The following is a 72,089-nucleotide window of genomic DNA, read 5'->3' on the forward strand; positions in this document are numbered from 1 at the left end:
AACAGGGATCCCCGTTCCCCCACGGAACGGAACACCCTAACTACTAGGTTATCGCGATTAGTCATAGGAATAGAGGTTGTATTTTACAAATAGGGGCGTGCGTTTAGTTTTGTTATTTGCTAACCCGATACATGTTGGTTGGTTGGACCCCATCCCGTGGTAAAACTTCCTGGATCCGCCCATGAAAAAGTATAAAAAGCAATTTCTCTATAATCGAATTTGCCGATCATAAAAATTCCCCATGCTCCCCCTCCCCTCATTATACAACGTGGACATTCCTTTACCTTTATTTTAATTTTTTAAAAAAAACAACCCCCAAAAAACCTGTAGTTTGTTATTATACCTATGTCCTTTTTAGATATTTAATTATTCCTAAGGGTTGTTTTAAATTGTTTCATGTGTTATTAGGGTATAATCATATCATTACATTAGGCGTTATATATTAATGATAATTATGCATTTTAATTCTGACACTATGAATATTTTATTCACATGTATGTGCACATCGATTTCATATGATCTTTTCTTTCACATTTGTAAAGCGCTTTAGAGAACTAATGTTGATAGGGCGCTATATAAATCTTTTAATTACAATTACTATAATGCATAACCTCTTTGGAAAAATAGGTTCTCGATCTTTATGGAGTGCCAAATTAAAATAAACTCAAATAACTGAAGAAATCTTTAATTATTTGAAGATAACATCAATTCAGCCATTGCGCATATTAATTCAATTGATGAGAGCAATAACTAATTTGATGAGAGCAATAATCGTTTTTATGCGCACATCAATTAAATTATTGCTCTCAACAATTCAATTGATGCGCGCATCAATGTGGTGAAATGATTGCTCGCAAAATTTTTATTTGGATTTTGGAATAACTGATTTGATTATCTCTTTAATTCAACTGAAGATTATTTCCAAGGCTTTTGTATTAAGAATTAATGTGCGCATCAATTCTTTTAAAGAGAGCAACAATTCAGTTAATGAGATTATCAAATCAATTGTGGATATGTTGAATTGAAGATATCTCTAATTATGTAGTTGATCTCTCTAAAAGAATTATTGTGCGCATTAAATGAATTAAATGATATAATTAATTCAATTGAAGGAAGCAATAATTCCATTATTGTGCGCATTAATTGAATTGATACGCGCTACAGTTCAAAGGATGAGAGTGATAATTCGCGTACATTAATTGAATTGGTGCGCGTATTAATTGAATTGTCTTCAATTAAACTGTAGCGCGCATCAATGCATTTTAATTCGTTTCAAGAAAGGAACAATTCAATTATATCGTTTATCAATTCAGCAAAATAATTATAATGTTATCAACGATTCAATTAGTACACGTTATAAAATTCAGAATTGAATATATCATTAATTATTGGAAGATATCTTTAATTGAACTGTTGCAAGCATCAAATGAATTAATAGCTTTTAAAAGATATCGAAAATAAATACAATATACGTACAGAATTCCAGAGAGACCAGGATTTCACTACAGACGTGCAACACATCTATTACCGTAAACTGTGTGGCAATACCTTAATCCAAACTTCTATAGCTGTTTAGGATGGTAATCACTTTTTATTGCTTGTGGGTGAGCATGTCCGTTAATAACGGTGATTAGTCTCAGGCCATGGGAGCTGATGTGTAGTAAGTCTTCGCTTATCAATATGGAGTATATTGACACGTAGGTTTCTGAATAGAGCGTATTTGTTGCCACCACTTTTCAGGCTTAGGAAATATACCTTCGTACATTGTTTATGCCTTGCTTGTATTTGACCCGTCACCTAAAGGTCAACTTTCGGTATGAATGGTACTGGTTTCTAGGTCGCCAATCATGAGATTCTTTTGAGTGCTTCCTTACGTAAGTATGCCCCCAAATTGATATTTCCAAATACACTGTAATAGTGTTACACTGTACTCTGAGTTTATTTCATGAATGAGCGTGCGACGAACATATCTTCAATACCAGTCGAGAAAAAAGTTTTAGATTTATTAGACTGACTTATGCTCACAAATACACCTGTATTTGTGAATATGTAGATTTCCAAAGTGTTTGCATTTGATATATTTACAAATCGTTATGATGAATGCGTTGCAGTTGTGAGCAATGCCTGACGTGTTTCACACCGATTGTTGTTAGGCCGTTCTAGGCACACTGATTTTGATTACGGATAACTCCATTTACCCGATCAAGATATAGGGCTCACAGCGGGTGAAACCCGCCGTACTTCCTAAATCTCGATCGGGTAAACGGAATAATCCGTAGTCAAAATTAGTGTGTAAAGAACGGCCAAACAATTGGTAATAGACACGTCGGACAGCATTTGACCCAATGATAGGTTGTATTGGTAAACGAGATCGTTATAACGACCATACGATTTGTGAAATGCTGACTTTAAACTAGACAGTTAAAACCCCTGTAATATCAACTTGTTTGTCAGTAGCCTGCCTCGATTTGAAAACTGATCATACGCAGAATAAGCTCTTGTGTATCGAATCAGTTGGGAGATATAAACATCATATGCAGGTAATAATGGAATATTGCTATATAAATATGGGAAGTTGACGATGAACACGTTATTTGAAGATGCCAAGTCCACACTTTGATTATCTAACACCAGAATGCAGACTGAATTTTTGGATTATGGAGGTCGTCCATAGCATGGTTACGGAAGTTAATCCTTCTTAATTACGCATGCAGTCAGTTCCTTAAACTTAAATTTACTAGCAAAGAAATAGATGCCGTCAACAAAAACATTTTTGGTCATAAAAGGTAAGTCTTGTATTCCATTTTATTTGAAGTTCAAGTCTACATTATGTATTCCTACTATCTAAACTTTTAATTACAAAAAATCTTTTTGTACAGAGCCAAGATATAGATCATCTTATACAACATCTACATGTTCTTGTTTTTCTTTTACCTATAGTCTAGTTTGATACATGCCATTACTGGTGATGACGATAATATACGACCAGTAGTTAAAAATGACGACCTAAAGTCATTTTAAAAGTTCCAAAATTTAGAGAGGCCAAATCGTTCAATTGGCGACAGAACGCATATTTATGATAAATTCTGTCGAAGGGTGTGACAGAAAATGGACTAAATATGAAAAGGAAGAAGTCAGAATGGAAAAAATGTATAATAGATATAAAACAAAAGTGCATGCCATCACTCCTTCGTTGTTTAGTAGACCAGAAGTGATGAAAGAATTTGATAGGTTATAGGAGGAATATGTATTGGTTCCAGTTGAGAAGAAAGCTTGTGATAACATTGTCTTTGTTTGTAATACTTATTATTCCAAATGTATTTTAAACGAACTTGTTTAATTCCATGACTCACAATCCAACTTATACTCAAGATGCTCTTGAAAATCACGTTTCAGTTTCAAACACTTAACCATCAATGGGACGAATGAATGAGTTATCGTATTTGTACAGGATTCCAAAACTGCACAAAAAGCTTTACAAATAGAAACACATTGCAAGATCCAGTAAATGATTTAAGAAGCTCCTATTTTTGCTCCTCACGAAAATATTAACTGTTGTGGTAGAAACTTCCGACGTATTGTGTCACAACATATGCCAGAAGTGGTGTAAATAAAATGTGGGTTCTCAAAAATTCCAAGGGACTTTGAATAATTTTTAAATCACATAACGTTTCCGAAATCAACAGCATCAAAACGTATGACTTTTCAACACTTTAAACACCCTATTCATGATAAATTAAAGACTAGGCATTTTCACATCATAAATAGTTGCGTCTTCAATCTTGTAATCAGTCAACTAAAATGACTGTTAAAAACCTCTGATTCTACGCACAAGTACTCTGAAGTTGATATTAAAACTGATATCAACTCTGAGTCCCTCATCGACGATATCTAAGCAGTTTCTAGTGATCAGGTCTTCCAACAGTCTGTTGGAATCCCCATGGGCACGAATTGTGCTCTTTCATTAGCTGATCTGCTATTGTCTTCTTATGAGACAGAATTTATTCAAAAGCTTCTATTCGAGAAGGAAAAATCGCTTGCTGTAACCCAACTCGACATTTATATATATTGACGACATTATATCTATTAACAATTTCAGTTTTATTCACATGTCTATTCGACTGATCGATTGAATATTGTTTAACGTCCCACTCGAAAATCTTTCACTCATATGGAGACGTCACCATTGGCGGTGAAGGGCTGCAAAATTTAGGCCTATGCTCGGCGCTTTCGGCCTTTGAGCAGGGAGGGATATTTATCGTGCCACACCTGCTGTGACACGGGACCTCGGTTTCTGCGGTCTCATCCGCCTCATTTAGTCGCCTCTTACGACAAGCATGGGGTACTGAGGACCTATTCTAACCCGGATCCTCACGGGATTCTATTCGATATATCCCAGTGAACAAGATATAAAATACAACACAGAGTCTTCCATATCTGCTTCATATTCAGATATTTTATTCAGTAAACGGTAAACTAACTTTACAGCATTATCACAAACGAGATGCATCAATGTCTCCAACGTCAACATCCCTATTTGTGTAGCAATAACCCATTATCAACTGCATGTGATATTTGTCTCTTAGCTGATTCGATACGCGAGTGTGATAAATTTTTGAATCGAGGCAGGCTACCGACAAATAAGTTGATGTTACAGGGGTTTCAAAACTCTTATTTAAAGTCAGCATTTCACAAATTCTATGGTCATTATGATTATGTCAGCTATCACTGAGTCGAATGCTGTCTGATGAGTATCATACCGATTGTTAGACCTTTCTTTACATACCGATTTTGACTACGGATTACTCCATTTATATGATCAAGATATAGGGCTGACAGCGGTGGTGACCAATCAACAGGATATGCTTACTCCTCCTAGACACCTAATTCAACTACTGGTATGCCCAAGGGTCCGTGTTTGCCCCTGTCTATTCTTTATATGATTCATGATATTGAATATTGTTATCTTCACTTGTCCATGTGTCAATATCGAATGTTTACTCGGTTGATATGTTTTGAAGACAACATTTCTTTCCTTTCTCTTGCTTCTATCTTAAATCACTGTTTTGCAATTAGTCAAAAGGGTTTGGTGCAATCTTTGAATGCAAGCTGAGTTCAGTTGCTATATCTACTGTATTGATATGTACCGGTATTTGATCTCCATGCACGTGACAGTGAAGCTAAATGCAAATCCAGGCTGTAATGCTGTTTTATTGACAGTATGTGGATTTTCGAACTTAGAATTCGACCTGTTTCCTGTTATTTTTCTTTTTTCACCTTCAAGACACCAATTCTTCCTCACCACATAGGAATTCAACAGTACATAGCTCTATTATCTTCGTGACATTTTGTATCGTTTGCCACCTCGTTTCAGTACTTTGATTTCCTTGTGTTTACTTAATAAAAACTGGTGCACGCAGACAGACTAGTACACTGCATATGATTCCACACTCTGCTTGCAGAAGGTGACTCGAAGAAATGACATTGGCTATAATGCTATGCTTAACCAGCCGTGAAATTCAGAGCGTCAATGGTTCCGCGAGATCAGCGATCTTGGGACGATTCTTAATTGTCTACTGCATACTAGCACTCGACTTTTATTTACTCACAGCCCCCGTACGTAATGATGTCATGAATCAGAACTTCAGAAGACGTTAAGAGTATTTCTAAATATACGTAATGTAATTTTTATTTAAATGTAGATCTACAGTGTCGTAAAAATTAATAATTTGCAAAACATGTTGATAAACAGATGTTGCTGATACATATTTCAGTCTTGTACAAATATAAGATACAGCCATACAATATATAAATATTAACTCTCTTTATTAACAAATGATATATAACATACCATCCAGATAACGATAGTATTCATTGCACATGTTATATACAATACGATATACTCCCTGCCATATAGCCTATGGATGTATAAAACTCAAGTAGAAATATATCATTACAATGTTTACACGTCCACTTTGTATTCTCAGACGTTATTCCTCTGATTAATATGTAGATACGTCACGTTTTTAATTTTGAAGGTACTAAATGTCGTTTCATATTTTGAATTTATTTTACATCCATCGAGTAAATTCAAATCAAAAAGGTTTTATGGTGTTATATCATTTATTTAAAAAAAATCTCTCAGTAAAGCAATATTTGCCAATTCTGAAATGTCGAATCGTGATGGCTAAAAGTTATATTTTACATTTCAAATTAATGGAATCTGTTTGATACAATGTGGCTGATCGATGTATGACTTCTTTCTTTGTAAACAGATTATCTCGAATTAGTATAATCTCCTGATCAATAGACCCAGAACTCTGGACCAGCTTGAATTTTAAGTAAAGCTTCCCTTTTCAGTGACTGGGGAGCTGTACGAGTTGTTTAGCTAAATTACATAATCTCTTTAGAGAGACAATGGTTAATACAGATAATGCATGTACTACCATGATACACGTATTCATTCGAACGAAGAAGAGACACGAGTAATGCCGAATAACAGAAATGCATGCAACACTGAAAACATAATTGCGTTCTCCTCTACATATAGGTATCCAAGATAAATGTTTTGGGTGTAGGACTCGTATGTTGACAAATATCACGCAAGAATAGAAAAACAATATTGAAAAATATGTTATGAGATCGTGACGATATTAAATGATACATATATCTAATATGGATTTCTTTTTTCTTCAATAACTTCTTGCAATTCTTTATAAAACACCAAGGCGTATTTCAATTATGGCGACTCGAACGATGGGTGCATATTTCATGACGGAAGGGGAAGCTCGGAGTTAGTGATATTTCTTATCCAGTCAATGAATTTATAAACCTCGGTGTAGATCCCTGGAACGTTTGGTAATGCACATCGTATTCCCCATGACGTCAATCCCGCCATGTACCACGTGTCCGATTCGTTTTCTTGATGGCAGAGTAAAGGACCACCACTATCTCCCTACAGATTGTAATGTAATATTATGTACATATGCAAAATGTGAGTTTTTAAGAAAAAATTGTATATATTTACCATACGATAAATGCAAAAAATGTAAGTTATGTATATTTAAATACTGGCAACACCTAAAACATACCTTTATACCAATACAGAACATCGTGCTGGTAAAGTAACCATATTTAGGAACTTGGTTAGGCAGTTTCCTTTTGGTCATTTGTGCCAATATGATCATTTAAGGACAGATGCTTCTGAATTTCATTTATTATAGCAAGCACGACAGCTTGTACAATGATTGTAAAATACAATGAAACCGGTTTCATTCTGATATTCGTTTACAAATGGGAGTATCCGGTTAATATGGCATATGATACATATTTTGCTATGTAGATATTTTCAATCCACAATGGACAGCTTGGATGTCACTGAGGATAATTGCGTCGTCATGATGTTCAGCTAGAATACATCATGCTACTAATCTGAATTCCTGCCAATTTGCCAATATAATCTGTTTTCGAAGTCGGAGTAATATAATCATATCAGATTTACGTTTACTATATCATACAGGAGGACACACAAACTCAGAAAATTCAATTATCAACACAACCACAGAAATCCTGGTAATCCTTCTTTAGATGGTGCCAGACAATGTATATATGTGTCTAAAGTCTAGTCTAGTGTACTAGCTTTCTTAGTTGATGACGTATTTAAAATGAGTAAAATTGTTTCAAAGGAACGTAAAACAAGCAAATAAACCACATCTAAAATTGTACACGTGTAAGGCAAAACATTGAATCATTCCTCTCGCTAAATGATACTTTACGAAATATATACATTAAGAGTTTCTTGCCTGACATGAGTCGTGGCCTCTACTGCCGCCTGCACATAACATATCTTTTGACAGCTCATAAGGAGATGGAATACCGGAAGTAGCTATTGCATGTTTGCAGCCTTGCCAAGATGCCACATCAAGACCAACTTGTCGCAAAACTGGCTCATAATCAACAGCTGAATGAAAAGGTGAAGATAACGAACAGTGATCAATCTCATAACTCCTATAAGGAATACAAAATTAAGGGTTGGGAAACACGGACCCCCTGGACCTGGATACACCAGAGGTGGGGTCAGGTGCCTAGGAGAAATAATCATCCCCTATCGACTAAAATTATAAATCTATTGTGCACCAATATCTATCTTTTTTTTTTTTTTTTTTTAGCATTTGTGCATGTTTTATTAACTGAGCTACTTTGTGTCATGCAACTAGTCAGTCTGGTTTAAACTCAAACTAGTCAATTTGTTGTCATTAGTAATTTTTCTGATTTAAGCTCAGTCAATTAACTGTTATGTAAGATTATGCAATATGCATTTCATCTCTTAGTTTTAATGAATAACAATTCACACAATGGTGGTCCTTCTTATTCCTTTCATATAGAATTTATAACAAAACAAGCTGCGAATTACCAGAATTGTTTTATTGTTTTTCTTACATTCTTCGTGCAAAATTGTGGATATAAAACTATTTAGTTTTATTCAAAGTATCCTTGTCTAATGTTTTAGTTTAATATATATATATAATTTATATTTCAAAATAGATTTTCAGTCCTGCACTATGCATACCATGTAATATTTAAAGTAGATTACTAAAACAATTCATACTGATCATGATCTCATCTGAACATAATTATCCCAGAATTTTAATATGAAATTAGCCAAATTACTCAATATGCCACAAGAGTACGTTAATTACTTACCCTTTTCAGAAGCTTTACCCCAACCGACTGCAAAGCAACGTGTTCCAACTGCCGAGGTGTTGACAGGTAAACACATGGGTCTGACGTAATCATTGAAGTACACAGGGGACGCCAGTTTTATCAGTGCTATGTCGTTCCTCATTGTTTCTGAGGAATACCCCTCGTGGACATACAAAGAACTAGCAGTCTTTAGTTGTCTATATTTATTATAGGCAAATCGTCTGGTGTTGCCAACAACTATTGTTAAATCATCTATTGTTGATTTGCTGGAAAAGTAAATTAATTCTACATTGTTTTCATTAAGGTTTTTAAAATGAAATTTCAACATATATTAGAAATGAAATTTGAATTTTCTAATTGAAGGAATTTTCAGCATAAGTTTCCTTAGTCTCTAATCATATGCTTTAGCTTACCCTCCCAGACAATGAGCGGCAGTAACTATCCAGTTTTGATTGAGAATACTGCCTCCACAAAAGTATCGCATATTTCTGCCTCCATATAATCCCACCTGCGAGGGCCATGTACCGGGCTTGACTTGGTCCCCATTCACAATACGTAGAGGGGAAGAGAAATGTGCTGGCCGTGTTCCGCAAACTAGGAGAAACAACGAAAACATCATTGTAGTATCTACCACTCCAAAGTATCTACCACTCCAAACCTTTAAACACTTATACTTCAACGTATGGAGACAATCTGTACAAAAACTAATACATGTAGTTACATGCTTGTCGAATTTTACTGTCGTGTTTCAAAATGAATGATTCTTGATGCATGGTTTTAGCCTGCACCAACGATAAAAAACAAAAAAGGATAACATGTTTATAAAAATCTTCCATTTGTAATAGAATTTCAGCATAATGCAATGTCACATACACGCACACTCCTATATCTCTGAAGGAATACATCTTTCTTCGTGATCTTAAAGACAAATATATTTCTTTGTGAGGTATACCGGTCGCTGGCTAGGTGTACGACTAAACTGAAATTGTTCCGAGATACCACTGCAATTTATAGATTCGACATAATCGTTTCTATTGGGTGCCGGGATTGATCCAGGAGTTTTGAAATACAAAGTCACAAGTGGAAGAAAGCAGTAGTACATGTATCATGAAATAGGGCGAGTACAAAGTGAGTGTGGAGAGGGCTGTTTATACTGAATACAAGAAAGGCTATTGTATACCCAACCACCTCCTCTATTTAACCCGCCATATTGGGCTATATAGTGGGAACAATGAATTTCAATTTGTGGGATAAAAGGTAAGAGAAATACCAATTTTGAGGTACACGCATCTATTTTCCTTACAATGTGGTCATACAAAGAATGATAAAAAGATAAATTTTTCTAAAATACCAATATTTCAATAACTTTCAAGAAAGGTGAAGATAACGAACAGTGATCAATCTCATAACTTCTATAAGCAATACAAAACAGAGAGTAGGGAAAACACGGACCCCCGGATACACCAGAGGTGGGATCAGGTGCCCAAGAGAAATTAATCTCTCAAATACAATTTTCATAATCGTATCTTATATTGAAAAAGTTTTCAGTATTCTTAGCTGACATCCTTGATTTCATGACTATCAATTCAGTCCATAATACGAAACCTTTTTCTCTTTCCTGCAGACGACATTCAAAGACTTACTTATATCACCACACGCTAGATTGACCACGTTGTCTCCGGCGCACGAAGCACTAAATGAAAAGTAGAAAAACAACCAATGAGGAGGAAGATGTTATTTTATACTATTCATCAATAATAGCGTGAAAAGTGAAGATAACGAACAGTGATCAATCATGTCTAGGTGCAAAACGAACCTTTTCTTTAGGAAGGACTGTAGATAGTGCAGGTTAGCTGATTCATTCACGTTTTGTAAATCTAACTTGGCCGTGACGGCACTCTTGGTCTGAAATCGTGTTGTCTTGATACCCCTGAAATGATCATTCTTGTGACAATTCAATGCAAGGTGAAGATAACGAACAGTGATCAATCTCATAACTCCTACAAGCAATACAATACTGCACGGAGTAATGTAAACAAATACAATCTATATCTATTCATGAAGGATTCTTTGGAGCATTATGAGTGATTTGCTTATATATTGTTCATAATGAGAATACTACAAAACACCTATAAGGATATTTCAGTTACTACGCACCACTTATTCATTTAATACAGCCGATTCCTTATCTGTTATCACGTTCGTTTTAATTATTCGAAATTCCTTTATCCTCTTATTGGAAAGACTTTCGTTTTATGTATTTAGAAGATTTTCATCAAATGCCAGATACAGGAGTGTTGACAGAGGTATGGACACTCCTTACGGTGAACTTGGAATAGGTGTACACGAGGCGAAATACCGGTATATTCAAGTCTGATAACTCTTAACAAAAATATAAAATTGAAACAAAATAAAAATATTAAGAAAAAATAATGAAAGAAATTTGTGTACGCAGTGACTCACTTTATTTACATCGTTCCTTCGTTGTGATGTAATGAAAGACAAGTCTAATAGCTGTACACAATGGGTAAAACATACAAAGTATAAAACGCGATAATTTGATTATTAATGATAGGAAAACAAATAACAATTAAAAAATAAATAATAGAAAACATTTTAATACATAAGGTATATATTTATGTTGTTTGGTTTATGCGGGTCGAATACGATTTCCGCATATTAGGCAAACCCCGAGTAAAACAAGTATAAAATGGCACATGCAGACTTGTGCGTTCGAAACCACCGTTCTTCGCGTGAGTACAAATTCCTGCCGATTCTTAACGCCGAGTAAATGGGTTTGAGATGCAAGAATGTAGGAATTGTGGTCGAAGAACAAGAACACGTTCGTGCGCACATGTTCTCGTTATTCTCTTTAGAGACGTGAACAGGCGTATCCTACATGTAGAAGTTCTCGTCATTCGCGACTCTAAGAACTTCTAGACTATGAGATCGAGTCAAATAAATTCCACAGGTTTTCCCCCTATTAGTTATTTTTATAGTTGTTCTGGGGGACAGTCAGTAGTCTAGTCACCGTCGATTCTAGTCATGATACAGAGACACTGCTATATAGTATGTACTATAATATGCTTACTTTTATGGTTGGATTAAACGTTTGTTTTGTTAACTGGTTTCAAAATAAATTTAAATAAGATAGTTTCCTTATTATCTATATTTGAATAAATTAAATGCAATTTACAAACAATAAACTAATAACTGCTCAATAAATCACATATAAAATCCACTAAAATTGAATCATAATATTCGAAGATTAAATCTGCGGTATACTGTGGTATGTACCGCGGTATTTTGCAAATACCACGGTATACCGCGGTACCTTTATTTTCTGCGGTACCCAACTCTAGTTGTATATTAATTCTACCGAGTGTGGGCAGATGAAAAGGTGAGGATAACGATCAGTGACCAATCTCATAACTCCAATGAGGAATACAAAATTAAGAGTTGAACAAACACCGACCCCCGGGATATACCAGAGGTGGGATCAGATGCCTAGGGGAATGAGCATCCTCTATCAGACAGTGACTTTTTACAGCGAGTGGGCTTTTCTGTTAAACTTTTATTACTTATGATTATTTCATTCAGCCTTTGTAATACCCACCTATATCCTAGTTGTTGACAGACAATTTCACCAAATGTGTCATTCCAGTTCTCTGCACAGACTTCTTCCCAGTTATCTGTGACATGATTATAAATCTGAACAACACCACTGTCTGATCCGTTCCCAAGTTTTACTGTAAAGAATGGCAACAATAATTATTCATTAAACACATCACAAGTACAATTTATACTTTCTTTGTCATGAAAGATTAAATAATTAATGTAGAATATCCCTTATTTAGCGAAATGGATTTCAATATTGGCAAGAAAGCATGCATATAATAATAATATATTCTATTAACATCTCTTGTTTTTGTGGTCATAAAAGTATTTTATTTTTCAAAAAATATAAATGCTTAAAACACTAATTTTCTCGGGGTTCAATTTCATTGTTCTGTCGTATACATTAATGTTCGGTGTATTTTATATTTCACTATACATACTACATTCGGCTTCTTCTAATTCTTCATAACAATCTGAAATTCCATTGCAGACTTGGGACTTCTGGATGCATAGGTTGGATGCCGGGTTACATTTGTATTCTGCAGTGGAGCAGGAGGCTAAAACGGTTTTAAAAAGATAAATTATTCCCATTGCTCAAAACGTTGTGTAAATATAGATATTTACATTTCTGCAGTTTCATTGTACATGTATTTCATTTTTCGATATAGGCACTGTGACGCGTAATACGCCAGTTTCGAGATACGAACTCTTCTGTATAGGAGATGCATTTAGTGGAACTTTGAATGCCTAAGTGGGACAGAGTGGATATACAGCCAACGAGGAAGACGATGAAATGTATTAAAAGCGGCTTCTCTTTAAATATGTAAATGTGGGAAATACTAAATACTATCGAAAGAAATGTTTTACCGAAGTGGAAACATATAAACAATGTCATATTTGCAAGAAATATCTTGGATATGGTACTTATGACCAGCGAAATAAAGTGATAGGATAAGAATTCTCTGTATTTAATTACTCCATAAATACTTATCACTTACTTAGTTTGTGTATCAGTCGAATTCGGGTGACCAAACAGCGTATGAGAAACTTACCGAGTACATTCACTTACGCTGTGATGAATATCTGTCCCACTCCCGCGTGTAAACAAATTCTTTCGCGCCTTACTATGTACGAGAGTTCTCCAAAGGGAAATAACTCGGACGTATCTCGAAACCGGCGTATTGATGATACAACCTAACATAAACACCTATATATTTGCAATATAATTTGTCGTTAGGTCGGATGCTGTCTGACCTCTTTCATACCGATTGTTAGGACGCCCTTCAAGATAGGGTCTCACGGAGGGTGTGACCGGTCAACAGGGAATGCTTACTCCTCTTAGGCACCTGATCCCACCTCTGATGTGTCCTACTCTTAATTGTGTATTCCTTATGGGATTAGTGGGACTGATTACTGTTCGTTATCTTCACTCTTCATATTTTAAAATCCCAATTTTCAAAATAAAATGTAAATGTAACGACTAAATGTATATTTCGTTTTTAATAATGGGAATTTTCAAAACAATGGAAGCATGGGTTATAATTTCTAAATAATCAATTTGTGTGATATCAAAACAGTTAGGGAAAAGAAAACATTTCCTGCTGTAAAAAAATCTTTGAGCTCGTAGTATTAATATTACCATTTTTCAAAGTACACATTTTCTCAATCCTTCCGCTACAAAATATAGTCCCTTCTAAGCCCTTTCAAAATTTGAATTAACGCATCCCCCCCCCCCCCCCCATTAGATAGGGTTCAGTAATTGATGTGTATGTAATATGTTTGCACCAGTGGGATCAGTATTGAACCGGTAAATACTTAGTTGTAGCATCCTGCGCAGTTGTGCTCAAAAGCTCAGGAGCTAACTTTTTAAAGTACATGCTTTCTCTACTATTAACTTGTACTACAAGAAGCACACGTACCACACTGAGCTTCATCTGTAGTATCTTCACAGTCACTATAACCGTCACATAAGAACGATACATCGATACAACGATCAGTGTCACATGATATCTGGTTTGGCTGACATTCTGTTGAAAAATTAAGAATTGAGTCATCACATACTATAATAACATATCTGGAATTCAAAGAAAAAAATGATTCTATGCATTTGTAAACTAGTATTTTGAAATAACTGAAATTTTGAAACATACAATGCACGTAATAAAGACAAATTTAAAGTTAAATATGTCGAAATAGTTAAATAACAAACTCTTTTCTGTTGAACCCATTGGATAATTCATTAGTATACAGAAATACCATAATGAAGTATATAAAAAAAATAGATACCCTTTATATCTGGAGGTTCGTGAGCCTCTTGGTAACCGATACATACAGAGGTGTCGTTTACATCAGGCAGTGATGAACACGTCAGGTTCTGAGGCCAGGGACTAGCAAAGATCTCCCAGAACACAAAACAGTTCTTCTTGTATTCTTCACAATGGAAATATACATTTTGTACATATGCACTGTATTTGATAATTTATCAATTATTAACGAGTCCATTTTTAAACATAGGGATTAGATTTCAGTTCTTTACAAAACATTGTCTGTAATTTTTAAAACGGAAATATAAAATAGCGGTGTATACAGTGTACTGAAATATTTATATCCTTGATGCTTACAGATCAAGTATGAATACTTGCATTCCCAAGCATTTTAAGAAATAGTACTAGTATTAATCAAATTGAAAGATAAATCTTGTACATTAAAATTTTGAATGCCCATCAATATTTGCTGTTGTTATTTCTTGAATTTTCAAAGAAGTGTCCATCTACATTACATTGAATCTGTAACAAATAAATACATTGCCCACCTTCACAAAGCGACCTGCAGGGCGGAATAGCATGCTGAAAAACAACCTCTGTTCCGGAACATTTCGGAACAAATACAGAACAACCAAACAACTGCGAGTGTTTGTAACACTGTGTTGTCTTCTGTAAATAAGTAATTACTTCCAGCATCATATTGTGGCTCGGAAAGTTGATATCAAGATTATAATTTGGAAATGCCGATTGACTAAATCCCAAATCAATGCAGGCATTGTAATATTGGCCAAATGGTACATCCACACATTTTCCAGCTGAAAAGGCAAAATTATACTGTTTGATAATGGCAGACTGCTTTAGACAAGACAACGATATGATTTAGAAAGGATATTGTATCCTTACGTTTGAATGGGTTTTCTCTGCAGTTGGAAATTGGTAGACTGTTGCAATCTAACGGAAATGAAGTATTCTCGCAGGCTGATTTAACATCTAGAAAAACAAAGCAAGAATAAAAGAAGTCTATTATTAAAAGTATCAGTGAGCAAAATGACCGCATTGCCAAAATCTATGCATGTAATAAGACTGTTGAGATTTAATACTAAGATCTCTATCCGCACTTTATCTTTATTCATGAAAAGGTGAATATAACAAACAAAGATCAATCTCATAATTCCCACAAAGAATACAAAACTAAGAGTAAGGTAATTACTGACCCCTGGATATACCAGAGGTGGGATCAGGTACCTAGGAGGAGTTAACACCCCCTGTTGACCGATCAAACCCACCATGAGTCCTATAACTTGATCAGTTAAATTAAGTAATCTTTAGTCAAATTAGTATGCAAAGAACGGTCAAACAATTGGTATGAAGCATGTCACATATAATTTGACCTACTGACAGGTTGTATTTGCAAATCGGAACATTATAACGACTCGAAAATTTGTAAAATGATGACTTTAAACAAAATTGTTGAAATCCCTGTGACATACTTATTTGTCAGTAACCTGCCTCGATTTAAAAATTGATCATACGCAGAATATGCTCTTGCGTATCGAATCAGTTGAGAGACATAAACACCTTATGTAGGTGACAATGGACTATTGCTACATGAATATGAGAAATTAACGATGGAAAAGTTGGATCGGGGTCATCCGTTTGTTATAAAGTTAATTTATTAGTTTGCAGTGAATGTCTATTCAAAACAAAATATCCAAATATGAAGTATATAGGGAAGACCGTTTAGTGTCTTATTTCGAGTTCGCTAGGATATATCGAATCAAAACATGAATGAAAATTGGTATTGTTAATGGACAAAACGTCGTCGATGTGTCTAAATGTCGAATTGAAGGTCACAGGAAGAGATTTTTGTCTTGTCATATAGAATTTTTTAAAATACATTATGCCTCATGAGATTAAATAAAACCAGTCGGCTAATAGAATAACGCAATTCGTTCTCATGGAAGGCCTGGTCACGAAGGAATACGCTGATATTGTCAATAAGGAACTCTAGCATCTGTTTAATCCACAGAGTACTTGTGCGTCGAATGTTGTGGTGTTTAAGTAATTATCTGGAGGACTGATAACAATATATGAATTTTTTCGAGTTCCATTTTTATTGAAGAAGCATGTCTATGATTTCAAAAGGTATAGTCTTTGATTTTTCGTAATGAATGGTGGTGTAAAGTGTTGAAAGTCATAATTTTTATGCTGTGGATTTTAGAGTTTTTGTGATTTCAAATTTACTAAAAGTTCTCTGAAAGTCTTGAGAATGCACAATTGATTTACACTACTTTTTGCATGTAAGGTGAAGATAACGAATAGTGATCACTCTCATAACTCCTACAAACAATACAAAATAGATACATGTAGTTGGGCAAACACGGACCCCTGGACACACCAGAGGTGGGATCAGGTGCCTAGGAGGAGTAAGCATCCCCTGTTGACCGGTCACACCCGCCGTGAGCCCCATATTCTGATCAGGTAAACGGAGTTATTCGCAGTCCAAATCAGTGTGCCAAGAACGGCTTAACAATCGGTATGAAACACGTCAGACAGCATTTGACCCAATGCGAGGTTGTATTGACGAACTAGATCGTTATAACGACCATAGAATTTGCGAAATGCTGACTTCAATCGAGACTGTTGAAATCCCTGTACCATCAACGTGTTTGTCAGTAGCTTACCTCGATTTAAAAACTGACTATACCCAGAACAAGCTCTTGCATATCGAATCAGTTGAGATATATAAACACCATATGCAGGTGATAATGGAATATTGCTACATAAATGTGAGAAGTTGACGATGGAGAAGCTGAAATCATCCCGTTTGTCATACAGTTGAGTTGTCAGTTTGCCGTTAATGTCTACTTTCAATAAGATATCTAAGTATGAAGCAGAAGTGGACGACTCTGTGTTGTCCTTTATTTCGAGCTCACAGGGATATATCAAATCGACATATGAATGAAAGCTATCATTGTTAGTAGACAAAACGTCATCGATATATCTAAAAGTCGAATTGAAGGTCACAGCGAGAGATATTTTCTTCTCACGTAGAAGTTTTTGAATAAATTCTGCTTCATATGAATATAAAAACAGGTCAGCTAACAAAGGAGCACAATCCGTGCCCATGGGAATTCCAACAGACTGTTGGAAAAACCTGATCACCAATGACCACGAAGATATTGTCAATGAGGAACTCTAGCATATTTTTTATTTCAACTTCAGAGTACTTGTGCGTGGAATCAGAGTGGTGTTTAACAAAGTAAGTTTTTGAATGACTGATCACTAGATATGAATATTTCCGTTTTCCGTTTTTGTTGAAGAAGCAACTGTCTTTGATGTCAAAAAGTCTAGTCTTTAATTTATCGTGAGGAATTATCGTGTATAGTGTTGAAAAGTCATAGGTTTTAATGCTATTGATTTGGGAAAAATTCTGTGATTTCAAGTTTACTAAAAGTTCTTTAGAATTTTTTAGAATCCACGTTTGATTAACACCACTTCTGGCATATGTAGTCGCACAGTATGTTTGAAGTTTCTCCTTCACAGCTGTTAACATTTTCGTGAGGAGCAAAGATAGGGGCTTGGTAGATCATTTACTGGATCCAGCAATGTATCTTTGTTTGTAAGGGGTTTTATGTAGTTTAGGAATCCAGTATAGGTACGGTAACTCATATTCATTCGACTACTTTTTGCATATGTTGTGCCACAATGCGTGAAAGGTGAAGATAACAAACAGTGATCAATCTCATCACTCCTATAAGCATTACAAAATAGATAGTTGGGCAAACACGGACCCCTGGACACATCAGATGGGATCAGGTGCCTACGAGAAGTAAACATCCCCTGTCGACCGGTCACACCCGCCGTGAGCCCTATATCCTGATAAGGTAAACGGAGTTATCCGTAGTCAAAATCAGTGTGCCAAGAATGGCCTAACAATCGGTATGAAACATGGCAGACAGCATTTGACCCAATGATAGGTTGTATTGATGAACTAGATCGTTATAACGACCATAGAATTTGCGAAATGCTTACTTCAATCGAGACTGTTGAAACCCCTGCACAATCAACTTTTTTGTCAGTAGCTTGCTTCGATTTAAAAACTGACTATACGCAGAACAAGCTCTTGCGTATTGAATCAGTTGAGAGATATAAACACCATATGCAGGTGATAATGGAATGTTGCTACATAAATATGGGAAGTTCACGATGGAGAAGCTTTGTCATACAGTCTGAAGTTTCTTGAGGAGTAAAGACAGAGGCTTGTGAGAACATTTAATGGATCCTGCAATGTGTCTCTGGTTGTAGTTTTTGTGAAATTTTGAAATCCAGTATAGGTACACTAACTCATATTTATAGAATTTCATATCTATGGGAAAATAATGATATAATTTTCATGACGTGTTTTTGAATATTTTTCAATTTTGATATGGAGTTCCATTTACAACCATAAATAAACTGCATGTATGACCATAGTCAACCATATTATCCTATTCAATTGTAACGTTTCTGTAGGTAATGGAGATGCATATTGTTATTTTGTGAGGTTTTGTTTATGTACTAAGTTTCAAATATTTCATTATAAGCTGTGTGTTTAAGTTTGAAAGATTTTTTTCTATTATGGTAGACAAACCTATCGAAGTTTTTACTATCCAAAGTATCAAAGTTTTAATTGATCAAAGAGTATCGAAGTTTTTCCTATCATAGTATCATAGTTTTCATTATCATAGAGTATGCAAGGTGAAGATAACGAATAGTGATCAATACCATAACTCCTACAAGCAATACAAAATAGATAGTTGGGCAAACACGGACCCCTGGACACGCCAGAGGTGGGATCAGGTGCCTAGGAGGAGTAAGCATCCCCTGTTGACCGGTCACACCCGCCGTGAGCCCTATATCCTGATCAGGTAAACGGAGTTATCCGCAGTCCAAATCAGTGTGCCAAGAACGGCTTAACAATCGGTATGAAACACGTCAGACAGCATTTTACACAATGATAGGTTGTATTGACGAACTAGATCGTTATAACGACCATATAATTTGCGAAATACAATCCAATTGAAATTAGATGTTGGATCCGCTTGCATACTCGCTACACAAACATCTAAAAACATCCCATAGAGGGTCACGTCAGAGGTCAAATTCGGTATCACTCTAGACTTATCGGCTTCAACAAACATTCAATGATTTTGCCAGCGGTGATTTCATTGGTCAATCGAATTTGACCTCTGACGTGACCCTCTACGGGATGTTGTTAGATGTTTGTGTAGCGAGCATGCGAGCGGATCCAACATCTAATTTTAATTAGATTGTGCGAAATGCTGACTTCAATCGAGACTGTTGAAACCCCTGTACCATCAAAGTATCAAAGTTTTTACTTTACAAAAGTAAACAAAAGTGTCAAATTTTTTACTATTATATTGGACCAAAGTCTCAAACTTTTTTTTACTGTATTGCAACTGGGACGTCTCTATATACGTGCAAAATTCTCGAACGGGATGTAAATCAAACAAACATACCATTAAAGTAGCCAAACATATCAAAAGACAACATATTACCTCTTTGTGTGGGGGTTGCAAACATGCTGTTTGCCTTTTGTGGCTAATGTTTTTTGTTTTGTATATATCATTCGATGATTTTTAGATATTTTATTTTGTCAAGTTTTTAATTTTAGTTGTATGATAGGGGAGATAACTTTATCATATTCAGGGATTTTTATAGAAGCAAGTTGTGCTGTCAGTATTGTCTAGATCTCCCCTTAGCTTGTTTTTGTTGTGTCCAGGGGTCCGTGTTTGCCCAACTATCTATTTTGTATTGCTTATAGGAGTTATGAGATTGACCACTGTTCGTTATCTTCACCTTGCATAGAAAAATATTTGTTTATTGTCATCTAATTAATGACAATATTTCACACAATACTGGTGTTATGTAATGTTTGTTGTTCCATCATTATATGGAACTTTGGCAGAGCACCAATATTACATAAGGAGAAGAACTCGTAAGTTATTTGAACTTGTTTCTGATCCTTTTGTATATCATGTATGTACAATAAAATATGTTCAAATCAATATTACATATATAACTTTACATTATATTAATTTTTTACTACACAGGAAGTTATTCAACTTATAGGACGTTTTTATTAAAGTGTTATTGTCAAGGATACTAGTACACTATAATTAACTACATTCTGTGTATAGCTATCAACCATACCAAGCAGATGACTGAACTTTAACCTATCCTTAGAAAAGTTTGGAAAAAATCTTAAAGAATTGATGTCAATACCTTGGCAATATTGTTTGCATGGCAGTACAGGTTGTCCATTTTTACATTCAGGATTATACACCGAGCACCAGAAATCTTTAGCATATCCATAACATTGATCTTCAAAAATTTCGGGGTACTTGGACGAAGATGCTGTCACTTCCAATAGCGTAGTATGACCGAATGCATTTGGTAGGGTTGTCAGACTATAAGCTGTATGGTTTTTGCATTGGTTGATGTTTACTTCATAACACTGTCCTGGAAAAAAAACAACCAGAGTTCCTTTGTGACTTTGATTGGGTTCATTTAAGTTCAGCTCTCAGCCGTTTTTATAATTTAAAAAAAAACGACATAGTGTTAAGGCCACCATCATATGATATTATTGAAAATGATTTCTCTCATACCTGGTACAACAGGCGGAGTTGTTGGCAAAATTTTCCCTGTGGATAAACGTAAAGATTTACTAGGTTTCATCATTTTTCATTGAATACCAATTTTCATGGTTGTGCCAGACCACGAAATAAAGTGATCAACGAAGCACAATGTTTTGCATAGAACATAGATAACTTTTCCACAAAAATTATGTACAATCGAAAAATGCATTGCTAGTATTAGACAATTCCACGAAATGAAAACTGGTGAAAACAGAGCATTATATAACAAGTTATACAAATGGCGACATTTTTGATTTCGCATTCCATTAGAATTATAATTCTAGTATCTATTTTGTTAAGATTTATCAGTATAACGTATAATGAAGCACGTTCGAAATCATATCCAGAAAGTTCTAGCTTAATACAATTACAAATAGCAATCGAATCTTTCAATTTGTTAATTAAAAGGGTAATGACATTCATAAAACTGACTGAGTGCTGTAATTTTTATTGAATTTGGTGACGCTCCAATCACTCCACTTCGAAAACCGGAAACAAGCAGCGACACCAGCGATGATTCTGTCCAATTGTAGACATTTATTGATGATGTTAACTTTATGGTAAAGTGGACGCCAGTCAGTTGTCCATTTTCTGGTCTGTAGTACAAAAATATAATCAGTCCCAGTCATTGAAGATAACGTTTCATCTTAAAATCGACCTATTAAAACACTTCAACTGTTATCTAAAATACCTGATCTCGTTAATAGTCGTAGAACTGAATTGTGATCGATATGGACTTTGTGTAAATATTAAACTCATCTGAAAATAATAAAATTATATAATCATTCTATGCCGTTGAGTAACAACACACAAAACAAAATATAGATCAGCAGCCTTGACGATTATCGATCGTACAACTTTGGAATATTTTAAATCCTATTCTCCATTCCTTGTGACCCATGGTATGTAGACATCGTGTCTTTCCAGTGCCAAAGTGTAGCCCTATACCCAATAACAATATTTCCAGGTTTTGTTTTGTATCCTTATACTGTAGGCAGACCCTTTGTGACTTTCACTGCCGGTCACTTGGTGTAGAAACAATCACTACTTATATAAGTCGTCTTAAGTTTGACGCGGTGCTCCAGATTCAGAATAGAATTCGGGACCTTCTCGTTGCAAAGCGACCGTCCTGATCGTTAGGCTACAACAACAGCATCATTAGTAGAAAGGGAGGAACAGATGAAGACATGGGATCAAGAATAGAAAAGATCAAGAATAGAAAAGGCAAGACATGCATTTATCACTTTAAGATCAATCTGGAAAAATAGAAACATCAGCTTAAGGAAAGACTTATCGAGAAAAACGTAAAATCAGTAACTAAAGATACATCAGCCATAATTTTAAACAGATCTCATTTAATACCGGTAAAAAATATTACTTCGCTCGATAGAACTCTTTACAAATTTTCCCAACTTTATTGAGAAATCATGGGAATAAATTACATTTTATATGATACATTGTATTCATTTTACTTATAAATTTAGTTTCCATTTTTATGATTTAAAAAAAAAATAGTTTGTTTGGAACAAGTGTCGTTAAGTAATGCAGCTGTTCGTCTTCGCGTCATGAGTATGCTGGAAACTGGAATGGATCAGAACAGGGTTGCAGAAGAATTTGGAGAACATCTAAATACCACATGATCCCTTTGGAGGCGCTATACCGTCAATTTGGAAGCACACAAGACCGTCCACGTTTTAGATGTCCGTGCGTGATGCCACACTGGCAAGACAATTTTTTCGACTTGTCCATCTACACTTCAAGTTATTCAGCTAGAACTCTCCCGGTCTGAATATGATAAGTTCAAGAACCATTCGTAACAGACTGCGGAAACATACGTAACATCGACACCAAGCGACCCGCCCCGTGATGTTGCAGCGACATCGCGTGGCTAGTCTGGCATGGTGTAGACATCGTTAGCGCTTTGGAATGCAAGAATGGTCACAATATGTCTCGTTTTCATCTACACAGCAGCACCGGCCGATCAAGAGTTTACCGAAGAGTTGTGAAAACGCTTCATAGACGCCTGCGCTGTATGTCAGTTTTTTGGTGGATATAGTGTAATAGTTTTAAAATGCATAACTGCACGTGGGGAAAACCCTCTTTGTGGTCATTGGTGGAAATCTAACAGGAATTCGGCACAGCAACGAAATTATTCAACATGTCTTGTCCTTCACCTCCGTAAAATGGCTTAAATATTGTTGCCAAACAGCGTTTAACCCTTCCTCCCAAATCTGCCATTTAATCTATCTTCTCCTTTGTCCAAAGTCGCAGACAACAATCCCGTGTTGCACGAGTTGTTCTTGACTTCCTTGGAAAACCACAAAGTCGATGTCTCGGCCTGCTGTTTCCCCCGATATTTACCCATTGAACAGGTTTGGGATGACATGGAACATTGTCTGTTTACTCATCCAAATTCACATTGGAATGGATGAGGAGCTGGTTCAAATTTGAAACAACATTTCACATTTTTTTAAATCTATATGGTTGTATTACTAATACGTCGTTGTCAGTCATGCATCGATGCTAATGACGGTCACACCCTATCATCAAATTATTAGGAAGTTGGATGCTCTCTGATTGGTCCAGATAATCTTTAATTTTCTGCCGTGTATCGCAGAGTTCACCGCACTATTAACTTTGGGAGGTTTACTCGGAATTTCTCTCTTAACCAACAATAGATTTGCTGACAGTTTTATCAACTGTTACAGTTTCTAGGTTTTTGGCTGTTGAAATATTGTTATTCATGATGTGCTATAATGCACGTTTTTATTTGTTGAAGGAATTAGAATGAAATGATGTGAAAATTTGTGTAAAATTTCTGATCATTTGATAAATCAGTTATTGACTTTTGATTTGGTATGTTCATGACTATACGACCTAGTCAACTATTGGTTAACCTGACCAGGTCCATATAGTCACGAGTAGACCTCATTAGAGGTCAATAACTGTATATTATTGACTTTTTGAATCTACAAATACACGACCTTTGTTCTTTTTGGTATTCTCGCTTAACATTACTGCAGACATTTGACATTTAATTATGATGCTAATTCATCTTAATTGTACCTATGATAAAAGTCTTATTTGAAGATATGCCAAGTTACTTTTTTCCATTAGTGTATTACTTATGCCCTTGTTAGCCTTGTGCTTCATGAAAGGTGACGATAATGAACAGTGATCAATCTCACAAGTCCTATAAGGAATACAAAATAAAGAGTTGGGTAAACACGGGCCCCTGGACATACCATATAAACATAAACGATTTAGTTTTGATCGCTATACGTGTTTGAATTGAACAGTCATTGGATTTTGTTTGCCCATTTTGAATGGCGTATTGAAATACGGGTAGATCTATATCAAACTACAGTATATATTATTCATATCTATTAAAACACGATTCTTTCTTGAACGGGAACGTAACCATGAAACTATTAGTCTCAGTTAGTAATCTATACTTCTAAATATAGAAATGTAATAACCGAGAGGATGATGCCGTATTAATTCTGAACACCATGTATACGTCACTACATTAGAATGAGACAATCCGTACAATGTTTAATCAGAATTACTCTGTATTCTGAACAATTTTAGGATTCTCTCAGTCTATCGATATAAATTGGTAGATGCCAGTTTAATGAAAACAGAATGGCTACGATACAGCAGGATTAGTATCGGAAACAACACATGACATTTGTAACAAGTTTTCTTCTGGTACAAAAATAGATGAAACCATGGATTTTCTGCCAGCTTTGATATTGCTGACGAGCAGGATATTATTAAGACGGGGCTTTATTGCTAATATCGGCGGTCTGAAAAGTGATGTCCACTTTTAATTTTCTACGAAGCAAAGGGGATGTAGAAGACAATTGCTGGAATTCTCAGGTGGCTTATAGAGACGGAGAGGTCGAAAATCACCGAGTCGAGTAAGAACACAGATTCACATGATATGCATAATGCGTATGCATACGTCAATCAGCTGTTGTTTTCAATTGAAAGTGATCTTATTACATGTTTTTGAATCAGTCTAATTGACAGTGAATTATTTCAGTAGTATTGAGTTACTCTGTGTTAGAAACACACAACAAATTAGTGGATTTACTTGTCATCAACAAGTACATCATTTACATTGAATTTGTGATATTTTTTACAGTGATTCTCGAAAAGTTAAACAAACTTTACATAAATGGTGTAAAATATCAGATACACAACTGATGGATGCAAAATATATTTAATTTGGAATTCACATCAAAATCATTGTCTTATTTCAAAATCGTTACAAATACGATACTGTTTATTTGCAAATTTGATTGAAAACTTCATGAATTTGTGATCTAGTTCACAAAAGTTGAAACAGTCTCTCAACTGGGAATTGCTGTGCACCGACATCACCCATCATGAAGTAGAATTTTAAGTTTGGCTTTATGCTTAGAATGGCAAACACATTTTGAAATTTGAAATGAAGTGTATTTTCTGAATTCTAGGCAAAAACGTTCGATACTAGCGCCACGTCAAACCTAAGGTGGAGTGTCAAGCATCCGGCCATTCTCTACCCAGAGTTCCGTGCGCACCTCGCACTACACCTCTGTCAACGGCTTTTTACAGAAATCTTGTAAAAGTTTCTTTGATCCAACATTTATGTTTTGGACTAAATATTTAGTCGTATTATATGTTTTTGGTGCAATCAAATTGATGCTTACTGTAAATAGTTTAAAATCGCCGTTTTCTGATCATAAATTTGGAACTACTTCGTAATATGCGTATGAATGTAGGATATACACGTGGTGGAGATTTAAATGTAAACATGGAATCAAAAGTAAGAAAGGCTGTAAAAATACGATAAAACTTGTAAAATAAGAGACAAACAGCTAAACGGTAAATATGCACTTACTAAAGTGTCAGTTGGCTATGAAAAGAGCCTAATGTATCACATGTTGCCTGAACTTTTAGAGGGAAAGGAAACCGAGAATGATTGTTTATATCATGTGATTATATTGTCACGTGATTTCAAGCGTTGACAGAGGTGTATGTGAAGCATGCGTAACGCGCCCTCTGTTGAGAGAATGGCATCCGGCATTAACATCCGGCATTAAAAGTGAAAGTCAAGCATCCGGCATTAAAAGTGAAAGTCAAGCATCCGGCATTAAAAGTGAAAGTTACGGGTCTTTCACAGGTCTTTCGAAATTCAAAAACGGAGAAGCATTGGCACAATAAAGAAACCATACTGTCATGGTCTTGAGTGCCATACATAGGTAAAAAAAAAAAATCACGGCACTTCACTTAGAGCTGGTGATTTCTCGACAGAAGTGAAAAATCTTGAATGGGAGGTACATGTAAAACAATAAACAAAGCAAACAAATTTTGATACATCTATATTCTGGGCCTACATCAGTACACATAAAAAAAATGCATTGCCCATGTGACGGAGGTGTCATACCTGATATAAAAATGTCCTAGAAAAATACTGGTAAGCTATCGACTGTTTTTCTGAATAATCTGTATTGTAGGAGGAATAGGGTCCAGCTATTATAATCAGGCTTCCGTTAAATGTGTCTGTTTGGTAGGAAACTGCAAAATCAACAACGTGATCAGAAAAATAAGTATAGAGAAAAATAAACATGTTTGTACCATATTTTATATCAGAAATTCATATCAGACAAGAAAAAAAAAAAAAGATAAGCTATGAGCATGAATATACGTGTCCATTCTTTAATACGGGTGAAACGGCGTACTTTACTTCTTACGAGTCGGTCGTAGTGACTGATCAAAGAGGATACAAAATCATAAACCTACTAATAGACTATACTTACACAAAGGCACGTGTGTAGGTGTGGTGGTTGCGTAATCATTGGGGTGTGTGGTGTCTTTTCCTTTAAAAAAAATTGTTTAATATTTAACAAGTATGACATGTTTCAAAACAATCAAACAATGTCCAGGCAACAAATTTTATACATTTGATATAGATTTTTGGAAGATCCCTAACAGGGGAGAGAATATGAAATTGGGAAAACCTTCTGGATTACTACTGTTTTCTCACTACATAAATTTTCAAAAACGCAACTTTGTTTGAATTCTTCTATTTCATTTTTCTATGTTTTTTATATGCTAAGTTTGTGAGAAGAAATTGATTGAATTGAATATATAATTTACATTGACCGACAATAAAAAGATGGAACATACTTTGTGCGGAACTAATTAAATATCCAACTAAAAATCCAATCACGGCGACACAGCAAATAATGAAGCCGATGATGCATAGCTTTCGTTTTTTCGTCGCTTCGTCCTTTTCCTTAAATTTGATCTCTGGGATTTCGTCAGCCGGGGCATAGTCTTTAGAGCGTGGTTTCTTTTCAAGGGTACCATCTAAATTGAACTTCGCCTCTTCTTGTTGGAACAACGGATTGTCATAGCAAGCCTGAAGAAGGGTAACATTTTCGTCACATCCTTTATAACTTCTTAAATGAAAAACTTGCATCGGAATCTTATTAACAGTCCCACTCATTTTTTTTATAACTCATAAAATTATTGTATCAGCTTAATTGAGTTCATGTCGAAAAAGAACTGCTCAATGGACATCAACCTGAAATTTTGTTTGAACTTTTTGCAAGACGGTCGTCTGGAAGGACCAGCCATCATAAGATTCTGATAGGAGAAAAAAAAATCTAATCAAGTATTCATTGGATCCCAGGAATCGATCCTGTATAACCAAACTCAAGCCGTGTGAACGGGGTAATTATTGTTCCAACCTGCATACCATTTAGTCCCTATTACGTGATCTTTCATGGATTTCATCAAAAAGTCTTTTTTGAAGACAGCGGCTATTAGTAAACACTTGGAAAGAAATTACATGTCATCTTCAAAGAACATTGAACATAGGAAATTGAAAAGATGTGCAGAATATATATCGACGTTTTGTACGACTACATGCATTTTCCCTACATATTTAACCGTATGTCTCCATTTAATCAACTTTAATTAATTTCCGTGTAGAAGAATAAGCCACGCCAGGTACAACAACCTCCTCTGATTGGGTTCGGCTTACATTTGTTGGGGTTTTTAGTACATAGCATGTCCATAATAATTAACAAATCAATTGAATTTAATATAAATATAATATCTTCATTATTCCGGGGAATGGTTTTAAATGAGAGAAGGAGAGAAAAATTGAGGAATACATCTTCTTCTAGTTAGAGTTACTAGAAAATTAAGGGGGATGGTGATGTGGGGGTCAGAACGTTGAGTGCGCAAAACGCAATACGATAAAAAAAAAAAAATAATATATACTACTAGTAATACCGGTGATTTGTTTCAGAAAAAGAGCGAGTCTTAGATTAAGAGATAAAGATTAAAGTAATCATGGCAAACACATGCAGTAATGTCCAAATGAGAGACGGGGATTAGTAAAACGTTAACCAATTTCAAAATCGATTTGATGTAAAGAAACCCTACATGAATTAAAAAAAAACTGATCTCATGGAAACACTAGGAAATTTTATCATGGTGCGTATTAAACGAGCGTCATTCATAACCATTTAGAACATTTTTAAAATCCAAATATAAGTGGTAAAATGTGGACTGTGAAAATATACAGATCACTTAATGAAGGTCATGAAAAATTGTTACGGTAATATCATAGAAACTTTAAAGTTTGATCAATCCAGTCAATCCGAAAGACTAGTTTTTCATATGATATAATGCATTGTTTCAACATATTCCAAGTTCTAAAATAATGCCCTCGAAAGACCTTTAGGAGAAAATTGATTTCCCTCAAAATTTGTTTATGCTGATTGAAGAGAGGCGATTGAATTGTAAATCCAATCTGGAAGAACACAAGATTTAAGATTGATACAAAGTGAAAGAGAGGTTTTATGACATGTCCTAGGTAATTTACACAGTCACTGGAGATGGATGTTGGAGACTTGGCTGTTTGTTATATTTTGTATATGACCTAAAGGGCATATCATTCTTAGTTCGACGACACTAATTACAGAGCTTCCTGCAACGGAAACGTCGACCAAACGAAAGAACATCGACCGACACAAAGGATATATGTAAAGGAATGGACATTTGTTACCGTTTAGCCAATAACAACACGACCCAAATCTCTGAACTAGACCTGTATAGCGAACGTTCTTTCAGATATTTAATGTGTAGATTCTGGCTTCAGATATTTAATGTGTAGATTCTAATGTATAGATTCTGAATACTAAGGAAATAATCAAGTACTGGTCCATTATATCGTTTTATATATATATATATATATATATATATATATATATATATATATATACATATAACTATGAAACTGAAACATTCAAGTCAAACTGCCTGAAGAGCCGTAAGGCATTAGTACTAGCAGGAACTGCATGATCGTTGATTATTATGTGATCATTTTGGAGTTTATTCTTTTGAATTATATATATATATATATAAAACGATATAATGGACCAGTACTTGATTATTTCCTTAGTATTCAGAATGCCAGAATCTATACATTAGAATTTACACATTAAATATCTGAAGCCAGAATATACACATTAAATATCTGAATCCAGAATATACACATTAAATATATATATATATGTAATTATGTATATATATTAACTTAATCTTAATCATTTATTCCAACACGGATGGTGAGGAGAGATAACTTTTGATCAGTTCGTTTAAATGATGAATAAAAAAACCGATATATTTTCGGTTAACAATGCATTTCAATCAAACAGATGCCCATTTTTGATATACTTACATTTCAAATGTTTTTGTCTTTGTTATCTCTACAAATTGCAATGATAACCATTTCCTCACATTGCAGTTGTATACAATGCTCGTATGAATACAGATAAGTATGATTTTAACTTAACGTAGTATCTTAATTTGATGAAGTACAAATGAATTTCTTTTTTAAAAATACATGAGGGTATAAACTCCAATGCTTCACGCTGGCTTATTTTTCGCAAAGTGCTAACGCGCGTCATGAAGTATGCCGGAGTGAGGTGTCCCAGTTCATGTACTTTCATGTAGTTTCAAAAATGAAATTTATTAAATATGATTGGTTTTGAGATGTCCTTGTAGTACATTTCGTTGATTAAAAAGATCCGTATTTAGAATATTTTAAATTTAAGAACTTATTTAATAATTATCAATATTACTTCAAATCTTAAATGATATCATGTGAAGTATTACAAGTTAAAATGCACCATGTGACTGATGTTTGGCCAATCAAATACTTGAAGGTATCGCCATAAAATATACTCGAAGCGACACTTATTCTGAGAATGATCTCAACGTATTACGCAATTTGTTTCAAAAGGGTTAGGCATTGTAAAATGGTGATTACAGTATTCCCTTTCTATGGTATATCTTAAACTATACTTAAATTATACATCAAAAAGTGCATACATAGCTTCAATTGACCGAAGTAGATTTCTTTAAAACTTAATAAGTAAATGTACTGCACTGGTACTAAATATTTGTACGGATTTAAGATATTCATTACTAATCTTGAAAATAAATAATGCATGTTGTATTATTTCCGTTTAATAGTTGTTCCGTTTTGTACCAATCAAATTAAGATCCGCTCACATACTCACTGAGCGGATCTAACATCTAATTCTAATTAGATTGGTGTTGTACACGTTTGAAAATTTAGTATAGATAAAAAATGATGACCTAGTTGCTGTAGCCTGTATCATGTCAAGATTCAAAACTCTCAATAAACTATCTTACGTAGTTGGTTTCCTTATTTACATTATATATGAAGTACACGTATTTTCTACAGTTGATTTTTTGATTTATTTTATATACAACTGTTCTAAAACAGAATTCTTACACCGAATTTACTAACCAGCACTTATCAGCACTGTAAATTGTTTTGTGATTATAGATAAACGTCATACATAATAGTACATAAAATACTATGAAATTTTATGATACTATGAAATAATATATTAGACCTGTATATTTCGCATGCATATTTACAGTACAATACAGCACATCTACACAGAAAAATGTTCATTCCTCATATGTATTGGTCAGTCTGTTCTTATTCAGTTTATGATTCTTTGTATCGTTTTCCCTCAGACCTTTTTTGTTTAATAAATGTTGACTGGCAATCCCGGGTAAACACATACATTGTTGCAATCATCTCATGTTTGTCTACTTGTGGACTCTGAATTAGAAATAAAGTATTCATTGTTTTTGAATGCCAACTTTTGGGTTGTATTGTATATATGTTTTTTACACTTTGTTCTCTGTTTTTAAATCTTACAGTATTTTGTTTTATATCAGGGGAGATTATATTAGGCAACTTTCAATAGCAACAATGTATGATATATTTATGGGTGATCTCCCCTTTTTACAGTGTCATTTTTTATTTCTACATTAATTTGTTTTTATATCAGGGGAGATCACTACGCAATTCTAAGTAGTACCAATGTATATCATTCTGGGTGATCTCCCCTTTTTACATTGTCATCACAATAAATGACAATTCACACAAGTAATGTTGTCTGTCTTACTGTTGGGGTCAGAGCAACACGTTTCTGTGATCATCATTAAACGGGTATTACATAAAAAGAATTCTGTATTCATACATTGCCCCTATGTTTCTTTTTATCTCTTTTGTACCTCGTGTACCATAATATATGTTTTGAGAGAGAAAAATGAACTTGAAATGAATTCTGCTAAAATACAGGTAAAACTCAGGTAAAACACAGATGGAGGGCAGGTGGTCGTGGTTATCATAACTTCATTCACGCCTACTACCCCACACCTACCTGTGTTATCATAAGGTTGCATAACGGGGACCAGTTAAAGTTAATTTAGTTTCTCTAAACCACAACGCCATCACTTTCACACCCGAAGACCGTACACCGCATAGAAAGATCAGTTTACGGTATGTGAATTAATTACCTGTCGTATCTACCTGGATAGGTAACTAAAAGGTCAGTCGTGATGCGTCAACATGTACAGTAACTATAAGACAGATTGTATGTATTCGTACATATATTTTATTTTATTTCTTAATGATAAAAATCTACTAAATTGTTATTTTCAATTAAATAAAAACTGTACCTACAATTGTCATGGAAAACAATCTTCCCAGCAAAGATTATGGTGGCTGATTTGTGCCACTTAACAATTCGTCGTCTTTTCGTTATTTCGAGATGAAAAGACGACAAAACGATAATTAGCGACTTTTCGCCCTGAAATAACGAAAAGACGTAAAAATGCCGGCGAAAAGACGACAAAGAAAACCTGCCAATTAGCGACCTAACTTGTCATCTTTTTGCTTGGCGTTTTTCGTTATTTCAAGGCCACCATAAGAATTTCATATTTTCTCCGCTTATTGGTTTAAACAAATTTTAATCTGATCGATGAAAGAAATCGTTGAAATCTTGAAACTAATTTTAAAAAGGTACAATAGTCTCGACATTCTGTAAACAAATTTGACCTAAATTTTAAAGAACTGTCATTTTAACAATCAATTAATAGATTACTTATAAAGATCTTACATACGCGGTGTCAAACAAAACAGAGAAAAATCAAGCTGGAGCAATACCCACACGTACAGTTCTCAAAAAATTATGTAGCTGATTTTCAGCTGAAAGTACTAAATCGGCACTGGTAGTATAAAAATAATATCAGAGAGAGAGAGAATAAAAAACCCACACACACACAAACCCTATTTATGCTAAATGCTAAAATATGTATGTTGCATGTATGATTGATATCATATTGGATTTCACAGTAAAGACAATTTCATGCGATCCTAAGGTGCTAGTACACCATGTAACAATGTGTATATTTGCCCTGTTCTTCCTTTCTGTATCTTATTATAACGATATATATTAATTGTTTTTATCTTCAATTTTTCATATTAGTTCTCAAGTTCAATGGATTAAATGAATCTCATAAAATTGACGTTAAACACGTTAATTTACGTGTGTTTTCTGTACAATGGAATATTCTAGTGATTGACAGTCGTAATCAGCAATGATAGATGAGTGTTCTCATCTTGGGGCATGATGGGGTGCAAGTTCCTCTCACCTACGCATGGCAAAGTTTCTTAATCAACAGAATCACCATTCCTAACTGGTCGGGTGATTTGCACATCACCACTCTCGTTCTATACGCGTGTTTATAAACATTTCTTATTTATTTAGATTACTGAGATGCTATTATCCTGCATGTGTTGCGTATCCATTTACACGTAACTCACCGCTACAGAGCAAGCAAAAACTTTTAGATAAGCTGAATAGGAAAGTTCTTTTTTGTTCAAAGGCTTATTATAACAGTTTTTGTTAACTGTTAAATGATTTTACCCTGCAATTTATGTTGTACGTACTTTAACTTGCGAACAATCGTGTTAACAGCAGTTAATTTGTTCTCTACCGTATAAGTCGTCGCAACGTTCTTCTGAATTTTCTGTCGTAAACCCGTCTATAACTTTCTTTCCTCGTTTTTATTTATTTACTTTTATTTTTTAATTAATTTATTTATTTTTTAATTTCAGGGTGAATGATATTTTTGACAATATTGCCTATGACACAGTCTGTAAATTACAGAAATATCAAAATAAAATAAAAAGCCTTTTTGAAAAAATAGCTAAACTTTACATTTCTTACCTGAAACAATGACCGTATATAGGAATATCCCCCGGAAGGATTTCTCCGTATACGCGGCATGATTTTCAATAGATGTCTTGTTCTTCACTTGATCATTTCGCGTCATTTGTTAATAATAAATCAAAATGCAGCAAAAGTTTCTTTAAATGCGTATTACTGTTATCCATACACAAAAGAAATATCAAAGTGAAACTATGCACTTCACCGAGAGATGAAAACTATTGTTCTGTTCTCAAAATCGATAAGACTCCGGGGAAAAAACTCCTTCACAACAAATTACACCTCTGATGTTCAATAGAGACGATGGTGATTAGGGAAATAGTATATACATACACATTAATTCCTCTCAAAGTAGACGTCCAGTCATAATCGCGGGAAGACTGATTTGACGGGTCGGTAAGTACAGGCCAATAGTGTCTTATATTAGATCAATTACATCGTAGTGTAGTTTTAGAAGGTATGCAACTGCATGTGCGGACATCTTGCTCTCGTAAATCATTAATGCTCATCTGTTTTCCAGTTTTTGTCTGTCATTTTACAGTCCTCAAAAAGACATTATCATCGAATGAAAATAATGGAAGTAAGTGATAATTTGTTTTTAAAAACCTTATCTCTTTCGCTAAATGAAGTTGTAACAGACACATATGGTACGCATGCCACTTAGCGAATAGTGTTCGATATAGTAAATTGTTTTATAACGATTTGGCATTGAACGTAAGTAGCATAGAGATTTCAAAAAGAATATACCATGATGAAAGACCTTTGCATGGGTCATTTTAGAAAAGTGATATAGGAAAGGATTTCATATTTGACTTGCGTGATTGACTAATATTTTCTAAACTTCACTATTTACAAAGTATTTTCTTCGTCATCCACCGGTGACCGTGGAATGCGGTGGGGGTATTTTTGTTTGTTGGTTGGTTGTTGGGTTTTTTTTTTAGGATATAAACAACCTTAATAGTCACCATTCTTTAGCAGACCTCCCAATGTCTATCTTATATCATTAACAAACTTATCTTCTTAAAATGTTAGCCAAGTTTAGACTTTTCCTCTGCTTTCGTAGCAATTTCGTTGTTGAAAGAGACATTTTTTAAAAAGGTATGACTTGAAAGATTAAATCTGTATTAGCTACATGTATTTCTTAAGTTATAAGATTTTTCAAATCACCCCCCCCCCCCCAACCAGTCCAATTCTAAATATATGCTAATTTGATGGGTAACTTTTAAAAAGAGTGGACCCTTTCCAACTGCACGCTTTCCGTCTGTCTTTCAATATTTTGCCAATTTTTTCCTTGCTTATAAAAAAAGGGTTCCGTATTATTTGGACTCGTAAATTAATTAATGAAATTTTCAATCACATCCCCCTTTTTATGGGACGGTTATTTTTATTAAGATAATTACATAATGCGTATCAAATTGGGTTGTCAAATTACCCAATTTAGGTCGGTGCATTGTAATACCACACTGTAGTTTTTAAATGTAATTCTAAAAGTACTAGAAAAATAACTACCAGAAAGGACTCCTCAAGGAATCTAATTCATATATCACATGCTCTTGTGCTAATGACAGAGAGCAGTGATTGTCTTCTTCTACCAGATTTACATTTCCATGCTGAGGAACTGCAGGGTCAACTACATTCACTTTGTATAAAGAGAAATACTGAAGGCTCTAAGTGTAGTCAACTTAGTGGGAACGTCTGACGTGACCTTGACCTCATGACTAAAAATTTATACGTGTCTTTCTTTAATGGTCAACTACCTTTGTATAAAATATATCAGCTTTATATTGAAAAATGTTCAAGAAATCAAGTCACAAGAAAGTGATAATGAACAGACAAACAGACGCCCGCAATAAATAGGCAATTACCATTCTATGTAAAGGATATGAATTCTTCATGTTGAAAAGTTTTCGAGATTTTGTGTCACAATCAAAATATATTAAACTTGGATAGAAGGCCCATGTGACTCCATAATACAGTGGAACCTCGGTAATCCGGACTCCATTAATCCTTCCGGGAGGTTTTTCTGGGGAATTTTTACACGTTATTTTGCATTGTTAATCCGGAAATCTGTGTTCCGGATCTGAACGGTCTCCTTTTTTTATATACTACAAAACGACAATAACTGTACACAATGACAAAGGGAAATACCAGAGAGGTTCCGCAACATTCTCTACCCAGAGTTCCGTGCGCTCCTCGCACTACGGCTTGCGTAACGCGCCCTCTGGTGAGAGAATGGTTCCGCAGAGGTGGGATACCAAATTTATTTCAGGAAATATCATTCAAATATATCACTAAAATTGCTTCTTTAATGAATTTGAAATTGTTTTTGTTAGATATAACTGAAATTTAAATTCACCATTTACATACTTGTATGAAAGGTGAAGATAACGTACAGTGATCAATCTCATCACTCCTATAAGCAATACAAAATAGATAATTGGACAAACACGGACCTCTGGACACACCAGGGGTGGAGTCAGATGCCTAGGAGGAGTAAGCATCCCCTGTTGACCGGTCACACCCGCCGTGTGCCCTATATCTTGATAAGGTAAACGGAGTTATCCGTAGTCAAAATCAGTGTGCCAAGTACAGTCCCATGCCTTGGGAATTCCAACAGACTGTTAGAAGACCTGATCACCAGACCACGAAGATATTGTCAATGAGGAACTCTAGATTATTTTTAATTTCAACTTCAGAGTACTTGTGCGTGGAATCAGAATGATGTTTAACAAAGTAATTTTTTGGATGACTAATCACTAGATATGAATAATTCCGTTTCCCAATTTTGTTGAAGAAGCAACTGTCTATGATGTCAAAAAGTATAGTCTTAAATTTATCGTGAGGAATGGTCGTATAAAGTGTTGAAAAGTCAAAGATTTTGATGTTGATTTGAGAAAAGTTTTGCGATTTCAAGTTAAGTTACATTTTAATGAATTTTCAAAAATTCCATTCATTTCTTACACAAACACGTCATCCAGCCTTTGTTTTACTTGTAATAAAAAGTGCTTTTGGTTTATATTATGGGAATCCCATATATTTCCAAATCTTAAAAAAAATATCAAACCTTCTTTTTTTTTCTTTTTTTTTTTTCATTCAACAACCAAAAGGTGAACGTTTTTGAATTACATACTTCTAACATTTCATGGTACACACTATTCAAAATGCAATTATCTGATTTTTTAAAACTTTAACCTGTATTTAATCATTCTATATTTCCTATCTAAGATAAGAGGAGTGCGTCCTAATTCCGAGTACACTATCATGGAAACAGTATTCTTCTTAAACTTTTTTTCTTTTTTGCAAAAATCTAAATGAATATTCTCCAGTTCATTTGCTGGGTTTAAACCCCAGACTTCACAACTATTTGCTATACTACTAATATAAGTGTCGAACAATGTCAACTTTGTTCTATCAATTAAGATTAATTGTATGTTGCGGGACGCTTGAGATTATTTCACTGATGTAGAGACGTCACCACTGCCGGTGAAGGGCTGCAAAATTTAGGCATATGCTCGGCGCTTATGACCTTTGAGCAGGAAGGGATCTTTATCGTGCCACACCTGCTGTGACACGGGACCTCGGTTTTTGCGGTCTCAAACAACAAAAGATTGTTCCGTCTCAGAAAATAAAACAGTATCATCAGCATAAATGACCAAAAACAAAGCTATTTCTCTAATTTCTACAGGTATACACATGATTTCAATAAATTGTATATCAAAATCATTTATATAGAAGGAAAATAACAATGGGGAGAGTGTCTCCCCTCGATCAAGCCCTCTTGGCATCTGAAAAACTTTGACGACTAATTTTTGTGCCTTACACGTTTTTATGTTAGAGTACATTTACTTTATAACATTTAACAATCAATTCCATATTTCGATAATTTAAAAAATAATATATCTCTATCAATCTTATCAAAAGGCTTTTGACAATCTACAAGGCAAAACACATTTTTTTAACTTTTCGCAAGCGTTCGTCTTACTAATTAAAGTAGAACAAAAATAGAAGCACTTGTACACATGGGGCTAAGCCCGTTTTAGGCCCGGGAACTCTGTGATACCATGAATATAGAAAGGGGTCTAACTCTGACCCAGATAAAAAAAAAATACCCACTTGCTTCAAATGCCTTAAAAAATCAGAAACTAGGTGCGATATGCGTAATTTGCCGGTCTCTTTGAATAGATTGCAATTGAATAGATACTTGGAAAAGAGCTAGGGTAGTCCCATTGTACAAAGCAGGTGATGAGCATTTGGTAAATAATTACAGACCAGTTTCTATTTTACCAGTTGTCAGTAAGATTATTGAACGACATGTCTTCAATTCCTTTTATGATTATTTATCCACAAACAAATTAATTACAGATAGTCAATCTAGATTTAGGCCAAGTCATTCATGTGAGACAACGTTGAATGGTCTTACTGATAAATGGTTCAAAAGCATGGACGATGGAAAGCTTACAGGGGTTCTGTTTATTGACTTGCGTAAGGCCTTTGATACAGTCAACCATGAAGTACTTTTGCATAAACTTATGTCTTTTGGAATTTGTCACAATACTTTTAAATGGTTTCAATCATATCTTACAAATCGTAAGCAATGTGTCAGTTGGAGAGGTGTGTTATCTAGAGAAAAAAGTATACCCATAGGAGTTCCTCAGGGATCAATTTTAGGACCATTATTTTTTATTTTGTACTTTAACGATTATCCAAAATGTCTTAAACACTCTTCAGTTACAATGTATGCAGACGACACTTCACAGGGAGTGAGTGATAAATCTGTTGATGTTATTGAATCAAAATTGCAAGAGGACCTTAAGTTGGGTGCAGAATGGATTCTTCAAAATAAACTCAGGCCATCCTTTAAAAAAAAATGAATGTTTGCTGTAACGCGACCGACCCACTCAAAACACCGCGATTCAATTTTTTTATGGCTACTCTGAAAGTTTTTTTTTTATTTTTGATCGAGATCGAGATTCAAAAAAAAAAATCCAACATGGTGGACAAGTTGATGGTCACGTTTACTGTTACCGTCAATTTATAAAGCAATACATGCTGTATATCTGACGGTAAATAAATTGAAAAATAAAAGAACAAATTTAATAGCATATATGAAATTGAATATACTTCATAAACCTGTCGTATCAGTAGATTATGTCAATTCATGAATCAAATTGTCTTCCTGACACCGTCAGTGACAGCAGTTCCTCGTTATCTCTGATGTGCATTGACCTCCGAGGTCATCAGTTGCTGCCAACCCACACACTGATTCTACATATCATGCGTGTTCATATGATCAATTAGTGTTTTAACGGACTTTGACAAAAATTAAAAATGATACGCCACAGTAATGACTTGGGTGACCAGCAGTCCCAATTGTAAGTTGAAACTAGGTCTAGCAGATATGCGTTCGACGTTTTAATGCAGCCACCAAGTACCTAAAATGTGCTTAAGGTTTTGGTTAATAAACCACGATTCACAGATTTTCAAAATGGAAGACATCTAAACATTTAAATATATAGATAACTTTATTTCAGTATCTGTTGAAGACTGACAAGTAATTACACTAGTATTAATAGCAACCCCTTTTTATATTGCCTATATATACCTATATATTTTTGAAGTCTGAATGCTGTCCGTGTCTTGTGTACTTTAGTTTGTAAAAGTAGGCACACTAAAAGTGAGATTTTTGAATGTTATTGGGATATGACATGAAGTTGGTACGTGATCAAATCTACTATAACGCCCTTCGGGCGTTATAGGATTTTATCACGTGACCAACTTCATGTCATATCCCAACAACATTCAAAAATGATATCTTATTTCTTAAATAAACTCATTGTCTACTTGGTAATGTTATATAGAACAGAATGTAAATATAAATATATACCAGTACCTGTTTATCGCGATATATTTACATTCTCCATTGAAGACTCGACTCCAATTCAGTTCTCGAAGTAAAGTTATAAGTTTTGAAATCTCTAATCTGTTGTCTTAATACTGTTAATCGCAATTTTGCTCATTTACAAATCAAATTAAAAAAACAACAACAAAAAACCTACCTACCTACCCACACTGAAAAATCTGAGTCGCGTTACAGCAAACATACAATTTTTTAAGGATGGCCTTAAGGATTATTTTATGTTTAGAAAGGTTGTCTTTCTGTTCAAAGTTTTAAATAATCAAATGCCAAATTACCTAAACGTGTTTAAATATACAAGATATGTGAATTGCCGCCAAACCAGGTCGAATGATTATATGTCTAATTTATTATATTTACCAAGAGCTAAAACTGAAAATTTTAAATGTTCATACAGCTACACTTCTGCATTCCTTTGGAACAAACTGTCTCAAAATGTTCGAAACTCTGGTTCGGTTGGCATTTTTAAAGCTGTGTATTCGATAGAATATTTTCAAAGAAGTAGCACTTAAACATCGTGCTTTCCTCTTTTTGTTCAGGTGTGCCAAATGTAGTTGTGAAAAAGCAATATTAATTAATTTGACAAGGTATTTAGTTAAACATTCATTAAAAACATTAAAATATTCGTTTAACAGATTGTCAAACGCTTGATAACATGAGTTATATCCACTTGTGATCAGCCTAAATTCAATTCCAGATAAACAGAATTATCCATCTCTGTCCGGTCTATTACAGGAATTGAGAGTTCTGATTTGACGAAGATATACATATAAATAACCCTATGAGAAATGGACTTTCGAGCTTGCATGGGTTACTATGGCATATACCATCAAAGCCGAATATATATATATGGGGTTTTAATTATAGTATTTTTCTTCTCTAGCAAGCACAAACCTACCTGAAGGCATAGTTAATGTTTGTTTTAGTATAAGCGATATGAAAGAAAAGTCATGTTCAAAGGAATTTTATTTCAAACCAAAAGTATAAACGGTGCAATGCAAAACAGTCCACGGGTTGGTTAAAATATTCGAGTGGAAAGGGGCGGTGATATTTAAAACTGGTACATTGCATATACTATACATATGTATCACTGACCAGACCAGAAGCAGATTGGATTCCCTCACACTCTCCAAAATAAAATACCATCGGAGAAAAGACCACCATTCATAAGTTAGCGCAGTGCATGGACATGATTGAATAACTATCTTGATGATAATGGATATCCGAGTTTGTTTGGGTTTTTTAAATGTATTATATCCATAGGCCTGGAAGATGGGTTGTGCTTATTTCACCTCTTCTTTTTTTTTTTTTTTTTTGTTGCTGATTTATAATTTACTTCTTGCTTACACAAAACATTCCCGATAAATAGTGTGACATGAGTTAATTTTAACAAGTGCTCTCTATTTACGGAGCACGCTCGATTTTCGTGGCAATGGGTTTTATCCACTTTTGTTTGTTCGTGTTTTGCGTCCACCCTTTGCTTCGAATGGAACTTTTCTGAAGGAGGTTTAAACGACTTAATGGTCCACGGGATGGCATTTCATTTTATGACAGCGAAGGATTACGTAGATTTCAAAGTTGTCCTATCTGCACTATTTCTTTGTAACCAGATTACGATAATTATATTATATGCAGCACGGTATTACGACTCAATGTCGCGTTGTTTATTTCATATAAATCTTGTGGATTCGATATGTACTTTTACTGCACAAAGACCACTGAATTCTTCAGTATCATTATACAGCGCAGTCAGCGTCCATTAACCACAGTGGACGCATCTTAACTTTTTTTTCATGGAAAGATAAGATTCGGAAAGTCAATAAAAATACAATCAAAATCCTATATCACCACGCCATGAACCTGTTTACAACCGGCATGTAAAATTCAAACATATTGAATTACATCCATACAAAATAATTGTAGTGGAAAATTTCAAGGTTATTTGACTTTCGGAACAAACCTTTTACAATCTTTATAGATTTAGTGTGTTTGTGTCAGAAACTATTTCTCACTGTTTATTACATTCAGGTCCTACATTGTCTGTCCTAAAGACACTTGTTTTATGATTATGTACATTACCCCTCAAATCAGAGCGTGGAAATTAGCATTTCATTTAGCATAATTTATTGACAGGATTTGTCCAAATGTTTTCTAATAAATCACATGTACAACCACTTGAAGTAAAAATTGTCAGATTGGAAGTGCATGTATTTTATTGTCAACTTCACTTCTACAACAGCGATGGCTGAAATAAATTTATTGAAGTTTTGTTTTTTATTTTGGTTTGTTTGTGTATGTTTCACGTCTTTCTCTCAGATATTGACGTCACTAATGCTACGTTGCCACTATCACGATTCGCAGCACGATTGATTGATTGTTTGTTTTGCGTCCCGTCGAGAATTTTCACTGATATGGAAACGTCAGCAGCTGTAGGTGAAGTACCACAAATTTTGACCTATACTTAGCGCTCAGGGCCGTTGCAGTGAGGGCTATTTTTATCGTGCCAACGCCTGCCGTGACACGGGACCTCCGTTTTTAAGGTAATATCCGAAAGACCCGTGATTCTCACTTCTAAATGCCGAGCGTTTGGCGAAGGAGCAATATAACTATTTCAACGTCTTTGACGCGGCCCTAGCATAAGCGAGGCTCGAATTCACGGCCTCCCGGTAACGAAGCGAACGCTCTACCACTGAACTACTGCGACCGGTCCGGCATGATTGAAATCATGGTGTTCATCGTGGAATAATCGTGGTGATCGTATCAAATTTTGCCTAATATTGGCGTCTGTCATGACAATCGAGTTGATTGTAGAAAAAATTTTGACTGTTAAAAAATCAACGCGATTAATTTTCAGTCGTTATAATCGCATCAGACGTATTGCATCGTAACAAAGCGCAACATATCGCATCTAATCGTGCTCCCAAATCGTGATGATCCGGGTCAGTACACCACACTTTGTTGCGATGTTCCACAATAGATATAATCATGATGATCGTATGAGATCGAGGTCCAATCGAGAACTTAATCAGAAGAACCTTATCAGAACGTGTGTGATCGTATTTGAACGGGTGTTCAGATCGTGACGCATCGTGTCACCTGAAATTTATCAATCATGACCTAATGGGATCAAAACGCAACAAATCGTATAGTAAAGGATTAACTCGCATCTTCTCGTATCAAAACCTAAAATTCCAGAAAACTTCCGTGATCAGCTACGAATGGTCAATCGTGGCGTTCGTAACGGATCGTACGACAATGGGAACCAGGCATACTTTAAGCGAAGTGCCACACATTTCGACTTGCGCATGATTTATGAATGACGCTATGGTCGTAGCTGTGCGGATTCCTTATCGTGCCAACGCCTACCATGACACGGGATCTCCGTATTAAAGATTATATCCAAAAGCTTTGTGGCGTTCACTTAAATTTTCATGTATGATGCTTGGCGAGGAAACATTCCCTACCTATGTTAAGCGTCATAGAATTGACGCGGCACCAGGATTAAGAATCGAACTAAGGCCTATCGGTTGCAAAGCAACTGTCCTTACTATTATTAGACTACCTTGACAGGTACAGAAAATTGTATGTAGGCAGGTATACTTATGTATATCAGAGGAAAAGTTTAACTTCTTTTTCTAAAATCAATAGAGCAGTGAGTCTTGATCAAAACAACATCTATTCCATTGGATTCATTTTGATACTACTTGCTTGAATAAAGTCTTGTGTTCTGCACAGGCCAGTCGCTCCTTCGTTTTTAAAATAAAGAATTATAATGATCTAGTTTGCCAGTGTAACCTATCTTTGTGTCAAATGCTGTCTGACATGTTTCGTACCGACTGTTAGACCGTTCTTGGCACACTGATTTTGACTGCAGATTACACCGTTTACCTGATCAAGATATAGGGCTCACGGTGGGTGTGACCGGTCAACAAGAGATGCTTACCCCTCCTATGCACCTGATCCCATCTCTGGTATATCCAGGGGTCCGTGTTTCCCCAACTCTCTATTTTGTATTCTTTAAAGGAGTTATAAGATTGATCACTGTTCGTTATCTTCGTCTTTCGCCAAAAAAGATGAAAGACCAAAAATAACATCGCTCCTTCGTCTTCGTAACTACACCCTTTCATCATCGCAACTTCGCATGCTCGCCTTAATAACTACGTCCTTCGACCTCGCAATTTCACCCCTTCGCTTCCTCGTGTGAAGAAGTTTTAGTATAAGCATACCTAAGATTAAGACTTATCAAGTTCTGTCATCTGGGCTAAACTAAAGATAAAATAAGATATTGCTATCCAGAAACAAATTTGGAATAAAGTACAGATTTTGTTCACAGGAAGACAATTTGTTTATGTTGGTATAATTTAATGTATTTATCAATCATATGCACATTGTACGTCTGAATATGATAATACACATATCACTTCAGAATATACAGTAGTCCACATCCCTATCGGTGTGCATCACCCCATTCCATTTTTTCTGATTTTACGCATGCGTAGTACCGAAACTTCCGACTGCGAAGACGAAGGGGCGAGAGTGTGAGGTCGATGGAGCAGTAATGTTGAGGTTGAGAAGGAACGAAGTTCGCTTCGCTTCGTCGGCTTCATGTTTTCGAGCCTTTATCCTCGGAATTTCACTTCATATTGCTCTTGCACTTTCGCTACTTTTCCTTCGCACTTTCGATCCTTTTCTATACGGGAAGAAGCGATTGGTCTATTATATCATCACAAGTAATACGCAGCATGAACAGCTGTGTATATTGTAAAGTAAACTTGTTGGATAAAGTTCAAAGTCCGTGGAGGTTTTAACCTGGATAGAAAGTATACGTTTACATGTCAATCTTTCTCCTTCCGTCCGTGTCCACACAGATGACACAGTAATGATATGAACATTTATTTATCGATTTGTATAATTTCTCTCTTCAATCAGAATTAGAGTTGACATTTTCGTATTTTAAGAGGAAGCTTAATAGAAATTGTTTTAGTTAAAATCATATTTAGTATACTTTTAATGAATTATATTTTAAGTATCATTTAAACAATATTAATATGTAGGTTATATATCTAAACATAATCATTATTAAACACAATCTTTGACCAGAGAGCAGAGAGAATCTCGTACAGATTTAATGTACAGTGACTATTTTATACAGTCGCCCTCATTAAAATTTGAAAAGTACAATAACTCCTCGTAACTTATACGACTTCATAGATAACAGGCATTTCAGAGTCAGTAATTCTTGTAAAAATCTTGCTGAGAGTGACTTGTGAAAAGGCTACAAATGGAAAGTCTTTGTGTTGTTTTCATTTGAATCGTAGGATAACCCTCGTGCATTTGAGATATAGTGTCTGTTTGTTGTTGTCTTATTCAAAGTTGCACTGTTCTATTACTTAAAGAACAGATGTGCTTTAAAAGATACATAGTATGTAATTTATATTTTATGCGCATACGATAAATAAGAGTAACGCGACCTTCACCTGAGGTACCATAAAATAGGTATTTTTAAAGGGTGAATATTACACGATTCGTAGGTGGATTGCCTTTTTCATAAAAGTAGCTTTCATATGATGAATACAGGTTTCATGCAACTTTTACCGATTTAGATTTTTTTTTTTTTTTGGTCGAGATAATCGCAGAAATTACTCTTGTCTCGTATATTTCAATGCAACTAATTTAGCGATATCTTTATGAATTATTAATCTTTTATTAGGTAAAACCTGATACAATGGATGCGGTGGTCTACTTGTCGTTGTGGATTAACTACTTTAATTTCACGAACCTCTCAGCTCAGCTCAGTTAGCCGTCATCATTTGAACGCTCCATATTTGAAGCTATAGAAATTTCAGACTGCTTGAAGTTGTAGAAAATTTCAGAGTGTTGACTATGTGGAATATCATACAATTTTCATAAAATGATCTTATTTGTAAATACAGCCTATCGTTAAGTCGAACGCTATCTGACGTGTTTCATACCAATTGTTAGGCTGTTCTTTCCATGCTGATTTTGATCACGGATTAAGTTCTTCATTTATCTGATCGAGGTAGAGGGTTCATGATGGGTGCGACTTGTCAATGGGGATGCTTAATCTGCCTATAGGCACCTGATCCCACCTCTGGTCCGTGTATGCCCCGTTCTCGATGTTATATTCTTTATAGGATTTATAATTTTGATCACTGTTTGTTATCTTCGCCTTCACCTTTCTGATGACCAAGACGTAATATATGAATCTAATTCTGCACACAACTGCACTATTTCTGATTAATGTTGCAGCACTTACCTTATCTGATGGAGACTTAATATCCACCATGGCCATTTTAAACCAGTCAATGAATACACGGTGTGAGAAGCTTAGCTACAATTTTTAAAAGGTGGTCGGCTGCATTTGGCCATACAGAGGCATGTTATTGATATGTAAATCAGGTATTAAAGACCACCAAAATTCCAGGTACAAAAATAATCAACAATTTTGGGTTGTTTTATAGGTTAATGTATATATAATAAACTATTTCCCAATTCACTCACGCGTGCTTGTGAATGTAAAGTGAACATTTCCCCCTGCAGCACTGTAGCCAATACCCTTTCACGGATAATTCATTTCGCCCAAAATGTGATGGATCCGAAAAGAACAATAGAATTGGAGATGAAAGGTAATATTAACCGTCCTACTACATTGGACTGTATCTAGTGTAAAGAAACTTAATCGAAACGTTATGGCATTACATCTTGGCGGAAAATACTCATACAAATTAAAACTCGATAAAATAAAGTGTACCGGTAGAGTACATGATATGCCCGTCTAAATCCGTTATTACATGTACGTGATGCATATCTAAGTTTGTATACTCAAAGTCGCAAGATGTGTGACGCTGTTATTTGCAACAGAATTGAAAAATTTATTATTGCACGTGCACATACCTGAAGTTCTCTATAATTGATATACAGAAAAACACAAAAGCGCACTTCTTTATTTACTGAAAACATCAGAAAGATAAAGAATCAAATTCATGAAGACGGAAACTAACCTTTTACTAACTGGATGCAAACTAAACTATTTTGTGATTTGGGTAGTATACTTCCATTACTCCATGTGCTGGAAGGGGGCCATTTGTGAAGTTCAAGTCAATAGTCGATCCGTTGACATTGGTTGGAGAGGTAATATGCTCGTCATGACGAAGAGATGACATGAGCAGGTTTTGTAAACCTTACTTCTCGAGTACCGTTACCCCAAGACGTATTCGACTGACAAAAATTGGCGATCGTGGATTACACATACACCACTTCACTATCCATAGCCATTCAATCAAAAAGTGATGTCAACATGACCTGCATTTGGACGCAGCACACTGTTGCCCCAAGATGCATCAACTGACCGTGTTTGATGATCGTAGGCCTCACAATGTGAAAGATATGACCCCAAAACAAGTTGACTATGGATAGTTCTAGAATTCCAAATGTAGGTCACCATGACCTACTTTCAAATCACACACCTTCCTATGATTTGGACACGGTTTGACTATGTAGAGTTATAAAATTCCAAAATAAGGCCACATTGATCTAATTTTGAATCACCATTCACCCCCTCCTAAGGATGCATCAACTGACTGAGTTTGATGGTCCTGGGCCTCCCAGAGTGAAATATATGATCCTGACACGATTTTTAAAGTATGTATACATGTACTTCTATAGTGAGGCCACAAGGACCTATTCTTATACGCTTGTCTTTTGATTATGGTACATAGATCTAAGGATTTCCGGTCCGACGGTCCGCTTCACCGTCCGTCACTTCGTCTGTTAGCGTTTTCGTGTCCAGGTAATATCTTTCACATTGTGAGGCCAAGCACTATTAAACTTGGTCAGTTGCAACATTCGGGGGGGGGGGGGGGCAACAATAGGCCACTGTGGAATCCTGGAATTTTTATGGCCATACATTTACAAATCGTATTCGAATCATATCTTTCACACTGTGACGTTTAGGACCATCAAACCTTCAGTTGATGCATCTTGAAGGGAAGATATATAGTGAACCAAAGTTAGTCACGGTGGACTCTTTTAGGAATTTTAAACATATACAAATCGTGTCCGGATCATCTCTCTCATAAAGTGAGGCCCAGGAATATCAAGATTGGTTAGTTAATGCATCTTGGGGAGGTCTGTCGCAACCCAAAAAGTAGATCATGTGTGACCTCATTTGAAATTGACAGCGTCACTGTTTGTTACTTCAAGCATTCAAACATAAATATGCATTTTGTAATGTACTGGTAGTTGCAGACGGACGCATCCTGTACCCTAGCAGTGCACTTTATTAGGTCACGATACACCTTTCCCTCCAAAGATGCACCAGCCAACCAAGGCCTCACAGTGTGAAATATAAATTGTATGACCCAAACACGAGAAAGCTAACAGGGGGACGGACGGACGGGAAACCCCGTACTATGATACAGTCCCTCAAAAGACGGGCGATTAAAAATGACATAAATTGTAGGAATAAACTATTTAGGTTTGATAGACAATTATACATGTATATTATCTTAATTTTATTAGAAAAAAATAATTTGATATCTTTGTATACGATACTTTCACATCATCATAATTGCTTTATTCAATTGATTGATTAATTGATTTAAACAGGAAAAGCATTGCCACAATTTTCAAACAGAAGTACGCTACTGATGCAAAAATGTCATCTGCAATATATTCTTTGTTCTAGTGTCTATTCAGCTTAGTAGATTATTGGTCAAACTGGCGAACTACATGTACATACGATGCGTTCGAGACCCACAGGGGTTAAATAAATTTTTTCTTTGTGATTTTTAACTGAAGTTGCAAATTTTTGCTCTTGCAGCAAATGTTTTAATATTCAACATCACAACTTTATTACACATATCCTATATTTTTACTCATGACAATTTTGATCGATGCCTTATTCCTCCTTAACCAGACCAGTAAAATACTCAACCAAGCATCTAAGCACTGAATTTCAAGCACCGCTTTTCTTGGAAATATATAATTTATTATACCACCAACATAGAAAATTTCATTGTTTCAACAAAGTACTTTTAACAGTGACCGGGTGTAACCGACAGGTCATCGATGGCTATGTCACTATGGTAACCACTTCCGGTGTGCCCTTCAATCTCGAACTGAAATTCAACAAGATATCAATACATTATCTCAAAGATAGAATTCTACCTAAGTAAAATTATTCTCGAATGTGACGTAAAACAACAAACAAACAAAAATAGAATAATGCCTAAAGTTATAGTGCAATAAATTATCTTATTATACTTTCATGTAAAATACTCGAACCTGATTGGTTGAGAAGCATTTGAAAAAACATATTGTTACCCTCTGAAAACAGAAAACACGCGACCCAGGGTGATAGTATCTAGCAACGGGTAACAGTACTTGACAACGGGTGATATTATAAAAAATTATCACATGCGTCAAATTTATGCGCGTACGGTTCGCCGTAGATTGCTAGACGACGTCATTTGAGCGTTTGTAATAAACGTGAGTACCCGCATCGAAATACGAAATATCGCACGACAGTGATTGATCAAATGTCAACAGACGTAAGTTTTTCTGCTTTCCAGTTTACATAACATTCAGTATAATAAAACAAATATTGCATGTATTTGAGGGTAACATTGAAATGTTCACCCCTCGAGAAACCATTGTCAACCTCGGCTACGCCTCGGTTGACAATGGTTTTCTCGGGGTGAAAATTTTCAATGTTACCCTCAAATACATGCAATATTTATATAATAATATCCAAGATTCTATTGATAGTGTTGGTATCAAATGCATGCATCTAAAGTTTATTCATAATGCTAGGATACAATATGTATGATTCTACATGTACCTATAGTAGTAGGATTCAGTGTCTATAGTTCTACCTATAGTGTTGGGATCCAGTGTCTATAGTTCTACCTATAATGTTGGGATCCAGTGTCTATAGTTCTACCTATAGTGTTGGGATTCAGTGTCTATAGTTCTACCTATAGTGTTGGGGTCAAGTGTCTATAGTTCTACCTATAGTGTTGGGATTCAGTGTCTATAGTTCTACCTATAGTGTTGGGGTCAAGTGTCTATAGTTCTACCTATAGTGTTGGGATTCAGTGTCTATAGTTCTACCTATAGTGTTGGGATCAAGTGTCTATAGTTCTACCTATAGTGTTGGGATCCAGTGTCTATAGTTCTACCTATAATGTTGGGATCCAGTGTCTATAGTTCTACCTATAATGTTGGGATCCAGTGTCTATAGTTCTACCTATAGTGTTGGGATCCAGTGTCTATAGTTCTACCTATAGTGTTGGGATTCAGTGTCTATAGTTCTACCTATAGCATCAGTATCCAGTGTCTATAGTTCTACCTATAATGTTGGGATCCAGTGTCTATATAGTTCTACCTATAGTGTTGGGATCCAGTGTCTATAGTTATACCTATAATGTTGGGATCCAGTGTCTATAGTTCTACCTATAATGTTGGGATCCAGTGTCTATAGTTCTACCTGTAGTGTTGGGATCCAGTGTCTATAGTTCTACCTATAGTGTTGGGATCCAGTGTCTATAGAGTTAGGATCAATTATCTTAAGTTTTTCGCAGGAACACTGCATCTGTTTATAAAGTAATATGATCATAAAAACTCTAACATATTGACTGTCACAAAATTTTACCTGGAAGGTAGCATGAATGTTAACGCTAAGTCTAATGTGAAGCCACCGGTTTCCATGATCGCCGCTGTATCTCTTCATCGTGAAAGGACGGCCATGCTGGATAAGATTGAATGACAGATAGCCTGTCTGTTGTCCATACATATGGAAGTATGCACTGAAGCAGTACTGGCCGGCCGGGTAGGACGGGGAATCTAATTTGGCAGTCTTCTGAATGTGGCTTGAAGCCTCCAAGTATAGGTAATGTCCTAAATGATATCAGTCATAACTCATTAATTATTAACTTACTTATGTTGTTTTAGCATATACTGGTATATGAATTAAAATACGGTTTGCTGGATATTGAAAAAAATTTCATTCTATGGTTTACTCATTAAACAGGTAATATATATGTTTATGAATTAATTCACTATGGTGTATACATCCTATTGATAGCAGATACAGCTTTACTGATCTGTCGTGGGACCTTACCGTTAGTACTGCCGTGATGATCTGACCTTACCGTTAGTACTGCCGTGATGATCTGTCGCGGGACCTTACCATTAGTACTGCCGTGATGATCTGACCTTACCGTTAGTACTGCCGTGACCTTACCGTTAGTACTGCCGTGGTGATCTGTCGTGGGACCTTACCGTTAGTACTGCCGTGATGATCTGTCGCGGGACCTTACCGTTAGTACTGCCGTGATGATCTGTCGTGGGAACTTACCGTTAGTACTGCCGTGATGATTTGTCGCGGGACCTTACCGTTAGTACTGCCGTGACCTTACCGTTAGTACTGCCGTGGTGATCTGGCGTGGGAACTTACCGTTAGTACTGCCGTGATGATCTGTCGTGGGAACTTACCGTTAGTACTGTCGTGATGATCTGACCTTACCGTTAGTACTGCCGTGATGATCTGACCTTACCGTTAGTACTGCGGTGATGATCTGACCTTACCGTTAGTACTGCCGTGATGATCTGTCGTGGGACCTTACCGTTAGTACTGCCGTGATGATCTGTCGTGGGACCTTACCGTTAGTACTGCCGTGATGATCTGTCGTGGGACCTTACCGTTAGTACTGCCGTGGTGATCTGTCGTGGGACCTTACCGTTAGTACTGCCGTGATGATCTGTCGTGGGACCTTACCGTTAGTACTGCCGTGGTGATCTGTCGCGGGACCTTACCATTAGTACTGCCGTGACCTTACCGTTAGTACTGCCGTGATGATCTGACCTTACCGTTAGTACTGCCGTGATGATCTGTCGTGGGACCTTACCGTTAGTACTGCCGTGATGATCTGTCGTGGGACCTTACCGTTAGTACTGCCGTGATGATCTGACCTTACCGTTAGTACTGCCGTGATGATCTGTCGCGGGACCTTACCGTTAGTACTGCCGTGGTGATCTGACCTTACCGTTAGTACTGCCGTGATGATCTGACCTTACCGTTAGTACTGCCGTGATGATCTGTCGTGGGACCAGTGTTTGTACTTGGTGTACGTCCATGTCCATTTGTCCAGTCAAGGTCATCTGTTCTTGATTGTGTCCACCCACATGTACCACTGTCGAAGGAACATGTAGCAGCTGTCAATGAACAGAAAAAATAAGAATTAAGATGTTGAAATATGTTTCATATAAAATACCCACAGGCCTTATCGTCACCGGAGTATTAGTTAAAAGTATCACCAGTCCCAAAGGCTATGGAATCCAGAATAAAAATTCTGTTATGTAAATCTAAACTAAATTCTAATATTTAGCAACAGTATAAAACAAAATGTGTTCTTAATACTATTTTGCATAAGATATTATATATTTAACAATAACACAACATAGACCCCTCCTAGATTCACAATTTTATACATTCTTTTCTGCTTTCCTCAAATATGCATTTCGTTTTTATACTGTATCACCAAACTCAAAGAAACCATTCAATTGATAACTTTGGCTTCACCCTGGAACCAAATCTTTTTCTCCTAGATCATGAAATTTATAATATTGATAAAGGACTACCTACTCCTTGTAAATATCTATTCAGAAGAAGAAAATAATATTAAATGTTCTACACATATACACTCTATATACCAAGCTCGGCCCTGCCCTTGAGTTGGCACCTCTACATGTACCCCTGGGATCGCCAACTTTACAATTTTGGTGGAGGTCTCCCTACTCTATGCATTTAGTTTTTCTTAGAGATGTGGAGTTCTAGAGAAGAGTTTTGCATATTGGTCAATATTTGACAGTTTATGTTCCACCCCTAAGACCCTGGGGATGTAGGAGTCCTGAAATTTACAATTTATGCCGCCCCCTTGTCCCAAAGATGCTTTATACCAAATTTGAAAAGAATTGGTGTAGTAGTTATCAAGAAGAATTTAGGTTAAACATGTTCAATCGTGAACACATTTAATCACTGACTATATTGGCCCCACCCTAATACTAAAATACCTACCCCCGGGATCATGAAATTCACAATTATGGTAAAGGACTACCTGATCATTCTAAATATCCATTTAGTTTTAAAGTATTAATAACGTTAAAGAAGATGTTTTAGACATATTTCACATATACACTTTATACCAAGTTTGGCCCCACTCTGTTTCAGAGATCATGAAATTTACAATTTTGGTAAAGGTCTTTCAGCTCTACATCAGTAGTTTTTTTTCTTACACATGTGTGGTTGAGGAGAAGAAGATTTTTAAAATTGGTCAATTCTGGGCAGTTTTAGCCTCGACACTAACGCCCAGGGATGCAACAGTCTTGAAATTCACCATGTATGTCACCCTTGTTTCAAAGATGCGTCATGCCGTAATACCAAAACCCCTACCCCAGGGAATTTTGGTAAAAGGCTACCTACTCATTCCAAGTAGTAATCGCATTAAAGAAAATATTTTAAATGTTCTGCACATAAACACCATATGCCAAGTTTGGTCTCACCCTGGAGTCAGAACCCCCTACCCCGAGGATCATGAAAGAGGTAAAGGACTTCCTACTCTACATGACTATATGCATTTAGTTTTTCATACACATGTGCAATTATAGAGAATCTTTTTTCAAAATTGGTAAATTGTTGGCAATCTTTGCCCCACCCCTAAGGCCTCAAAGGTATATGAGTCCCGAAATTCACAATTTATGTCCCCCTTCTTGTCCCAAAGACGCTTCATACCAAATGAAAAGTATTGGAATGGTAGTTATCAAGAAGTTAAAAATGTCCACGACATACGCAGACCAATTGTAATAGGTCATCAGAGTTTATATAAAACCCCAGGGATTGTAGAGAAGAAGAAGTTGAAAATTGGTCAATATTGGTTTTTGTTCCGCCCTTTAGATCCCGGGGTACCAACGTTTGCTCAACCCTGGAGTCAGAAACCTTATCCCGGGATCTTGAAATTTACAATTTTGGTAAAGGCCTTCCTGTTCTAAATCGCAATGCATTTAGTTTTTCTTGCCGACATGCGGTTGTATAAAATATTTTTGAACATTGGTCAACTTTTGACAATATATCCCTCCTCCTGTCCCAAAGATGCTTCATACCAAGGAGCTAGAGCCATGAAAGGTCAAAATTGGTCCATTCTTTGAATTTAATAAAATTGTCAAAATTTAATCTGATGACAATGTACGTCATGAAAAAATTAAATATAGCATGATATTGCTTCCTTTGAAGGAAAGGGATAATTGGAAAGTTGCCTTTGTATAACGTTGCGTCGGCAGACAAGATATAACGTCATAAAAATGCACGAGGGTTGTACCAAAATGCAGTGGACAAGCGTCGTTTTTTTTAATTATCTAACTTCAATGAGAAATTAAATTTTTACAACATAAAGAGCAAACAATTTTCAATAAAATTATGTAAAAAGTTTCAATATTAATTGACATTGAATAGGACAAATTCAGGGTGCTCATTAAAGGGAATCATTAATTAGAAAGGTAGTAATCAAAATAAGTTTAAAATGCTCAATTGTTAACGAAGACGGGCACTGATCAATTGCAATAGGTCACCTGAGTTTATCAAGGTGACCTAAAAATATGAAATTTCATAGCTAATAGCGTCATACCTGAATTGGATGGGAAGGTATCTGAAAATAGTTTTTAAAAACATTATTTACAATGCATATCATCATATTCATTTTAAAGTGGAGGAGAAACGTTTTGTTTCTTTTTCATTTCTCAGTGTGGAATGTTCTGAAAGTTCAGATACATTTATTTTTGATAATTAGAATAATCAATATTCAAAAATAAATCTTTTGATTAAAAATCATGTTGCATAATGTGATACAAATGCACTGCGAACAAACTTACGTGGGGTGGCTGTCTGATGATGTACGGTGACTTGTGGGGCGGAAGTAGGTCCTGTTACTGCGCCACCTGGTGGTGACCCTGGTCTTGGAACACATCCATAACGAATCTGAATTTCCTTTGCGTCAATATCACTCAATCGAACACGTTGACCGATCGTCACTCCAGGCTGGAGAGTCTCAATAGTGACCCTTCTTCTATCGACGGCGAAAGCATAAGCACTGTAGTGCATGACTGATCCATAGTCATATGGTTCGTTCAACATATCTAATTTGGGCCCAACCTGGTACTTATCGAAGTTTCTCTCGTGTCCTAAATTTTAACAAACATTAGCATAGACTGAATATATTGTATTAAAGGAACACTTTTCGAATATATTCAAAGCCAATGAAAGAATTGTTTTCAAAACGTATTAATCTGAATTTTGAAAGTCATACCGTGTTGAATGTTATCGAAATGAATTTTCACGTAGTTGTCTCTGTCAGCTCTGCTTTGTTCATGCCAGAAACCGAGAGCATGTAAGATTTCATGCATTATAGTTCCTTTTCTCAGACATCCATTACCAAGTGTCACGTCAGATCGTCTGCCATGGTAACCAACCGGTGTATGGCAACTGAAAATAACCAAAACGTCGAAGAGAATTCAGTAAAGTCTAATTTACATGTTTTCATGTACCGGTAATGCAAATAATTAAATAACTCATTCAAGAAGAGTTTTTTAAAGCTAAAAAGGAAACTTACCCAGATCCATATGAGAACTGAATATAGGCGGCTTCGCTGCTTCTTGGCTGGAAGTCAATACATTTCTTGCCGTTGACCATCGTCTTATCCATGATCTCCTGCATAGCGGATTTAAACAACTGAACGTGTGATGGAATTGCTGAGTGAAGATAAAAATGACAAATTTGATATAACAGACGACAAACTTCCAGATCATCAACAAAATGTTTCCTAACTCTGGAACATGTAATCGATTTCATCAACACTGTCCTTAATGAATTGTATTCACACGGCGGGTGTGGCAGGTCAACAGGGGATGTTTACTCCTCCTAGGCACCTGATCCCATCTCTGTTATATCCAGGGGTCCGTGTTTGCCCAACTCTGTATTTTATATTGCTTATAGGCGTTATGAGATTGATCATTGTTCGTTATCTTTACCTTTCATTCTGTATTTGTTTTTGGATAATCTGATATTAAATTATCAATACTTAACTCATCTAGGAAAAAATAATGAAGCCGAACTAATGAATAAATAGAGGACCTGTGTCACGGTAGGCATTGGCACAATGAAGAACGAAAACTGTCATGGTCTTGAAGAGGTCAAAATACACATGTTTGACCTTAAACTAGAGTTAGTGACGTCTCCGTGGGTGAAAATGTTTTGAATGGGACGTCAAACAATATAACGAAAAAGAAACAAAATGATAATATAAGCGATAAAAACACGTGAAACAAGGATCTGAACAATGAATTAGAACCTGTTGGTTAAGCATGAAAAAGTGAAGATAACGAACAGTGATCAATCTCAAAACTCCTATAAGGAATACAAAATTAAGTGTAGGGCAAACATGGACCCCTGGACACACCAGAGGTGGGATCAGGTCCCTAGGAGGAGTAAGCACCCCCTGTCGATCAGTCATGCATGTACCCGTCGTGGGCCCTATATCTTGATCAGATAAACGGAGTAATCCTTAGGTAAAATCAGTCAGCATCCTTCACATATCCTCTATGCGCCACTGGTCCTATTTCCACCTCTGTCTTGGGACTGGAGACAATCGTTGATGGTCATGAATATATTTACAATTTAAGCTTCTTTGTCGCATTGTAAAACACGTTACTTGTTTATGACCGGTCGCATAATCTATCGTTGAACACAATATACATAATTAGGTACGGTGATATATAGTTATTGAACGACTGGCTACGACCAGTGATACAACTGCCGATTGGGTGTGATAGATCATGCGACTGGTCTTAACAGATCCTGCGGCTGGTTTTGACTGATTGTGCAGCTGGTTTTGACGGACTGTGCGACTTGAGTTGCAGTGACTCGTCTGGTCGTTACATATCTCAAAATATCAAACATTGATCGTTCTTTGATAAGTTTTCAACAGAAGAAATATGAATGACTCCAAAAACAAAGATCTGCAAATGAGACAAATTATGAAGTGGTAGATAAACGATTCACCACTATCAAAGCATGTAAGCACTGGTACTTTCTATACCGCCCAGTGTAGTAGTACCATCGACACACAGCTTACGACGACTTTTGTAGCTACTTGTATGATCAGTTCTACTCGTGTGGCATTTCGTATCATGGTCGGTGAAGGTCATGCGACTAATATACGACAAGTAAATTCGAAAAAATTTCACAACTGTGCACGGCAATCAAGGACAAATGAAAGCTTATCACACAACAGCTAGGGGCTAAGTTGGGACACACAGGCTTCGAAAATGTTCAAGACTAATAGGGACTTAAGACGTGTGGTATGAATTCTCTGAGCGCCTTACTGGGGTTTCCAGTCGCAGTCTAGCCCAGTTCCGTTGCGTCTTTGGTCAGTTAGAAATTATCCTTTAAGCTTACAGATTAGAGCACAATCCAAAAGACATATTCAAATTCTTACTCATGTCATGACAACTGATTACGACCGTTAGTCACTATTAGATGCATAGTCACAGTCGTACAAAAGTCATGCTCTCAGTCAACAACACAGATTTTCTGCGCGTTGCACGAGTGGAGTTTTTTTTTCATAGTAAATTCGAATTACTGCTGGGCTCAAATCCAGGCATAATCCATGATTGTGTGAGACAGACCGGTCCTAGTAAGCAAATGAAGCGAAACAAGACAAACAGGTGCTATTTCCCTACGACATTTGAAAACGTGCTATTTCTAATCGTCGAAAATTGAATGTACTGTTCTTCAACGTCCGTGTTATGATTGAGGTATTTTGCATTTAGTTGCAGTCTATGTCGTGTGATGATAGTGGAAATTTTGTGGTTCGTTGTTGTGGTTGATCGAATAGTTATTTTGTTTGATAGGCGCATGATATGTCGTGGTAGAAGTCCTAGCCCAAAATCAAGACACAAACTTAGAATCTGTTAACTGAAAGCTTATTAACCGGAAAACGCCAGTCCTGGGTTTGATTGTTTGGCTAGCTGCATGACCAATCAAAACCAGTCTTGCAACTCCACGACAGAAATAGAAAAGTCTAAAGTTGTTTGATTTCGAGTGTCCTAGCGCCGCAAACCAGTCGGCAAGGATATTTCACAGAAGACTTTTTCGGTTTGCATCTCAGCATCGACCGCTCCAGAGGTTCTTGATGTTGATGTTCTTCACTCATCCCATGCGTTTATTTGTTGATGACTGACAGATGTGATATGTTTAACGAACCACCAGTCCTCTCTGTCACCAGATCGATCGCAGCCAGGAACAAAGCCTGCCTATTACCGTTCGTTTAAATCTTAGAGTAATCACGATATTCGTGTGTTTAATCGCGTCGTTAGCTTTAGCTGTTACAACTGATCTTACACTGCTAGGAATGCTAGTGAATCAAACATTGTATATAGAAATTATGGGGAAGAATTATTCTTAACGATTGATGATGTGCTTTACAGAAAACACTTCTAGCACTATTATAAGGGAGGTAATCCACATCTTATACTTAAAAAATAAGGTTATGATATAACATGTCATGCCATGTTAAAGATGACACATCGGTCTCGATATGTGCAAAAATGAATAAAAATCATTAGTTCAATCTACTTTGTTGCAATACGAAACATTTCCTATTACATCGCTGACAGGTGATAGTTGGTAGGACGACTAAACTGCTTTGCAGAAAATGAGCCAAATATCACAAAAGCATTCTATTATAAAGACATACCTGTATGGTGACTATCGATGGTCCAGTGGACAACACCATGTGGCCATAGGTATCGTGTGTCTCCTATAGCATTTCTTAGCTGAAATTTAACACATTCTCTCATTGAAACTTTAATATCAGCCTGTGGAGTAAAATATCTTCTATATTCATTGTAACATAAGTAAAAATAGTTCAGATATCACTTACGTTGGATTGTTGTTCAGGTTGCAGCTCCATATCGCCCTCATACAGACCTTAAATTAGACAAAAATAAGGAAACATTTTAAGTAACTTATTCAATTTACATGTATTAGAAAATTAAACAGGAATCAATGTAACAAGGAATAAATAGTGTTTAGTCCTCACCTGGATTTTCCTCGGGATATGATGGATCAAATCCTGAAAATATATGAATTGTAGTTCATCTTTATAAAAAGAATTAAACTTGTAGCATAATCACCCTTTTGTTTTATCATAATTTATAGAAATCGCATAAAAGTATTTCATCGTGTCTTTCCCGGCCAGTTCATGAATGGCTTAGTTTGGGGTCACGTGAAGTAGTGACGTCAAAGACGACATTCATTCAAAATTTGCTATTGATACAGAACTATCAACGAAATTGAATTTAAACAACGTTATCATCAAGTCTTAATCAATTTAAATCAACACATTTGTAATACTGCAATGGCTTATTTATGACGTGTGCATCAACTAATCCGTAAGCAATAAGCGAAGATGCTTAGAGGGCATCCTCATACCAAGTATACGTCAAACCTGTCAATATCTTACCAGTATATAGATTTCAAACTACATTAATATTATGGCTTAAATGTGTTTGATGAATTATTCATTCACTGATTAAATAAAACTAGGGCATGATGTAAGGCTTTCTTCGTATCGTCGGTACAAGGTGGTTGAGAATAAGGAGTCTAACTAGTATGAATTAAACCAACATCTTCAATCAAGCATTATAAACAATGAACATTGCGAAATTCACTAATAATTCTTATTTATAAAACAATATTCATAGCTCCAGTCAAACGGTTTTTGAAAGACAATGTACGGTAATGCCACGCCATTTACACCCTCCCCCCCATGTCTAAATTGTTGGTACTTCACCTTTAACTGGACACGTCTCAATATGAGTGAAAATCCTCGACGGGGTGTATATAACAAACATACAATCAATCAATCATCAGGATGTACGGAAATTCACAACCAGGTGTGTTTAAAACCAATAAAACACATCTTACAAATGGGAAATAAAGTTTAACCCGCCTACATTAAACCCATGGGATGCAATATACACGTATCAACACTTCACCACAAGTTACGTCCCTTTGCGGGATCAGCCAAAGGTCAATCGGTGAAAAACCAAGTTTTCCTTATTTACCTTATATAATGTAATACGTTATAACCGTGAATTTTAGCTAATCATCAAGCTTTCATAAAAGTTAATGGGTTGTTCCACCGTGGGGCATTATTGTAGTTGACTGCAATTGATGGGAAAATGACAAATTTCTAAGCTGCAGATAAGAAACGTAGGGAAATACGATTTTTAACCGCAAGATGGTAGACAAGGGGCGTAACTTGCGCGAAGTGTTGATACGTGTATTGAATTATGCATGGCGGCGAGTAAACATCCTTATATGGCGAATTTAAAAGCTGATCAGTGTATACAAATTTCTCATGTTGCAATATTTTAATTATGAGAGTATTTTGTTTAACTTTATATTCATTTATTCTGATGGTTATCAGTAATATAAATTGTAGATGACAAGCACGTGAGTAGGTGGTTGATAGACTATGACGTCACATATGAAAGCGCTTTTAATTTCCAACCACTAAACACAAAAAAAAAAACTGTTACATCGGTGTCAAAATATCATTTTCGAAATATGTATTAGTATAGCTGCAATAATGTAGCCCTATCCAATTTTTTTTATTCTGACGTTTTCGGGATAGGGCTACAATTCCATAGGATCTCCGTAATGGTGCAAAATAATTTTTATGAATAACCGATAATAAACTCGGTGTATTAGTTCCAAATGTTGTTTACACCAAAAGGAGTACCAACTTTGTGCTCGGGTATGTCTAATAAAGGTGTTTTTCATTAAATATAATGTACAGCATGCAAAATTCTTCGTCTGCTCCGCCATGCTTGTTATCGCGAGATCTCGTAGGTGGATCTAATGAAAGGCCTAAACATTGACAATCAGCGCGAAAATGTAGTTATTCGAGCCACTTCGACAAAGAAAGGAAAATCATATTGTTGCAGAAAGAATTTACACTCTGCTGTTCGGTTTTTAACTTGATATTAAATTCAAACCTTTTCAATACCGACGAAATAGCTTTCGCCTCCATACTTGTCCATTGATGTAAATACTACCTTATATGGCATATGCAAATGACTTGACAACCGGAAGTTGAAACTTCAGTACATCAAACATGGCGCACAAATATGAATCGAGAAATTGGAATTTATCGAAATTGTTGAAAACGGTAGAATAGAGCCTCACAAATCTAAAGTTGCAGGTTGTAAATTTATATATTGACTAAGAAACATAGAATATCATTTTATTTATGTAAAGAAAGTCAGGAAATGTTTAGAATGAGCGCAAATGTTGCGGGAGTGAATCACTCCCGCATTTGCACCATTACGGAGATCCTAAGGAGTTGTAGCCCTCTCCCCAAAAAAAAAAAAATCAAAAAAAAAAAAAATCAGAGAGGGCTACATTATTGCAGCTAGTATTAGTATATTGATATCGAGGAACATATTTCTGAAAACAATAAATTCTCTGATAGAAGTTGGTTATGCTACACGTAATACTGTTGGATATTTCGTCTCTCTAGATACTATAAACACCTATTTTATCAAAGTTTATGAAACTTACCCTCTGGAACATCCTATGAATTGAAAATGGGAAAAGTCCATTAAATAAAGTCCATTTAATAACAATATATTATGTAGGTTTCCATTATTTATATTTATTTTAATCTAAATTTTGAAAATGAAACTATATCAAGAATTTCTATGCATAAATAATGTGCATTGTATTATAAAATGCGTCCGTAATAGTTCTTGAAAGATATGTTTATATTTTTGGCAGCACTGCTTACTTCTGAAGATCGCATTATGTACTTAATAAATTTGTTATGATGTCACAAACAGGAACAAGACTGGTACATTTTCTAGTAATTGACTGAATAAACTACTAGCCTGTTTCGGTCTGGCGGCAACTAATGAAATAAACAACCCTATAAGCCACAGCTTCATCCTGGTGTGTACTGAGACCAACTGGTGAACTGGAAGGTTGTTGGAGCTTATAATTTATTGCATAGTATGGGAGGCCGACATGGCCATACTATAAGCAAACTATTCCCCTCTTATCTGGGTCGTCTTATCAGATATATAGGACTCAGCAATGTATGAAGCTAAAGGTAGAAAACTGAACCCCCTATTGATGACAATAGCAACGAAAACTGTATATTACAACAATATTGCGCATTTGAGCACTTTTAACAGCAAATAAACAAGTTAAACAAGGAATGAAAATTATAGCATAAATCGAATTGGTTTTGTTATTCAGATAGATATTATTGAACACTACTTCCTAACTTGTACATGTGAAGTTTTGAATCTCCTATGTTTCAATAATGACTTCCTGTGAGTGGTATGCAAGTCTTGGACCCATAATGAGGTTGTTGAATTTAGTTAATCCGAAGGAAGTTGGAGGGTGGATGGAGGGAGCCACAACCCCCTGGTTTTCATATATTCTTCAAAATCGGTATTGACAGTCTAACATTGTCAAAAAGTATGCCCCCTCATCCCTCTGATTTTTTTATGACGTGAATTGAAGTATAGACAAATTGCATATATAATTCATAGGAATAAAAACTCCAAAACCAAATAAAGAGTGGTTTCCATGTTGAGAGTCGCTGGATTAGCCACGGTTCAGCTTCACCTGTGTGACCATGAGTAAATCAGTGTATCAAATATTGATCTACAAAGTTCCAGCTTCCGATTCAAGAATAAATCTTTGAGATTTTGTTAAATTTGATCAAATAAGGGTGATTTGGCTTTTCTTGGACTCACGGACGCAAAGACAGACAGAACGGAAAATATTTTTAAAGAACATAAATTCATATTTTTACTCTACAAAGAGCTATTCACAATAATTTCCTTAATTTGTTATTCAAATTGATTACAAGCTATAGATTAAACAAACAATTATTGAATTCAGCAGCATGCACTTCATTTTCTTTGTCTTTACAGTAAATTTTAGGAAAGAAGACTTTGCTAGAATTAACCAATTGTAATATGTCCTTTATGTGTCTCCATACCAATATATCATTAGTACCTTGGAAGTCACGAACTTCGGGCAATCGTTATGGAACCCCTACAAATCTGTCCTTATCATGAGGACATTACAACATTAGAATCACAACTTCCCAGCACTGGTTAATACTAAACTTTGTACTCTTGTATTAATTGTTTCATTATTGCTATTAGAAATAATCGATTGATTTGGTTTAGTACCTTTTCTTTCAATTTTTATGTAAAAGACTTTATATGTTGTTGTCTTTCGTTGGTACCCCTCCCTCGGTTCTATTTCTGTGTGATTTTATGTGTTTCTGTTCATGTATTGTTGAGAAGGAACAATATATTGTGGAATGATAGTCAAAATACCTGATATTGACCACGAAGGTAATTTTACATGTATCAATAGCGTGAACTCAGAAATACACACGTGACATACTTTAGATGTACTATTTTTTGATACTTAATAAAAGCGTGACTTGTCATTGACTCTGTTATTAAAGTACAGTTCTTGATAAGAGGGTATTTGGTGAAAACTACTCCATTTTTGTAATTACAAGTATTATACAGATTGCAAAACACGTCTATTAAGGGCGAGATCAAAAGTTCAAAGTCTGACAAAAAACTAAATTCACATTGTTTTCACCAAAACCCCCCACCCACCCACCCACCCACCCCCTTAAACTAAATATGATGAATGTTGCAACTAATCAATTAACAATTAAAAACACACGAGTATCAATAACACTCTGTATACCTTTTCTACTATTTACTCACAAATAAAAGTGTACATTAAAGCTAGTAAATGTTCATTAAACCGTAATATCAGTATGTGGTATCCCGTGGGGATCCGGGTTAGAATAGGTACTCAGTACCCCTTGCTTGTCGTAAGAGGCGACTAAATGGGGCGGTGCTTCGGATGAGACTGTAAAAACCGAGACCCCGTATCACAGCAGGTGTGACATGATAAAGATCCCTCCCTACTCAAGGGCCATAAGCGCCGAGCATAGGCCTAAATTTTGCAGCCCTTCACCGGCAGTGGTGACGTCTCCATATGAGTGAAATATTCTCGAGAGTCCCTCTATATATATTCAATCAATCAATCATTATGTGGGTTTTTTTCACTCGACTTTTTTTCTTTTTTCCACTAACGTGTAATCGATGTCGGATGACGGAAACTGATGGGAGTTTTTACCTTTCCCCCTAACTATTTGAATTTAAATATTTATCCGACATCGATCTTTTGATCTTGTTGCCGAAGCAACAAATCAGAAATTACTCTCTCCTATTGATTTTGATGAAGTAATCTGTGTTCAATTACATACACAACCATGAAACTATATGTTCACATCATGAATGCTAAGAATTTGAAAAAGAATGCATTGATTTATATAGATATATTTTTTTTTTTATTCTAAAAAGAGTATACAGGTACCTGAAAATGAATTTCTTTTATAAGAAATGATTTCATGAAATCAAAATTTCGAATTCCTGACAAAGTTGTGAGTTTTTTTAATTTCAAAAATCCATTTTCTGATGAGAATTTTTTTTTAATTATATAAAATGCGGATGGTTTTCTTATTATAGAAAAATAATTTTCTTATATTTACAATTCCAATGTTTTGCCTTAATATCTCTACAAATTGTAATGCTAACCATTTTCTTATGAATGTGTTGTAGTTGTGAACAATGAGCGAACGAATCTTGACAGATGAAAAACTAAAGATAACCAATAGTGATCAATCTCATACCTCCTACAAAGAATACAAAATTAAGATTAGGGCAAACACGAACCTCTGGACATACCAGAGGTGGGATCAGGTGCCTAGGAGGATTAAACACCCCTGTCGACCGGTCACACCCGCCATGAGCCCTATATCTCGATCGGGTTTACGGTTTAATCCGTAATCAAATTCAGTGTATAAAGAATGACCTAATACGTCTATTTCAATGGCATGGAATTTCGATAGAAATGAAAGTAGAATAAATTTCATTGTTGAATTTCATGACGTTTGCCGACGTGAAGATTCGCATTTATACCCTCATGTATTTTAAAAAATGAAATGTATTTCTTAAAGATCAAATGCAAGTATTTATATATCAAGGGAAAAATTATCAAAATTCTATTTTTCCATATCCAAAAATCCCTAAATCATTTTTATTTCAAAATTCCTTACATTGTAAAAGAAATTAATCTGAAAAATACCTCAAAAATACTAAAACGGCGCATCATAGTTTTGGATTGCAACCAGGTAACCTAGTTTAGATTGCACTTACATATCATAGAACCTTGAAATTGTTGGAGTTTTGCTCTCTTTTCTATAGGGCAGTTTAGCTAGTATATATATTTATTCATGAAAAGAAAATATTGATCAAAGCTGTATGTGATGACATACTAGTAGGTGATTATTTTCTCTCTTATTTTTCTGAACTTGGATTTTCTCAATAATATAGAATACCTAATATATATATATAAATCATTAAGCCATAAATTTCTAGCTGCTATCGGAAGACGCTTGGCCTTTCGTGTCAAAAAGGTGCTTGCAGTTTCTTATCAAAATCACCATGTCGCTTGATATAACTTGTAACAGCTTACTCTCGTGGTAAAAGTCTGGATTGACGTCAGAATCAGGTTTAGTCAAGCAACAATTTGAGTACATAACCTTAGCTAAAGAAGGAGTAACCATTTCGTAGTACATCTGAATATTTACACGTGACCATGCTAACATGCCTACGTATAGATATTTGAGATTATTACACATATAAGCTGTAATGATACATTTGTCTCTTCTGAATGATTTCCAGGGCGTTCGTGTTTCTTATTGGCTGCTGGTTAGTGGCTGCTAGTTTCCGCCTGGTGTTCGTGTATTCTTTATGGGTATTATGAGATTGATCACTGTTGTAATCACTTTATAACAAACAATACAATGTCCTTGGAAAACAAATTTGACCCGAAGCTCTTAAGTCAAATGATTCAGACTTTAAAACAAACTCACAAGATACAATGTAACAAGATGTAAAATTAAAAGTAACATGATATAGAATGTGATTTACAAACTATTGATTATAATTCACAAGATCAATGAATAAAAGTACAACATATAGCATAAACAATGAATATTACATCTAAATACAATACGATTTGAGCATTTAACTTAGTGTACAAAGTAAACCTTGTTCCAAACAATGCTTTGATTTACTATAGTGGACTGTAACTAATAATGCCGTATAATTCATTATGTTTTCCTTTAAGAGATTACCAAGGTCACTACCCCACTCTAGGACCTCCAGTCCTGTCCCACTGATCCCAGCTCTGGAGTTTGCATATGTCATTCACACGTTTATCTCAACATCAATAATACTCTCGATTGACAAATCTGGATTTGTTAGTCATTTAAATTTACCATATATACGTGTGTGTGTGTGTGTGTGTGTGTGTGTGTGTGTGTGTCTGGATATTCATACATAACTTTAGGAAACATGATCTTTTAGTCCAGCAACTACAGAATTCTAGTTGGTAGATAAAAGATCTGTCTCGTCGACAACATTGATCTTGACACTTCGACCTATTTTCAACATGTCTGTGTTTCACGTTTTCTTATCATTCTGACACAAGCGGTATACCTTAATTTGTGTTGTTCAAACCAGAGCTTCTACGAGCTTAGAACCGTAAATCAAGTGACCGGATGTGGTATTCCGTTTTTATAGAAACTTAGAAATTTTGCTCGTTACAAAATAATCGTAAAAATGTCATCAATAATGAAAGTTTGATAGTGATATTTGACACCTATTTGATATTTGACCCTTTGACAAGGTCTCCTATTATGAAAATATTCGAAAATTTATTTCACAAAAGGTTTACCAAACAAAAAGGCTCGTTAATAACAGGGCCGTAACTGCCGATGAGGCAGACGAGGCAACTGCCTCGTCTGATTTTTTGGCAAAAAAGAAAATAAAATTATATAAATGTTATATTATAGGATATATGTTTAAAATGAAGACAAGCACCTTTGTCTTTGACACCATATTACGATTCTTTACATAGTACAAATGAAACACAAACATGATAAATTGGGATTTAAAAAGTGTCATTTTCAGTCGTAAAGTCAATCGGCGGCCCCCAATCCCCTGCCTCCCCTGATTTAGAACCCTACTTACGGCCCTGGTTAACACTGCCGAAGAGAGTTATCATTCTATGAGCTTTTCGATCATTGAAAATTTATTGTTGACAAATAGCATTCACAGAGGAATTTGACGAATGAAGACTTAATTGTGATTCTTTTAGTTTAAGTCGTTTAACATCGAACCTGTCATCCTTTAAATGTAATGCAAAATTTGCCAGTTTAGATTATTTCTTTGAAAGTTCAGCTGATCTGCACGGGATTTCCTATACAAAAGTTAGAGACTGAAAAATGCTTGATTAAGCGTTTACTTATACACTAGTCTTTGAAAAATCAGCATTCGATACTGTACCATGTTCGGCTTTGGGTTTAAACGAAAATAGAAATAGAAGATTAAAAAACTTCTTCAATCTTTAAACTTTTATACTCACTCTCAATGGAACTGAGGAAACACTATCCAACGTCTTCGTATTTCATACTCATTATCACCGATATGATCATCAATTCTAGGCTTGGTGTCCTCTTTAAAAAATGAACGAAACATTTCATCTTCATTTCCCTGTAAAAACAACTTGGCTTGGGTTCTTGTACATATCACATGTAGTTGGTGCTGGTTGAGATAGTATGGTTGTTAATGTAATCAGAATCAAATGAAGATGACATGCTGCTGAAATAATACAATCAACTAAGGGCGACATGTTGCTGCCTTAATCGTTGTTGGCAGACAATCACATGTTGCTGCTGTAGTCGTGTTTTTGCAGACGATGATATGTTGCTGCTGTAGTCGTTGTTGACAGACGATGACATGTTGCTGGTGTAGTCATTGTTGACAGACGATGATATGTTGCTGTTGTAGTCGTTTTTGACAGACGATGATATGTTGCTGCTGCAGTCGTTGTTGGCAGACGATAACATGTTGCTGATGTAGTCGTTTTTTAACAGACGATGATATGTTGCTGATGTAGTCGTTTTTTAACAGACGATCACATGTTGTTGCTGTAGTCGGGGATTTTTGCAGACGATGATATGTTGCTGCTGTAGTCGTTGTTGACAGACGATCACATGCTGCTGATGCAGTCAGAATAAATGCCGAACTTTTGTCATTTAAAACCAGGTGTGCTGCCTGATTTGATATCCGGATATGTGTTTTTGAGAATATTCAACTGGTACACGTGTCGTCCTTCCAATGCAATTCACTGTCTAAGTTCCTGGCTTTCTCATCCGATAAGTAATTGAATTCGTCGATCAGGTTTCGTGTTAAATAAGCGACAGAGAGATCAGTTACTGTATTACATCACACAGTTTCTAATATAATTCTATTGCGCTTTTTGAAGTATAGTGCACATTTGGCAACATAATTCATATGCCCAACTTAAAACATACCTGTCAAAATACGATTGTGATATACTTTATACTATTGTTTAGATTATACCCCCTTATAACAGGGTAACTGAGTTGTACGATCAGATTGTCACGCCATCTATCTGCATATGGCAGTCTAATTTTATGATCAGTTGTATTCTTATCTACATGTCAGACTGTATTCTTATCTACATGTATATGGTAATCTGGTTGTATGATCAGTTGTATTCTTATCTACATATGTAATCTGGTTGTATAATCAGATAGAATAGTTATCTACAATTCTACCACGGTTATTGCAAAGATCAAAGGAATGCCGTGGTCATTATTCTACGATATACCTTCATACGTATTAACTGATTATGAGAAAATTGATACACATTTTGCTTGCACTTCGAGTTTTGTTTATGCAACAATAAAGTCGTTGACTGATTATTCAATTTTATAATCATAAAAATCAATCGATATATGTTATAAGACAAATTTATAAATGACTGAAGACTGACAAACATTTGTCATTTGATATAAAGCAATCGTCTGCATTCCGACACATGTAAACATGGCGATGCACAGACAAGTTTTTCTTGAACTGTATTCTATGGTCGTTATAACGATCTAGTTCGTCAATACAACCTATCATTGGATCAAATCCTGTCTGACGTGTTTCATACCGATTGTTAAGCCGTTCTTGGCACACTGATTTTGACTGCGGATAACTCCGTTTACCTGATCAGGATATAGGGCTCACCGCGGGTGTGACCGGTCAACAGGGGATGCTTACTCCTCCTAGGCACCTAATCCCACCTCTGGTGTGTCCAGGGGTCTGTGTTTGCCCAACTGTCTATTTTGTATTTCTTGTGGGGGGTATGAGATTGATCACTGTTCGTTATCTTCACCTTTCATTCAAAGTAATTGATATAATCCGTGATCATTAAACTAAATACTTGAATGGTTTTTTTCAAAATAGATTTAGAATACCCCTACCATCTTACCTTTTTCGTCAGCAAAACAACAACGTAGACCGTTTCGGAAACTGCCATGACGTCACAGTGACCTGATTCGTAGTTATATAAGAAAACGATCGGCTGTATATTTCTGAGCTGTAGTAGAATAGAAATAAAGTTCTTATTTTCGTGTTTGTTACAGAATGTTGGTCTCGAAATGTTGGTTGAAATATAAAAGCCTCGACTAACGCCTGGACTTTTATATTTCAAAACAACATTTCTCGACCTCGGAGGTTATCCTGCAACATACACGAAAACGCGATCATTATTTCTTAAGTATATGATAATCTGGTTGTATGACTAGATCGCAAAACTGTTGTTGTCCGAGGACACAGTCTAGAACTTTTTTGATATACATTGACTCTGAACAGAACATGTTCATGCATGCAGTGTGATTGCACACACGCACGCACGCACGCACGCACACACACATATATATATATATCACCGTACCCACAAATTTAAAGAAAATATACCCAATACCCTTATCAATCATTAATCATTATAATGTTCGTGTTTCTGCTCTGCTAATTCTGTATTTCTTCAACAGTCAAATCAGTGAACCTCGCCATGACGTAAACAAAACAGCAGACCAAGAATAATGTGACTTGCGTAAAATAGCTTTAACAAGAATAATTAAAATAGAAATAAATAAAATTAATTTTATACAGTTGATCCTAGAAAAGGGTGGACAAATAATTGTTTATGTTCTTGCTGTCCCTACTTTGAAGAATTAATTGAATTGAATTTCATCTTCCGTTGCTGTCGCAAAATGTGCATCCACCATTTTTGTTTATCCAAACGACAGGAAAGGATAACTCGAGATAGCGCCAGATATAGGGGTATAACAATAGAAAATTATTTCATGCCTACTCAGGAAACAGTCAAACCTATTGTCCCGAGATAGTGGTAATGACCCGGAAAAAAACCTGTTGTCAGAGCCGGAGAGAGAGAGAGAGAGAGAGAGAGAGAGAGAGAGAGAGAGATTGAGAGATTATTACAAAGCATTGCATGTTATTTTTGAAAAAAGTCATCTCCCTTTGCTCAAGAATGAGGGAAAAGTACTATTCCACTAGATTTCTCTGGTGACTTTCATTTTTAACGAAGATACGTAGTCAACTTTATTTAATCAGCGTCCATTCAAGATGTTTGTCCGCTGACTTACTCTGATTTTCATTTTACCAATTTTTTTGAAGATTACAAATTCTACAACTTTTCCCCGTTGGATTGTGATAGACAACTTCATTTTAATGCGATATCATATGAAATTTTACTCCCTGTAAATTTCAAATTTCAAAACGAGGTCGAAAACTACCGACTTCTGATTACTTAACTTTTATCAATGCGCTCTAAAAATAGAGTTCATAAGGGACTGTAATGATTTCTTCCAATAATAGATATTTTCTAACTAAGTGGCAAAACTAGGTTTATCAGCATTGTTTTATGAGTTATTCGATACAAAAATGAAAATAAGTAATATTATGTACGAGATAACTAATAATTACAGATGTATTTGTTTATTGTTGATCTCGAAGAGGACTCTGGGAAGAAGTGTTGTTCTCGCTCTTCTGTCAAAAAATATGCCAATCAGATGAATGTATATAGTTCGTTGTTGTGAAGCATACCAAAAAAGTGCGATATTCCAACCCAGTTTGAAATTTCAGTAGGTACATGTATAAGGAAAAAAATATGAGTTTGGATCATAGCTACATACATTGTTATACTTTCATACTACATAGTCCACGTCATAAATATCTAATAGCGCAAGAATATTTACGAAATTATCGTCATTTATCAAAGATATTTAATTTTCCTTTCGATTATTTCATATGCATTAGTAAAATGTTTTTGGCAACAAACGCTAGGCAGGATACCTATCGAATGACCTGTAAGATCTGTATAATTTTCATATCAATTGATTTAGGCCATTTCAGTTACACATAAACGTTCCTTATCTTCATAAGGAGAAATAACACATCGTCATAATGACTGACTTCTTTTTGAGATGTGAATGGAAATATGACTAGGAAGAATTGTTTTAGCACCCTAAAACTGATCTATCCCCTTCCATTTTCCAAAGTATTATTTTTTTATTATTTTGGGGATCATCTTTAAAATGGAAAATAAGAGTTATAGTACATATAACAGTCACCTATATGTGCTTTAACCAAGGAACAGTGTTGTGAACATATGATAGTAAATTGAACTCACCAACATACCAAATATCAAAGGCTTATGTCAAAAGACAAAAACGTTACGGTCCGGACAAAAAAAATGCCCCAAAATATCTATTTTTTGATCTTTTACATAAAAAGTCAAGGTCAAAGACCATCACAAATGGCACATGGCACACTGTCTTATCATAGTATACCAACATACCAGATATCAAAGGCCTGCGTTAAAAGAAAACAAAGAGGCCCATGGGCCACATCGATCACCTGAGTTACATTGGCCCATATCTGAAGACTTTCCATATATATTTGCATGTAAAACCTTAGTCCGTATTGTGGCTCCAACCTACCCCTGGAGGCCATGATTTTTTTTTTACAAACTTGAATCTGCACTATGTCAGGAAGCTTTCATGTAAATCTCAGCTCTTCTGACTCATTGCTTCTTGAGAAGATGATTTTAAAAGATTTTCTCTATTCG

General features: G+C 35.6%; 2 protein-coding genes across 5 annotated transcripts; both read right to left on the reverse strand.

Annotated features, from left to right (window-relative positions):
* Nucleotides 1-5,654: 5,654 nt before the first annotated feature.
* Nucleotides 5,655-46,289, reverse strand: LOC125670190 (atrial natriuretic peptide-converting enzyme-like). Of its 3 annotated transcripts, none has more exons than XM_048905217.2 (20): nt 46,104-46,289; nt 27,464-27,698; nt 27,094-27,153; nt 26,721-26,851; nt 21,978-22,045; nt 21,719-21,882; nt 21,257-21,292; nt 20,874-21,110; nt 15,489-15,575; nt 15,134-15,400; nt 14,608-14,751; nt 14,241-14,348; nt 12,762-12,878; nt 12,320-12,452; nt 10,520-10,633; nt 10,347-10,396; nt 9,117-9,297; nt 8,704-8,969; nt 7,803-7,960; nt 5,655-6,955 (listed from the first exon to the last, which is right to left on the reverse strand). In XM_048905217.2, the coding sequence occupies exons 1-20, from the start codon at nt 46,137-46,139 to the stop codon at nt 6,770-6,772; spliced, it is 2,778 nt and encodes a 925-aa protein (XP_048761174.2). In that variant the 5' UTR covers nt 46,140-46,289; the 3' UTR covers nt 5,655-6,769. The 3 variants fall into 3 exon arrangements, with proteins under 3 accessions (XP_048761174.2, XP_056018072.1, XP_056018071.1); XM_056162097.1 differs by lacking the exon at nt 46,104-46,289 and adding an exon at nt 33,913-34,287; XM_056162096.1 differs by lacking the exon at nt 46,104-46,289 and having other exon boundaries at nt 27,464-27,891.
* A 2,525-nt stretch (nt 46,290-48,814) lies between these two features.
* On the reverse strand, nt 48,815-61,996 carry LOC125671866 (zinc metalloproteinase nas-6-like). Of its 2 annotated transcripts, XM_048907854.2 has the most exons (12): nt 61,853-61,924; nt 61,527-61,539; nt 58,999-59,031; nt 58,840-58,886; nt 58,654-58,732; nt 55,510-55,648; nt 55,207-55,382; nt 54,773-55,081; nt 54,529-54,549; nt 51,926-52,063; nt 50,502-50,746; nt 48,815-48,966 (listed from the first exon to the last, which is right to left on the reverse strand). In XM_048907854.2, the coding sequence occupies exons 1-12, from the start codon at nt 61,907-61,909 to the stop codon at nt 48,883-48,885; spliced, it is 1,341 nt and encodes a 446-aa protein (XP_048763811.2). In that variant the 5' UTR covers nt 61,910-61,924; the 3' UTR covers nt 48,815-48,882. The 2 variants fall into 2 exon arrangements, with proteins under 2 accessions (XP_048763811.2, XP_056018082.1); XM_056162107.1 differs by lacking the exon at nt 61,527-61,539 and having other exon boundaries at nt 61,849-61,996.
* Nucleotides 61,997-72,089: the final 10,093 nt, after the last annotated feature.

The sequence above is a fragment of the Ostrea edulis genome, chromosome 4 (assembly GCF_947568905.1).
Source record: "Ostrea edulis chromosome 4, xbOstEdul1.1, whole genome shotgun sequence".
Classification (NCBI taxonomy): domain Eukaryota; kingdom Metazoa; phylum Mollusca; class Bivalvia; order Ostreida; family Ostreidae; genus Ostrea; species Ostrea edulis.

Bases quoted from the DNA above. Each gene is read 5' to 3' on its own strand.
- LOC125670190 (XM_056162096.1), bottom strand. From the start codon at position 27,785: ATGAGTGGGACTGTTAATAAGATTCCGATGCAAGTTTTTCATTTAAGA. The intron at 15,401-15,488 runs GTAAGGATACAA...TTGCCTTTTCAG, and splicing joins CAGAGAAAACCCATTCAAAC to CTGGAAAATGTGTGGATGTA. The intron at 14,752-15,133 runs GTGGGCAATGTA...TCCATTGTGAAG, and splicing joins CTGCAGGTCGCTTTGTGAAG to AATACAAGAAGAACTGTTTT.
- LOC125671866 (XM_048907854.2), bottom strand. From the start codon at position 61,909: ATGAAGCTGTGGCTTATAGGGTTGTTTATTTCATTAGTTGCCGCCAGA. The intron at 55,649-58,653 runs GTATGTCTTTAT...ATCTTCACTCAG, and splicing joins CATCGATAGTCACCATACAG to CAATTCCATCACACGTTCAG. The intron at 50,747-51,925 runs GTAAGGTCAGAT...GATATCATTTAG, and splicing joins TCATCACGGCAGTACTAACG to GACATTACCTATACTTGGAG.